General features: G+C 44.0%; 1 protein-coding gene across 1 annotated transcript; it reads left to right on the top strand.

The window, feature by feature from the left end:
• The first annotated feature begins 18,616 nt into the window (after positions 1-18,616).
• LOC142699014 (uncharacterized) lies at positions 18,617-57,002 on the top strand. The gene is made up of 4 exons (XM_075847959.1): positions 18,617-18,697; positions 19,681-20,833; positions 55,143-55,436; positions 56,880-57,002. Exons 2-4 carry the CDS (start codon positions 19,691-19,693, stop codon positions 57,000-57,002), a joined length of 1,560 nt encoding a protein of 519 aa, XP_075704074.1. The 5' UTR covers positions 18,617-18,697; positions 19,681-19,690.
• Positions 57,003-72,089: the final 15,087 nt, after the last annotated feature.

Below are 72,089 nucleotides of genomic sequence, written 5' to 3'. Positions count from 1 at the left end.
TTTCCAAATGTCAAGTAGCTTAATCATGTACAAGCATGTATAATACAAAACAGATATAATATATGGCAGATATTTAATCCTCTCTATTTCCCCCCTTCTCCTTATCCCACATCTATATACATAACCCCAATACCGTGTAAAGGCTGGCAGTCATACAGAGTCCCTGAATAAATTTTATAATACAGATTCCATTACCCCTACCCATGGTCCCCATATGGATTCAAATTTTGTAAGCGTTTTGCGCTTTACATAGACAACCTTTTCCAATACAATCATTTTATTCACTTTTGCAATGAATTCGCTCATAGTCGGTGGGGCGCCTTGTATCCAATGTAGGGCAATTAGTTTTCTAGATATATATAGCAACCTTACAATAGCCAACCACTCCAAAGTAGAGGTTGGGGTGTCCATAATACATCCCAAAACGCATTCCATAGGAGTCCCTTGCAACACAGGTCCATAGGCCTCCTGAATCACCTTTAGTACATCCATCCAGTACGTGGTTAACTGTGGACAGGACCACAACATATGCATATGGTCAGCCCCCTCTTCCGCGCATCTGGGGCATTTCGAGTCACTCCTTACCCCAATATGAAAAATAAATTTAGGAGTCCTGTATACTCTATGGATAATATATAATTGAGAAAGGCGCCCAGCCTCACTAAGAGAAGTATTCAGAACTGCTTTCATAATATCTATCCATTGTTCTTCAGAGATGGGACCCATATCTCTTTCCCATTTTTTAGAAGCCATCAGGGGGTATTTATCAAAAAATTTACTGATCAACAACTGATAAATATGTGAAATAACCCCCGATTTAACACTCCCGGTATGTAAAACAGACAACACCCCATCTGCGTGTATTGCCAAATCCACCGCCTTCTTCTGGGCATCAAAAGCATGTCTTATCTGTAAGTATTGATAGAGGGAATTTCGAGATAATTCAAACTCCTCTTGGATCTGTTGATAAGTTTTAAATACATCCTCCTGGAGCAACTGTGAGACATAAAGGATGCCTCTTGCTTTCCAACCCTCAAATCCTTGAAGAGAGAAGAATTCCGGAAGTGCCTTATTCCCCCATAAAGGTGTAAAAATTGTGCAAACCCCAATATCTCTAATAGCTCGGACTTTATCCCATACTTTACGCATTAGTGTATATGTGGGCATATTCCTGCCCGCCAACATAGAGTGACCTGCCTCCAATACTGAGAATAAAACAGATGGTCCAAACCTTGCCTGTAGAATCGATCCATTGGATCCCTTTGATATAATTTCCCCCCACCCCTTAAAGTGCTGACATTGGGAGGCAAGAAAATATATCCAAGGGTTGGGTAGGGCCAGACCGCCGTCATGCTTTGCGCGCTGTAGAATTTCTAATCTAATTCTTGAGCGACCCTTCCGCCATATTAGGTCCCTAAAAAGTGCATTAATGTAATAAAAATTGCGTAATGAGATCCATACAGGGGAGTTATGTAAAATATACAATAATTGTGGCATTAGGATCATCTTAATAAGATTGACCCTACCCACAACTGTCAGATATAATTTACACCAAGCCATTATTTTCATTTTAAATTTGACCAGAAGGGGTTGCAAATTGAGAGCAACATATTCAGAAGGGGAGGTCGAGATCTTGATCCCTAAATATTTAAGATGTTTAACGCATCCTACAGGTACCCCATGCACCCCTGGTATAGAACACTTTGAATCCACAGGGAGCAGATGGGATTTATCCCAATTTATTTTAAACCCAGACAATGCCCTAAATTTCTCAATTAGGGATATTGTTTCTGCCAGAGAGCCACCCATATCCCCCAAGTATAGAAGCATATCATCTGCATAAAGCGCTACCTTTTCTTGCACCAAGCCATACAAGAAGCCCTTAATATCATCAGACAGACGTATGCGCGCTGCCAAGGGCTCTACTGCCACGGCAAACAGGAGGGGCGATAATGGGCATCCCTGTCTAGTCCCTCTTTCAAGAGCAAACCGGGGAGACAATCCTCCATTTGCCTGTATTCTGGCTGTAGGGCAAGAATACAGGACCTTAATCCATGCTATAAAAGATGGTCCAAAACCCATAGCCTCCAAGGTGCACCAAAGATATTGCCATTCCACACTGTCAAACGCTTTGGCAGCGTCCAGTGAAAAAATTGCTCTTTCGCCTACATTGTCTGCCCTCAGCTGAAGATTTAAAAATAAACGTCTCAAATTCATGGCTGTCGACCTAGCAGGCATAAAACCGGTCTGATCCGGGTGTATAATGGTAGAAAGAACGCCATTCAACCGCAGGGCTAATGCCTTTGCCAGAATCTTAATGTCAGATGTTAATAATGAAATCGGTCGATAAGAATCAGCTAATTGAGGATCTTTCCCGGGTTTTGGCAAGACCACAATAATGGCTTCTTGCATAGAAGCCGGCAAAGAACCACAATCCAATGAATAATGAAATACTTCTAATAATTTGGGCAAGAGCACCTCAGAGTATTTTTTATATATTTCAACTGGTAGCCCGTCCGCCCCAGGTGCCTTATCATTAGCCATCTGTTTGACCGCTTCTTCCAATTCCTCCAACGTGAGTGGAGAATCCAGAAGTGCCTTGGCGCTTCCTGACAGCTTAGGGAGCTCTGCTTTACAAAATTAATTTGTAATAAAAAAAAATCTATACCACAGAAGGTTTTACCCGAGAAATTTAACTTATTATTTATTGCCCAGATTCTGCAGTTTTTAGAAATATCCCACATGTGGCCCTAGTGCAGTAATTTACTGAAATACAGGCCTCAGAAGCAAAGGAGTACCTAGTGGATTTTGGGGCCTCCTTTTTTTTAACATATATTTTAGGTACCATGTCAGGTTTGAAGAGGTCTTGTGGGGCCAAAACAATAAAAAACCCCAAAAGTGACCTCATTTTGGAAACTACACCCCTTAGGGAATTTATCTAGGGGTATAGTTAGCATTTTGAACCCACCGGTTTTTTTGCTAAATTTATTTGAATTAGTATGTGAAGATGAAAATCTACTTTTTTTCTGAAAAAACGTAGAAATTTTTAATTTTTTCAAGGAATATAAGAGAAAAAACATATGTAAAGCAATTTCTCCCGATTATAGCAATACCCCATATGTGGTAATAAACTGCTGTTTGGACCCACAGCAGGACTCAGAAGGGAAGGAGCACCATTTGGATTTTGAAATTCTGATTTTGCTGGAATAGTTTTCAGTGCCGTGTCACGTTTGAAATGCACTGGAGGGAACAAAATAGTGTAAACCCCCGGAAAGTGACCCCATTTTGGAAACTACACTCATCAAGGAATTTTTCTAAGGGTAAAGTTATAATTTTGACCCCACAGTTGTTTTGCTGAATTCACTGGAATTATTCTGTATTATCTACTTTTTTTCTGAAAAAAGGTAGCCATTTTTAATTTTTACAAGGAATAAAAGAGAAAAAGCACCCCAACATTTGTAAAACAATTTCTCCCGATTACGGAAATATGACATATGGTAATAAACTGCTGTTTGGAACCTCAGCAGGTCTTAGAAGGGAAGGAGCGCTATTTGTCTTTTGGAGCTCAAATTTAGCTGAAATTGTTTTTGGGTGCCATGTCGCATTTGCAAAACCCCTGAGAGGCCAAAACAGTGGAAACCCCCCAAAAGTGGAAACTACACCACTTAAAGAATCTATCTAGGGATATAGATATAGTGGGCATTTAGACCCCACAAGTCTTTTGCAGGATTTATTAGAATTAGGCTGTGAAAATGAATATCGACATTTCTTCCACTAAAATGTTGCATTTTTTCAATTTCACAAAGGATAAAGGGGGTAAAAGCTGCCCAACATTTGTAAAGCAATTTCTCCCGAGTACGGCAATACCCCACGTGTGGGCATAAATGGTTTTTAATTAGAAAGTAATTAACCCTTTCTGGACTGATCCATTTTTTTATTTTCCTTTTTAGTTTTTTCCTCCCCGCGTTCCAAGAGCCACAACTTTTTTATTTTTCAGTCAATAGAGCGGGATGAGGGCTTATTTATTGAGGGACGAGCGGTCGTTTTTATTGGTATCATTTTTTGGTACATACAACTTTTTGAGCACTTTTTATTACATTTTTAGGTAGAGCCAAGGTGACCAAAATGCTTTATTTTTCACGTGAGACGCTCCATACATCACCCCCCACACTACGACATGCTATGTCGTGGTGCGCGCAGGGGTTAATGTGCAGCGGATGGTGCAGAGTGAAAATTACAATTTTCCACTCATATGCCATTTTAGTGCACTACATGTTATGCCCAGTTTGTGCCACTGAAGACAAATACCTCATAAAATATTAACCGGATTCTCCCGGGTATGGCGATGCCATATCTATGGACGTAAACTGGTGTTTGTGCATGCTGCAGGGCTCAGAAGGGAGGGAGCAGCATTTGGCTTTTGGGGCGCAGATGTAGCTTGGTAGTAGTTCTGTTTGGGGTTTTACTGGTGTTTCAGTTTATAATGTGGGGGCATATGTTATCTGTGCGGAGTACATCAGGGTAAATGTTATCTGTGCGGGGTACATCAGGGTATAATAAGAGGGTATAATAATGCAGTAAATAAATAATTATCCGCAGATATGTGTCGCACTGATAAATGGCGCCCAATCTTATCCGCTTTTGGACACTCTGCACATTTTGCATCGCCATATTCTGGGAGCCAGAACTGTTTTATTTTTTCTCCACCGGAGCGGTGTGAGGGTTTATTCTTTGCGGGACAATCTGTCGTTTTCATTGGTACCATTTTGGGGTACCAGAAATTTTTTTGATCACGTTTTATTCCATTTTTTGGCAAGCAAAGTGACCAAAAACCATCAATTCTGACAATGTTTTTTATTCTTTTATTCATGGCGTTCACCCTGGGCTATAAATTACAATTATATTTTATTCTGCGGGAAGGTACGATTACGGCGAAACCAGATGTATATAATTTTTTTATGTTTTGCAGCGTTTGTGCAATAAAATCACTTATTTATAAAATTAATTATTTTTTGTGTCACCATATCCTGAGAGCGACAACTTTTTTATTTTTCAGTCAAAAACGCAGTGTAAGGGCTTGTTTTTTTGCGGGACGGGTTGTAGTTTGTATTGGTACCATTTTGGCGTACATGCAACTTTTTGATCACTTTTTATTGTAGATTTTGGGAGGGGTGGTAACCAAAAAATTGTGATTCGGGCACTGTTTTTCGTTTATTTTTTTTTGCGGTGTTCACCGTGCAGGAAAAATAATATTACAGTTTTATAGTTGGGGTCGTTACGAACGCGGTGATACCAAATATGTGTTCGTTTTTTAACGTGTTAATTTTTTTCCTATAATAAAAGACTTATTATAGGAAAAAAAGCTTTCTTTGTTTATGTCACTTCTAACTTTTATTTTTACACTTTTTAAAAACATTTTTAATATCTTTTTTTTACTTTTTTCACTTGTCCCACTAGGGGACACTTAGACTTGCAGCTCTGATCGCTGCTGGAACACATTACACTATACACGTAGTGTAATGTGTTCTAACTGTCATTGTGACGTGACAGTCACACTAACAGGAAGCATCGGAGGACCGGCCGGAGGCTGATCCTCCGAGGCTTCCGTACATGGCAACCTGGAGGTCACTGTCTGGCCTCTGGTTGCCGTGATAAGGATCGCCAGCCCCCGCAAATGCATGTGGGGGGCTGCCGATCCGCTGTAAACCTCTTCAATGTGGTGATCGCAATCGACCACCGCATCGAAGGGGTTAATTGTCGATTTCAGCGGCGACAGGCCGCTGATCGGCAACGGGGAGAGCAGGGCTGACACCATGCACAGTTAACTGCCGCTGAGATGTAGCGCCGCGCGGCGGTTAACTGTCAAAGCACTGACGTTAGTGCACGTCAAGGTGCGCGAAGTGACTGCACACATTGACGTGCATTAACGTCAAGGTGCGGGAAGGGGTTAATGGTCTTTTGTCTGATTCTTTGTCTATTACAAATGGAACAAGACAGGGGTGTCCACTTTCGCCTCTGTTATATGTGTTAGTCATGGAACACCTGGCTGTGGCACTGCGGACTAACCTTAGCATTAAGGGCATATGTGTTGGTGCTCAGCATCACTTGTTAGCACTGTACGCTGATGATCTTCTAGTGTACCTTACGACTCCTATGATTTCTTTGCCATCTTTGACTGGGGAGTTTGAGCGATTTGGTCACTTGAGTAACTTCAAGGTCAATTATTCTAAATTGGAGGTGCTGAATGTATCTCTGGACGCCCCTCTAGCTGCTCATCTCGCTCGGGTTTTCCCGTTTAAGTGGGTAACTGCATCTTTAAAATATTTAGGGATATATATCCCCACACATTTGTCTGCTCTTCTCGGCCTCGGATTAGATATTCTATTCTCAGTAGGCCCAAGGTGGAGGGAGGTGCGGGCTTGCCGGACTTTAAGCGCTGCCATCATGCTGCGATCCTCATGAGGTTGGTGGATTGGTACCGTGCGGCTGCGAGTAAGCAATGGGTGCGAATCGTGAATAATATGTCCTCTCTTGCCTTGTCCTCTTTACCTTGGTTGTCTGGTGTACAGCGACCAACGTCCTCTCTGCCTTTCCTCACACGTCATTTTCTTGTGGTATGGGAGCGGATCATTGGTGCCCTGGACATTGCTCACCGTCCGGGTCCTTTGACTCCTCTGTTTGATAATCCTTCCTTCCCTCCGGCGGTGGGTGTGGACACATTCCTCTGTTGGGGGAGACAGGATGGCGGATATTTGGCTCAGACCCTTACACCTGACGGTGCAATTTTGTCGCTTGCTGCTGTTTCTGAGGCCTGCCCGGGGAGACGATCAATATGGTGGTACTATTTTGAGCTACGTTCCTATCTTTCTTCCATGGGTGACTGTCTTGTGTTGCTACAGGGTAAGACTCCTCTGGAACTATTATCTGTCTTTGACTTCTGCTCCTTCTCATGTGCTGTCCTATTTACATGGGATCCTCCAACCTGGTTACTCCTCCTCTCAGTTAACATTCACCACAGCTTGGGATGAGGAAATGGGGGTTCAATATTCTGAGGAGGAGTGGGGAACTTCTTTCTTCCTGGCTCATAAGTTACCGACTTCCTGTTTTGCTCAGGAGAAAAAGTATAAAATCCTTACCAGATGGTACCGCTGTCCTTCCTTTCTACATAGGATATTTCCTGATGTGTCTGCAGCTTGCTGGAGGTGTGGGGAGGCTCCTGGAACCATGTTGCACATTTGGTGGGATTGCCCCAAGCTCCGTCCCTTCTGGGAATTTTTTTTAAATCTTGGCAATAAGCTTTTTGGCACTGACGTTCCTACCTTGCCTTCTGTTGGATTGCTTTCCATGATTCCTGGATCACTCCCATACCTCAAAAACGGGATCTTTAGACATTTTCTGACTGCAGCTAGAACGGTAATTCCACGTCATTGGAAGTCTAGTACTGTGCCTTCTTTGGAGGAATGGGTAACGGAGCTGAATGGGATTATGAGGATGGAGGAGCTGATGTCTGCTGATCGTGGTAAGTCCGAGATTTTTGTTCGAACCTGGTCAGTATGGTCCGGATTCCGGGGGGGTCCTGATCTGCCTCTTTGGTTGGATGGCCTCTATTGAACACTCATCTCGCCAAATTCTGTGTGCTTTTGTCCGTATGTGTTCCCCTTTGTTGTCTTGTGTTTATGTAACTTTGTGTTAGAATTTGCACTTAACCGTGTCATTACTAATCGTTTTTGGGACTGGTTTCCCTAAATATTGCACTACTTTTGCTGTGGTTATGGTATTGTTACTTACCATTAGATTTTATTATTTTACTTCCTATTCTTTTGATGTTTGGGAGGCTACCTCCTACAACTACTCATATGTTTCTGTAACATTTCTTACAGTTTGACTTTATTGTATTGCACTGCGTGCCAACTTTTGCAATTTTGTGTACTGTTTTATCTGCTCTGTTTATTTTCGAATAAAAAATTTTGATAACGAAAAAAACAAAGGGGTTCACAAGGTGAGAAGACTAGTTTACATTTTTTTTTCAAGGTATTACTCTAGGGAGCGCTCCTGTTATCATCTTTTTCTCACAATGTATTTTCCTAAGGTACTGTATACATTTCACTCATTAATGCCGACATAGCCAAGTGAGAACACAACAAAGTAAGCCTGCGCACCCAAATAGAGTACCAACCATCTACACATCATTCCAATAAAGGAGTTTTGCCTTTGCACAGTGCTCCAAGGGGAGCACAATACAACTTCAATACTGCAAATCCCTAACCTGAATGTCACATCTGCACCTTGGCTAGCTCCGATCCCTGCCATTAACCCCTTTGATGCAGCAATCGAAAGCGATTGCTGCATCTTAGCGGTTGCTAGCAGATCGCCAGCCCTGACAGGCAATCAGGACTGGCGACTGCTGCTATGGCAACAGGAGACACAATGGCCTCCTGCTCTGCCATTACGGAAGGCGATTAGGCCCTGCCGGGAGGCGAACCCTAATCGGCTTGCTGTCAGTGAATAACTGACAGATCTAATACATTGCACTACGTAGGAAAAAAATAAAGCTGAGAGTTGGACCGTCAAGTCCCCTAGTGGGACTTGAGAAAAAGTGGAAAAAAAAGTGGAAAAAAAAGTGAAAAAAAAAGTTTGAAAACTTTGACCTACATATATTGGAATAAAAAGTGATAAAAAAGTTGCACGTATACAAAAATGGTACCTATAAAAACTATAAATTAGGTATCGCCAGAATCGTACGGACCCGCAGAATAAAGTTAACATGTAATTTATAATGCTTGGTAAACGCTGTATAAAAAAAACTAAAAAAACTATGCTAGAATTGAATTTTTTTGTTTACCTGGCCTCCCAAAAAATAGGATAAAAGGTGATCAAAAAGTTGCATGTTCCCCAAAATGGTACCAATAATAACTACAGCTCGTCCAGCAAAAAAAACAGCCCTCATATACCACTACGTCTATGAAAAAATAAAATTAGTTAAGGCTCCAATAAGTCAGGAAATAAAAACATGCAGTTGTGCAGATCAGAGGGGAACATTTCATCTGTTTCAAGATACGATTTATCAGGGCCCTCAAATTAGGGAACTAGGAAGGGGAGGGCCCAAACATATCTGCTGGAAGCGAGGGTGCCCGTATTATACCAAACTGCAAAGGTGCGGAGTCTGGACCAAAAGGGGGATAAGAAAGGACTCATCTATGGATCATTTTATTGTTTTTTTACCCCATTATCATGCCACCTGACTATGCCCTTGATGTACTCTGCCCAGATTACATGTACCCCCACATTATAAATGGAAACACCAGCAATAATCAAACAAATCTACTAACAAGCAAAATCTGCTCTCCAAAAGCCAAATGGCGCTCCCTCCGCTCTGAACCCTGCAATGTGCCCAAACAGCAGTTTACTTCCACATATATGGCATCTTCATACCCGGGAGAACCCTTTTAACAATTTTTGGGGGGTGTGTGGCAGAAACTGGGCATGACATATTTGTTACTGAAATGGCATATCTAGGGAATCATTTATGGATAAGACCTGTGGGGTGAAAATGCCTTGAGGGGTGTAGTTTCCAAATGGGGTCACTTCTCAGGGGTTTCTTTTTATTATTTCACATCTGGGCCTCTGCAGTTGTGAACCAATACTTTGTAAATCGCCAAATTAGGCCTCAATTTTACATGGTACACTTTCACTCCTGAGCCTGGTCGAATGTCCAGGCAAAAGATTAGTGCCCCATGTAGGGTGTTTCTAAATCCGGGAAACACTGCATAATAATTAGAGGGCTGTCTTGTTATGATGACAAGCTGGGCACAACATATTGGCATATCTATGGAAAAAAATCCCATTTTCACTCTACAACATCGAGTGCACACTAAATTCTACAAAACACCTACATAGTTAAAATGCTTACTAAAATGCATTGAGGGGTGTAGTTTCCAAAATTGAGTCACTTCCGGGGGGTTTCCACTGTTTTGGGCCCACAGGCGCCCAGAAACCAATCCAGCAACATTTGCACTCCAAATGGCGCTCTTTCCCTTCTGAGCCCTGCCGTGTGCCCAAACAGCAGTTTATGACCACATATGGGGTATTGCCGTACTTGGGCGAAATTGCTTTACAAATGTTGGGTTCTTTTTTTCCTTTATTTGTTGGGAAAATGAAACATTTTGCGCTAAAGCTATGTTTTAGTGAAGAAAAAGGATTGTTTTTATTTTCACTGCCCAATTCTAATAAATTCTATGAAACATCTGTGCTGTCAAAATGCTTACTACACCCCTAGATTAATTCCTCAAGAGGTGTAGTTTCCTTAATGAAGTCAATTTTTGGGCGTCTTCATTGTTTTGTCCCCTCAGGGGCTTTACAAATGTGACATTGCCTCTGCAAACCATTCCTGCTAAATGTCATCTCCAAAATCCAAATAGCGCTCTTTCCCTTCTAAGCCCTGCCGTGTGTCCAGACAGCCGCTTATTACCACATGTGGGGTATTGTTTTACTCGGAAGAAATTGCTTTGCAAATTTTGTGGTTCTTTTTCTCCTTCAGTCCTTGTGGAAATGAGAAAAAATTAGCTAAACCTACATTTTCTTTGAAAAAATGTAGATTTTTATTTTCAGGGCATAGTTCCAATAATTTCTGCAAAAAACTGTGGTTTCAAAATACTCATTATACCGCTAGATAATTTCCTCAATGGGTGTAGTCTCCAAAATGGGGTCACTTGTGGGGGGTTTCCACTGTTTTGTTCCCTCAGGGCTTTGTAATTGTGACATGGCCTCCGCAAACTATTCCTGCTAAATGTGATCTCCAAAAGCCAAATAGCGCTCTTTCCCTTCTAAGCCCTGCCGTGTGTCCAAACAGCCGGTTGTTACCACATGTGGGGTATTGTTTTACTTGGGAGAAATTGACTTACAAATTTTGTAGTGCTTTTTCTCCTTCAGTCCTTGTGGAAATGAGAAAAAATTAGCTAAACCTACATTTTCTTTGAAAAAAATGTAGATTTTTATTTTCAGGGCCTACTTCCAATAATATCTGCAAAAAAACTGTGGGGTCAAAACGCTCATTATACTCCTAGATAATTTCCTCAATGGGTGTAGTCTCCAAAATGGGGTCACTTGTGGGGGGGGGTTTCCACTGTTTTGTCCCCTCAGGGGCTTTGTAAATGCAACATGGCCTCCGCAAACCATTCCTGCTAAATGTGAACTCCAAAAGCCAAATGGTGCTCCATCCCTTCTAAGCCCTGCCGTGTGTCCAAACATCCGTTTATTACCACATGTGGGGTACTGTTTTACTCGGGAGAAATTGCTTTACAAATTTTGTGCTGCTTTTTTTTCCTTCAGTCCTTGTGGAAATGAGAAAAAAATTAGCTAAACCTACATTTTCAGGGCCTAATTCCAATAATTTCTGCAAAAAACCTGTGGGGTCAAAATGCTCACTATACCCCTAGATAATTTCCTCAATGGGGGTAGTTTCCAAAATGGGGTTACTTGTTGGGGGTTTCCACTCTTTTGTCCCCTCAGGGGCTTTGTAAATGTGACATGGCCTCCGCAAACCATGACTAGCCTAAGTGGAGTCATGTGCTGATTAACCATTTTACCTTTATTCCACTTCTTTCGCCCCCTTCCCAATAAAGACACGTGACAACCGAGGTTGGATGTGAAATGGCCACAGCAGCCATTTATTTATTTAACATAAATTAAATGCAATTTAATCCGAAACATTCGGATAACTCTTTTAGGAATTCGACCAGAGAATTCCTACTATAATTCACATGACCCAACGTGGGTCAATTAACACTAAACAGAGCAGGGGAAGTCCTTGAAGCCATTTTTTCCGATTTCCTTTAAATTAGCCATCTGCAAACCACCACCAACTATTTACCTCCAGCCGTAAACCAGCTCGGAAGCACCGCTCACCCCTGCAGATAGCTCCAACCACCAGAAGACCACTTCAAAGGGATAACACCCTATGAAGTCTTCAAATGATCTACCATTTTGGGGGACGCATACCCCCGATGCGACCCCCCCACCATTTTGTACTGACCAACCTCAAGGACTCCCCCCGCCAGCTGCCATGACACCCAGACCTGCTTAAAAGAAATAAAACAAACACAAGTTACATAAGCATACTTCAAAACACGAAAACAGATAAACCCACACCCTGATCTCATAACCGGACCTAATTCAGGGCGGGTGGGTGGGAACTAATTTTTCTTGTTTCTCCTCCCGCTGCTTCCGGCTCAATGCCGAAAACAGCGGGAGGAACAGTTACCACACCCCGGCTCCTGCCCACTCCCCCTCCTACTTCACCCACCTGTCTTCCTATTGGTTGAACCCTCCCTCCTACGGCAGTCATGGAGGCTTCCCGTTAAGCCCTCCGTGCTGCCGTCCAGCCTCTGTTTGACTAGCCTAAGTAGAGTCATGTGCTGATTAACCATTTTACCTTTATTCCCCTTCTTTCGCCCCCTTCCCAATAAAGACACGTGACAACCGAGGTTGGATGTGAAATGGCTACAGCAGCCGTTTATTTATTTAACATAAATTAAATGCAATTTAATCCGAAACATTCGGATAACTCTTTTAGGAATTCGACCAGAGAATTCCTACTATAATTCACATGACCCAACATGGGTCAATTAACACTAAACAGAGCAGGGGAAGTCCTTGAAGCCATTTTTTCCGATTTCCTTTAAATTAGCCATCTGCAAACCACCACCAACTATTTACCTCCAGCCGTAAACCAGCTCGGAAGCACCGCTCACCCCTGCAGATGGCTCCAACCACCAGAAGACCACTTCAAAGAGATAACACCCTATGAAGTCTTCAAATGATGTACCATTTTGGGGGACGCATACCCCCGATGCGACCCCCCCACCATTTTGTACTGACCAACCTCAAGGACTCCCCCCGCCACAGCGAAACAGGCCTTGACCACCTCAAGCCTGTGAGTCCCTCCAAACCACCACCGCCCTCTCAATTCCTTCTGCTAAAGCCAGGCTCCACATATCAATTCCAACCTCGGTCAAATGTACCCCATCACTTCTCCAATAATTACCGACCCCTGACTCCAAATCCTTGTGACAAACACAAATGCCCCCGTTCTTAGCAACAAAACGTGACACCGCCCGGTTTACCTTAATGCAGGCTTTGTTAACCCTTTCGACCGATCTTGCCAAACGCCAAAACTTCCTCGGAACGATGTCCGACCAAACAATCACCAGTTGAGGATAAGATACCCATAAACTCAATAGATCGTGTTTAATATCCCACACTAACTCGCGAAACGGGCGCACCCCCAGATCATTCCCCCCCACACATGTAACACCAGAACCTCCGGAACCCTGTCTAACTGAGAGTATGTCTGAAACTCAGCAAGTACCCGGCTCCACAACATACCTCGGAAGCCCAGCCAGTGTACAACCGCATCGTGCCGCGGAATGCGAAGCTGGCAGCCATCTGGGCGAACGTGCGCCTGCAATGCCCCCCAGTGCACAAAAGAATGTCCTAAAATCCACACTAAGCAATGTTGATGATCTGAAAAGAGAAACAAAACCGCACATGTCAAACAATCAAAACACCTGACCGACTCCCAACAAATGAGGGCGCACATAAGTCCGAAACCTATTGGACTCCCACCGGCCTATGCGCCGCACACCCTCGTCATCCAGCCCCCACCGCCCCGCTTCAGTAGCAGCGCCAATCCTGAACGAGTGAGACGAGTAATACCCCTGCCCTACGCCAACCACAGTCAAGCATTTTTTAAACACTGCACCAAATTGATACCTGGAAAAAAACGAGCCATTATTATGACGGAGCAATGGCGCCTCAGGCCCCCCAACCAGTGGCTTAAAAACCACCATACAAGCGACTGGACACATTGCCGACCCTGGGAGGGCAAACAACACTATCCGCTTACCCCGACCTGCTTGATCAGTCTTGGACCGCTGCAAAAACAACTCAAATCTATCCTCATATAGACCCACATCAGCCTGCCGCAATCCCCCAGCTCTAGCCGCACTAGGAGAAACCAACTCCCCAATTCTGAGTGCTCCGAAAAACGCGAGGGAAAAAGCCAACCGGAACAAAACTACCTCATCAGGCGAATTACAAACAGCCCCCAGCGATGCACCCAACGACCCAAGCAGGGAAAAAGAAACGGGTCGCCTCTGATCTGCTACCGCCCTACCCCAACGCAGACCTTTTAAAGCTTGCCGTACTAAAAAATGTTTGGTCACATCCTGGAAACCCCGTAATTTGAATCCAAACGCCAAACCAGCAACAAAACGATTCACTTTTGCCGGGGAAAACCCCGCCTCCCCAGCATCCCCCAACCAGTACAATAACGCCACCAACCTGTCTTGCGCCGTGCTGACGTTACCCAACACTCTTACCCACTCCTCCCACTGCTGCCAACACGCCGAATAAGCGCTCCACGTCGCGCTAGCCAATAACCTTTCAATCAACCGTTCCACGGGACCGAAATCAGACCCCAGAGATGTTCCGGGCAAGCCAAACCGACCAGCTCCGCTCCCGGTGCCATTTGCCGAAAACGATCCCACTGCGAGCGAGAAAGAGCATCAGCAATACCATTGTCCTCCTGCATACGCGCCAAAACCACCAGACCCTGCCGCGTCAGTAAACAGTTCCAACTCTCCCATCTCCTGTACCTGCGACATCCACAATGATCTACCATTATACTGCCCAAGGAACTCATCCCAGACCCGCAGGTCAACCCTGTGATCCCCACCAATCCTCACAAAATAATGGGGCGCCCGAATCCCCGCCGTCGCTGACGCCAACCTCCTGCTAAAAACTCTACCCATTGGCATAATTCGATAGGCAAAGTTCAACTTCCCAAGCAGCGACTGAAGATCGCGCAACGTGATCTTCTTCAATTGACAAGCCCGCCTGACCTCCTGTCGCAATGGCAATAATTTATCCTCAGGCAGCCTGCACTCCATTGCCACCGAATCAATTTGGATCCCCAAAAAACAGATGGTAGATACCGGGCCCTCTGTCTTTCCAGGCGCCAAAGGGAATCCGAAATCCGTCGCAACCTTCTGCAAAGAATACAATAAATTCCCGCAAACCGGGGACCCGCTAGGGCCTACGCACAAAAAATCATTAAGATAATGTATTAAGGAATCGACCCCGGCCACACCCTTCGTCACCCACTCCACGAAGCTACTAAACGCCTCGAAGTATGCGCAAGAAAGGGAGCACCCCATTGGAAGACACCTATCAACATAAAACCCCCCGTTCCAGAAGCAACCCAACAGCCGTTGGCTATCTGGATGTACCGGCAGCAAGCGAAAGGCCAACTCAATGTCAGTTTTTGCCAACAACGCACCGGGCCCCGCCTCCCGCACTAACGCCACCGCTTTGTCAAACTAAGTGTAAATAACCGAACATAACTCGTGATCTATCCCATCGTTCACCGACGCTCCCCTGGGAAACGACAAATGCTGTATCAACCGGAATTTGTGAGGCTCCCGCTTTGGCACAACTCCCAAGGGTGATTCCACTAGATTCTCAATCGGCGGCTCATCAAAAGGACCGGACATCCGACCCAAAGACACCTCTTTCAAAAGCTTTTCTGAAACGACCGCCGAGTGCAGATAAGCTGACTTAAGGTTGCGCCGTGTCACCGGAACCTCATATGGAGGGGGGGATAACAAAACCAAACAAAAACCCCTCGTAAATTAACGTGGCCGCAACCCTATCCGGATATTCACTTAGATACGGGGGCATCCTTTCCACCCTCACCGGCGACCGCCCCTTGACCAACTGAAGCGGACTGAGGGCCTGACCGCCTACCCTTCCGCATACATTTTGAGGCCCCGTGTGAGGAGCCATTGCACTCCGAACAGACATGCTTAAATTTACAGGTGGCCCCGAACTTACACTGGCCATCGTTGAATTGCCAGCAGAACCCCAGTTTTGACCCGGAACCTTGCCCGGATTGACTAGACTGGCCCCCTTGGCCAACACTCCCGGGAAAGGACTGCTTAGCCTGCGCCGTAACCCGCAACCACAACGCAATATCCTTTTGATCCCACCGGATCGCCGTCCGGACTGCCTTCCGCTGGCGAAATTGCTCATCATACCGCAACCACGCCTGGCCCCTGTACGCCCGATAGGCCTCCCCGATGGCATCAAAGTAACAAAACAACGCCGAGCAATTTTCCGGCGCCTTTTCCCCGATCACGCTTGCCAAAATAGCGAAAGCTTGCGACCAGTTGGCGAACGTCTGCGGGATAAGCCTATACCGCCGGCGTTCTTCTTCCTCTTTCTTACTCTCGTCCCGCTTGCACTTATCCAAATTGAACTTTGCAAGCGGCAGAAGAGAAAATATCTCCACGTATTCATCCTTCCAAATCCGTTTGCGTACCTCTTGCTTCAGGTGAGCCCCTAACGGGCCCTCGAAACAGACGTAAACCTCGCCCCGAGCGCGATCATCAAGCCGAATCCTATCCCCATCCTTCAGCGCCTCGGTTTGGACCGACACTGCTACCGCTTCCTTTGCCACCCCCGGGACCTCCCCGACCATGGACCGCGACTGTACCTCACGAGGCCCTTCCCATACCAACACAGGAGACCCCGCCGGCGCTACCGGCGCCGCTGTCCTATTTAAGCGCCCGACTAGCTCGCGCAAACAACCCACTAAATCTGTTAAACCATCGCGCCCGGCAACGCCACTACCGACAGCCGCTACCCCGCTCGCTGACCCACCCCCAACACCCGACATGAAAATTGCTGGATACGGTAACGTAGGAGTTACACACTCACCAGGCTGCCCAGGCGCTGTATTCCCGCCAGCCGGAAAATCCTGACCGCGATGCGACTCATCCAGCTCTCAATCTTCCAAATCCTCTCTCGCCGCCGACTGGTACTCGCACCGACATCTACGACACGGGGATCCCGGCACGCTGACCGATGGGCCGGCAACCTGCCGCCCGACCGCAGGGACCCAGACTTCCGACCGGACCTGTTGCCTCGTCGTCTTCGCTGATCTTGGCGTCCTCACCGATGCTCTCGAGGAAGCCTGCCCCCTGGCCAGAACATCACCATGCGGGGCGGCCGTCTACTGCCCTCCGAACACAGCAGCTGAAGGCGGGGGTGTGACATGGAGCCCGGCCTGCGACTCCTTGGTAACCGCCGAGCCCCGTCGCGGCTGGGGATTCCTGCCAGGACGCAGGCCCTGGGAGGAAGCGCCCGTCCCAGCAGCCTGGCCTGCAGCGTCCCTTGAAGGGCTCCCCCTGCGACGCCATGTCTGGACTAAGGCGCTCTGGTGGGCGAGTTCTACGGGAGCGGCGGGGTGACCTAGCCTGAGCAGCCGCCGCTCCCCCCGAAGCCCTCTGCTTTATTACAGCAGGGGCAGACATCAACAGCTCTCCCCCCACGCTGTATCCCCATCGTCTAAGAGGGGGGAGGGGAGCGCATCAGCGCAGGCTGCCGACCCATGCGCTGATGAGCAATGACGTCCGCCGGTGCTGTTCTCGCGCCTCCCATTAAATAACGCTATATTGTAATAGTTCAGACTTTTACGCATGCAGCAATACCAATTTTGTTTACTTTTTTTATTTTTTACATTACTTTAGGGGGAAAATGGGAAAAGGTTTTTTTAACTATTTGTTTTTAATTTTTTTCACTACTAAAAACTTTTTTGCATTTTTTTACACACTTTATTAGCCTCCCTAGGGGATTTGAACCAGCGATCATACTAACGTATTGCAGTATATTGTCATTTTTACAGGCTTAAGTTAAGTGAAGGCAGCTCTGGGTGCCATCATTAGGCCCATGAGCTGCCATTACAATCATTGTCACCCCCTGATCTAACTGGGGGGGGTGATGAAATGTCAGAGGGGGCCGCCCCCCCTTTTTTCAATGCCTCAGATGCTCGCGATCGACCGCAGCATTTGAGGGGTTAAACAGCTAGGAACAGCACGATCACTGCTCCTGACTGTTAGTCCCGGGTGTCCACTGTAAAACACAGCCGACACACGCAGCATATGGAGCGCACTCTAAACATCACCACCCGCACCCGGATGTAATAGCACATCACGGTGCACAAAGGGGTTAATGTTCTCTTTTACGCAAAAATAATAATTGCAAGAAATTGGATGGCTGGTAAATCCCCAATTGTTATGGATTGGTTGAAGTTGGTTAAGACAATTAAAGAATATGAGAAAATAAGAGCAGACAAGAAAAATTGTATAAAAAAGTGGGAGGAAATATTGGGGATATGGAATTGATTGGTGTTCTATAGGAAGGTATAATTATTATTTTATCATAAGAAGGTTATAATTTTATGGTACTTAATGATCTTTGGGGTGGGAGGGGGATGGGATTGGGGAGATATATGTTGTCTGATGTAAATTGTGCAGATAAATTGTTGAGCATTATGATATTTATAATCACTGGATATTGAAATGTTGTAATGTTTTTATTACTGAAATTCAATAAAGATATGTGAAAAAAAAAACAAAAACATTTGATGTGTGTTAGACTGTAAGGTAAGTGTGAGGTCATCAGTGATGTCATAATTCACCTTCTCTATAAAAGCTGCAGATCGGTCACATTCCGTTGAGCCGCTATAGACCAATAGTTTCTTGCTTTTTGGTACGTCGCTCTCACTTGACTTTTTCTTGAGTCCTGTGACTTCTAGAAATCTTGCTTTATCCAGAAGCTTCAGATCCACGATTCAGAGGTAAGAGGAGAACATGTAGAATGTTTCTTGTGAAGTATTGCAGCGAGTTCCATGTGCTGCCACTGTAAGAATGTTTCTCTTTCACCCTCTTACTGGGTTAGATTCTAAGGTCAGGCGCAATAAATGAAATACAAGATTGAGTGTATGAAAATGTATATTGTATAAAGAGTGAAATGACTGTTAGTTATTCTGAGACTTCTATGGAGATTTGTACATAGCGACAGCCATAAACAAGGAACTTTACAGAGACACTTTTTCCTTATCATCAACAATTACATGACAGGTTATAGTTACCATCCATGGTCTCCCCACACTCCAGGAAGTCTCCTTTCCAGTATGTCCCTCCTCAAGTGGCCTCCCAAGTGGCTGCCCTCATGTCATGCTTGGGTCTTTTATGCCCCCTTGTCTGCCCCTCTTAGAGACAAATAGTGTGACCTTCCTGATAAAAAGAACTTCCCCCCTCATGTAACATGCGGATATAGAATACTGGTGCCACTTATCAACCACCTTTAGCATTTATGACATCCTGAGTTTGTCCATGGGTAAGACTGGGTTCACACTACTGGTTAGCACCTGTAAGACATACCTGTGAACCTCTGGGTCATTTATTGTGAGAATCAGGGTAAACAATAGGAATCTTGCAAACTGATGAGACGCATTTCATTAAGAAATGCAACTATACCCATCTTTGATTTACCCAAATAAAATACCCTATATAATATTACATATAATCTTATATGTGGCTTTCATTTTCTGAAACCTTTAAATTCTTACACCACCAGAGGGCGCAGTGTAGAGGAGTGCCGCTGTCTCCTCTGGCTGCACTGTCCTGTCTCTGCCTTGGGAGGGCGCTCTTCATGCAGTTATCACATGTTTATTGGGGAGGGGGCTGATAATTGAGGACAGAGAAGTCTAGAATCTATTTTCTTTTTGGAAGATGATTTAGAAACAAGTAACCACACGATGATTTCTCGCCTCAGCAGATTTGTGGATATGAAGATCATGAATAGAAAACATCAGACATTCTGTGTGGACACAAATCAAGAGCTCAGAAATGCTTTGGACACCTGGGATTTGGTGGAAGAAGACGTCTTAGGAGCCTGTGTCCCTTATTTCATCCAGGAGAAGGTGGCTGAAGATCTCTTCACTTATACGAATGTTTTTCAGAAAGCCATTCTGAGTAGCCTGTTACCATCTCAATACAACGCCGCCATGTGCCGCTTCTTCATCAGAGTCATTCAGTACAGAAGAGACGCGGCACACTACCTGAAGGAATATATAATCAATGTGCTATGTGAGCACTTGAAGGTGGAGTACATGAAGGGACAATACTATTCCTACGCCATGACTAAGAAGGTTATTGTCTGGCTGAGCATCCTCCATCTTGAAGCGGTGCTCGGGGAACTGAGATACAACATCGTTTATGAGGATTTCAATGCTGCCATTGTCGACACTTTGACAGAAGTGACATCTCTGTGTGCTACAGTCATCATGCCACACATCTTGGACATGCTGCCAGTGCTGGGCCAAGTGGTCAAAAATGCTCCTGACCAACTATCTAAGGAGACGTTGTGCTATGCTATAAGACGTTTATGCGGCAGCATCCAAGAATATATTGTGAAGGGTGGCAGCTGCAAAGTGCAACTTATGAAGGCCATAAGCAACATGAAGGCCAACATTTCCACCTGGTTGCCTGATGTCCATGCTGAGCTTCAAGACTCCACCAAAGTTGCCCTGGAATTCTTTACTGTACCCGAATCATCGGAAAACCAGCCGACCGAGCCAGGCAATGACGAGTTACAGACCCTTCCTCACGCCGAGCTCCTAGAAAAGTACAGGGAGCAATTTGCTGCGGAGAATAAGGAACTGGAAGATACAGAGAAGCAGCGTATTGGGATGAACATGCTTGTGACATCTCTGGTATCTGGCAGGAAAATAACAAAAGATTTCCTTCAGTTTCTGCTCAATGCCCTGAAGAATGCGGACCCAAAGGCCAAAATGACAGCAGCTATGTTCTTCAATGAGGCTTTGAAGCATCCAAGACTTATAAAGCAGAAATACCAAGAGTGCGCAATCCAACATCTGCTGAAGATCATAGAAGAGGACGATAACATCTTGTGCAGCATCGCCATGGAGGCACTGGGGAATGCCACCACCGGAGCTACAAGACTGGTGGAGAGCTACAAGAATAAGATCATTGCCCACATGGAGTTTAGACTATCAAAAACCAGCAGCATCAAGATCATCATGGCGGCACTGAGGGCGCTGTCCTCCATTATCAGACGCCTGAAGCTTTCTGTCCTCAGTAGACAATTCATTAAAATATCCCGGGAGCATATGGACTATCCGGATGGAGAAGTCCAGATTGCGGCCATAAACCTGTTAAGGGATCTGACAGAGAGCTGCCGCCTTCTGCTATTTGGATATTTTACAGACAAAGTCAGGAGCTGTATACCAACTTTACTCCTGAAATTACATAGTGACAACCAGGAGATAGTAGCAGCCAGTACTTCATCTCTGCAGAGCTGCCTCTCCTACATCAAAGGAGCCAACATTCGGGGATTTTTCCGGACGGAAATCTCTCCAAACATCAATGACCTGAAATCCATCTACAGCTGTCTGGCTCATAACCACCCAAAATTGATGAAGACCATGCTCCTCCAGATCCCAAGCTATCTGGTCAACTCAGAGGACAAGGAGGCTGTAGTCAGACATGTTGAATTTCTTAAAGATGCCATCAACCATGATGTCATGTAAGACCTGGACTTATATAGTCTCAGCCTAGCTCTGGCCACACTGCACTGCGAAGGCTTCTCATGTAATATCAGAAAAGCAAATGAAAGGGCCGTCTCCATTCTGGCCACCAAGTGGTTTTACATCGGCAGTGCCAACAAATAAAATGCATTTATCAGGGATGAACCGCTGAGGACAGAGACATCAAGGTTGTAGATCACTTCCCCATGTACTATCCAATGGTTGTGAACATCAATATCAGCTGTCAAGACTTGAACATCAATATTAACATCTAGGGGGCAGAGCTTGCAGTCTGACTTGCGAACGAGCCTCAGGCCTACATCGAGGAGTGTGAACAAGGTGCAGACTCACCGGCCGGTGGAGTCCAGCGATGCCAGTTATCCGTCAACATTAGATGACGGAGACCAAGGACTTAGCTGGCGAGACAGACTATACAGTCAGTGTATGGGCAGCATGGTGGTGCAGTTTGGGGAATATGCCCGTCATCAGATCATAGAGACGGTGTATAATAACAACTCCACATATAATATACAGATGTAATGACACGTCAAAAAATAAAAGTCTACTCTGTTTTATATTGAAATTAATGGGTGTGCAGCCTGCAAGTGACTGAAGCTAATAAAAAGTATAGAGCACTCATTGTTTTTTATTGTAGACTAGATACTTGAATTTTTTACACTGATATTCATATCGTAAAAGGTTTTTAAGCGGGTCACAAATGGTACAAAAGGTACACAAGAATAGAGGCCGAGCTGCAGTTCTGCTGAACGGCCGCTATGCAGTGGTCGGAACCATTTGCTTCCGGCAGTGTTGTCCAGTGCCCGGAGGCAGCTGGACTGGCAGATCGGTGCGGGGTCTCGTGTAGTAACAATTGTTTTCCCCATACATTACTGATGATTGCTCCTTGTGATACGCTGTATCGTCGATTGGCGCTGGTTTTAATGGTCAGTATCGGGACATCTAAAAGGACCTTTATTTCCTCAGACACCACCATAATTAGGCATTGGAACCAACCCTTCCACCTTAGCGGGTAAAGATTAACCATCTAAAAGGTTCACTATATACACATAAGGGCTAAAGGTGAAAACACAGAGGTGCTCACCATATATCCAGCGTATAACTGTGTCCTCCAAATCTTAGGAGTGCATGGAGCAGGAGTTGTTCTAGATTCCTGTTTATATCCCAGACACGTTCATACCATTTTAGACAATGAATCGACATATCGCAAACTTGTGGCGAAACCAAGCACCACATGTAAAGAACCTTTAAAAAATCTGCTAGAAGAAGGAATTGAATTAGAAGTATTAGCCAAGAAACAGGCTGAATACTTACTGATAGAATTCCCTATTGTTCCCATATTCCATGGGATGCCAAAAATCCATAACTTTTCATGGTCTTGAAACTTGGGTTATCTGTGACATAGTTGGCTAGTACTCCTGCAAACAGTCCTGCCATCAGGGTAGTACCGCTGGTACTACTGTCAGGGGCCTGGCCACAAAAGTAAAATAAAGGGGGCAGCTGCCGCTCATCAAGGTTATGATCAGCGGTAATTGGTTTGTAGAAAGGAATGAGACCCATGCAGGGGCCAGAAGCAGCGGCCAGCTCTGCAACTTGGTGAGTGACTCTGTTTTAAAGCAGTAGATTCAGTTTAATTATTTTTTTATGTTGCCCCTTCTCTCCCACCTTCCCACCGGTCTCTCTCCCCTTCCCACCGGCCTCACTCCCCTTTCCACCGGTCTCTCTCCCCTTCCCCTCCCCAGACCCCGGTCAAGCGTCATATCCACTCTGGCCCAACTCCCGCCTCGGCCACCTTCCGTTCTCTTAGCCTACTCCTCCGCCCGCTCACAGAGTCCCTGGCACTTTGCTTCCTGCTCCCATCCCACGACTTTCCGTTTCCACCTCTCCAAATCCCCTAATAATGGGGGACCCAGATGTATTTCCTCAAATGGATTCCACTGACTGTATGAAGCCCAGAAATTTCTGATGGCGGGCCTGCCTGCATACCACATATTCCGGCAATCAAGGCAATGGAATTCCATTTGCGGAAATACACCAGGTATTCCAAATATCTACAAGAATTTATTTTAATGTGAGTGGAGTATCTGCGCTCACATAATTACTTCTGCCTTGATAGTGTTATTTTATTGCAGATAGAAGACGCCCTGATGGGGTCAAAATTTTCCCTCTCCATGGACAATTTGTTTATGACATGGTGGGAGAACAACATTTTTTCAGCCAATAATACCTTTTACGAGTGGATTGTGTGGGATGGACGATACATCGATCACTTTTTTTTTGTTTAGGGGTCGTGATGTGGCGTCTGTACCACCATTTATGGAATACAATAAAACCAATATATTTAATTTACAATGTTACAGGCTCGGCATCCATGGATTCTGTTACCTTCTTTGAGATTATGTTACAGGGGAATTGTAATACAGAAAAGGAATAATTTTGTGAACCCTCTTCGGGCACACAAAATTGTTGCTAATTAACATCCCCCATATGTCTACTTTAGTTTGGCATTGTTTTTTGAACATCCTTTTATTTTTCTATGACATCACAAGGCTTAGAACTTTAGCGGCAATTTCTCACATTTTCAAGAAAATTTCAAAAGGCCATTTTTACAGGGACCAGTTCTGTTGTGAAGTGGCTTTGAGGGCCTTATATATTAGAAACCCCCAAAAAGTCACCCCATTTTAAAAACTTCACCCCTCAAAGTATTCAAAACAGCATTTAGAAAATGTCTTAACCCTTTACACATTTCACAGGAATTAAAGCAAAGTAGAGGTGAAATTTACAAATTTCATATTTTTTTGCAGAAATACATTTTTAATACAATTTTTTTTATAACACAGAAGGTTTTACCAGAGAAATGCAACTCAATATTTGTTGCCCAGTTTCTGCAGTTTTAGGAAATATCCCACATGTGGCCCTAGCATGCTACTGGACTGAAGCACCGGCCTCAGAAGTAAAGGAGCACCTAGTGGATTTTGGGGCCTTATTTTTGTTAGAATACATTTTAGGCACCATGTCAGGTTTGAAGGGCTCTTGCGGTTCCAAAACAGTCAAAATCCCCCAAAAGTGACCCCATCTGGGAAACTACACACCTCAAGGAAATTATCTAGGGGTACAGTGAGCATTTTTACCGCACAGGTTTTTTACAGAAATTATTGGAAGTAGGCCATGAAAATTAAAATCAACATTTTTTCAAAGAAAATGTAGGTTTAGCGATTTTTTTTCTCATTTTCACAAGGACTAAAGGAGAAAAAGCACCGTAAAATTTGTAAAGCAATTTCTCCCGAGTAAAAAAATACCCCACATGTGGTAATAAACGGTTGTTTGGAGACACGGCAGGGCTTAGAAGAGAAAGAGCGCTATTTGGCTTTTGGAGCTCAAATTTAGCAGGAATGGTTTGCGGAGGCCAGGTCACATTTACAAAGCCCCTGAGGGGACAAAACAGGGGAAAACCCCCACAAGTGACCCCATTTCGGAAACTACACCCATTGAGGAAATTATCTAGGGGTATAGTGAGTGTTTTGACTCCACAGGTTTTTTGCATAAATTATTGGAAGTAGGCCCTGAAAATGACAATCTAACTTATTTCAAAGAAAATGTAGGTTTAGCTAATTTTTTCTCATTTCCACAAAGACTGAAGGAGAAAAAGCACCATAAAATTTGTAAAGCAATTTCTCCCGAGTAAAACAATACCCCACATGTGTTAATAAACGGCTGTTTGGACACACGGCGAAGCTGAGAAGGGAAAGAGCGCTATTTGGCTTTTGGAGATCACATTAAGCAGGAATGGTTTGCGGAGGCCATGTCACATTTACAAAGCCCCTGAGGGGAAAAAACAATGACATTTTTTTCATTTTCGCAACAAATAAAGGAAAAAAAAGAACCCAAAATTTGTAAAGCAATTTCTCCCGAGTACGGCAATACCCCATATGTGGTCATAAACTGCTGTTTGGGCACACGGCAGGGCTCAGAAGGGAAGGACCACCATTTGGAGTGCAGATGTTGCTGGATTGGTTTCTGGGCGCCTGTGGGCCCAAAACAGTGGAAACCCTCCAGAAGTGACCCCATTTTGGAAACTACACCCCTCAATGCATTTACCTAGGGGTGTAGTAAGCATTTTAACCCTGCAGGTGATTGGCAGAAATTGGTGTGCACTCGATGTTGCAGAGTGAAAATGGGATTTTTTTCCATAGATATGCCAAAATGCGGTGCCCAGCTTGTGCCATCATAACAAGACAGCTCTCTAATTATTATGCTGGGTTTCCTGGTTTTAGAAACACATACATGTGGCCCTAATCTCTTGCCTGGACAGTCGACCAGGCTCAGGAGTGAAAGCGTACCATTTAAAATTGAGGCCTAATTTGGCGATTTACAAAGTATTGGTTCACAACTGCAGAGGCTCTGATGTGAAATAATAAAAATAAACCCCTGAGAAGTGACCCCATTATGGAAACTGCACCCCTCAAGGCATTTATTAAGGGGTGTAGTGAGCATTTTCACCCCACAGGTCTTTTCCATAAATGAATGCGCTGTGGATGGTGCAAATTCAAAATTTATATTTTTCCCTAGATATGCCATTCAGTAGCAAATATGTCGTGCCCAGCTTATGACACTGGAGAGACAAACCCCAAAAATTGCTAAAAGGGTTCTCCCGGGTATGACGATGCCATAAATGTGGAAGGAAACTGCTGTTTGGGGACGCTGTAGGGTTCAGATGGGAGGAAATGCCATTTGGCTTTTGGAGCGTGGATTTTGCTTGGTAGTAGTTTTGTTTGGAGTCTTACTGGTGTTTCCGTTTATAATGTGGGGGCATATGTAAGCCGGGCAGGGTATAAAAGGGGCATAGTCAGGTGGTATAATAATGGGGTAAAAAACCCAATAAAATGATCCATAGATGTGTGTTACGCTGTGACACAATCCTTTCTGCACAGGCCAGTGTCGCACTGATATATGGCGTCCTTTCTTATCCCCCTTTTGGTCCACACTCCGCGCCTTTGCAGTTTGGGGAATTTTGCTGGGAAGTGTTGTCCTGGTATAATACGGGCACCCTCGCTTCCAGCGGATATGTTTGGGCCCTCCCTTTCCTGGTTCCCTAATTTTAGATCCTTGATAAATCGCCTCTTGAAACAGAAGAAATGTTCCCCTCGGGCACAACTGCATATTTTTTTATTTCCTGACTTATTGGAGCCATAACTAATTTTATTTTTCATAGACGTAGCGGTATGAGGGCTGGTTTGTTGCGGGACGAGCTGTAGTTATTATTGGTACCATTTTGGGGTACATGCAACTTTTTGATCACCTTTTATCCTATTTTTTGGGATGCCAGGTAAACCAAAAAACACAATTCTGGCACAGCTTTTTTCGTTTTTTGTATACAGCGTTCACCATGCGTTATAAATTACATGTTAACTTTATTCTGCGGGTCAGTACGATCCCGGCGATACCTAATTTATAGAACTTTTTCATGTTTTACAACTTTTTGCACAATAAAATTACTTTTGTAAAAAGAATGTATTTTTTCTGTCGCCAAGTTGTGAGAACCATAACTTTAAAAAAATTTTGTCGACGGAGCTGTATGAGGGCTTGTTTTTTGCGGGACGAGCTATAGTTTTTATAGGTACCATTTTTGGATACGTGCGACTTTTTGATCACTTTTTATTCTAATATTTGTAGGGCAAAGTGACCAAAAAACAGAAACTCTGGTAAAGTTTTTTACGGGGTTTTTTTTACGCTGTTCACCGCGTGCAATAAATAATATAATATTTTGATACCTCCGGTCGTTACGGTCGTGGCGATACCAAATACATATGGTTTATTGTTATTTTTCAATAATAAAGGACTTGATAAGAGTAAAAGGGGGATTGTGTTTTATTTGATTACTTGAAACTTTTATTGTTTTCAAACTTTTATTTTTTGCACTTTTTTTTACACTTTTTTATACTTTTTTTACACTTTTTCTCAAGTCCCACTGGGGGACTTGAAGGTCCAACAGTCAGATTTTTTTTTTTTCTAATACATTGCACTACCTATGTAGTGCAATGTATTAGATCTGTCAGTCATTCACTGACAGCAAGCCGATTAGGCTTCGCCTCCCGGCAGGGCCTAAATCGGCTTCCGTAATGGCAGAGCAGGAAACCATTGTGTCTCCTGTTGCCATAACAGCAGTCACAAGTCCTGATTGCCTGTCAGGGCTGGCGATCTGCTAGTAACCGCTACGATGCAGCAATCGCTTTCGATTGCTGCATCGAAGGAGTTAATGGCAGGGATCGGAGCTAGCTCCGGTTCCTGCCGTTACAGGTGGATGTCAGCTGTACAGTACAGCTGACTTCCACCGCTGATGGCGCCGGATCAGCTCCTGACCCGGCGCCATCTTGCTAGCAGCTACGGAAGCCTATCAGGCTCCGCCGCCGGGCAGATCTTGACTGGCTTCGGTGCTAGGCAGACCGGGAGGCCAGTATCAGGCCTCCGGTTGCCATTGCAGCCACCGGAACCCCGGCAATTTCATTATTGGGGTTCCGATGAGCTGCAAACACCTTAAGTGCAGCGATCGCGTTTGAGCGCTGCACTTAAGGGGTTAATGGCAGGGATCGAAGCTAATTTCGGTCCCCGCCGTTACAGCCGGATGTCAGCTGTAAGATACAGCTGAGATCCGGTGATGGAAGGCACCGGCTCAGCTTCTGAGCCGCTCCCAAACATTCGGCGTATAGGTACGTCAAGACGCGGGAAGTCAATGCTTTCCATGACGTACCTATACGGCAAATGTCGGGAAGGGGTTAACAATGGATGTTAAGAAGGGCATCAAAACAAAGGACACAATAATCCATCTTGTTTAATAATAAATACTGAAGCACGAGAGATCAATTACCAGTTTCTTCAACGGCATAGAGCCAAAAGTTTGGAGAAATATCAAAACATTATTCAGAAAAAATGAACCCATGTTAAATCCGGATCCAGTCCTGACACAAATTGTGGGTAAAGGCAGCCCTTGGGTCACCTAGAGGATGAGATCTCTTAGTTACATGTTGTTACAAGTCTTTTCTACAGTGTCGCTAACAACAAAACTTGACTTTCCCAAAAAGTTTTTTATTTTTTCAAAAGTACTTACGATATTAATGCGTTTATAAAAATTGTACTAAGCATCATGTAATTTATGCCATTAAATGCAAACAATGTGATCGCGTGTATGTACGGATGTAGCCATCTTTATCTTGACTCGGATAACTTGCTGAAGCGTGATATCACACAACAAAAGTCGTTAAAAAGTCATTGAAAAAACACAGCCACTGTGTATTTAAAGAGGCTCTGTCACCACATTATAAGTGCCCTATCTTCTACATAATGTGATCGGCGCTGTAATGTAGATTACATCAGTGTTTTTTAATTAGAAAAATTATCATTTTTGACGGAGTTATGACCTTTATTAGCTTTATGCTAATGAGTTTCTCAATGGACAACTGGGCGTGTTTTACTATATGGCCAAGTGGGCGTTGTAAAGAGGAGTGTATGACGCTGACCAATCAGCGACCAATCAGCGTCATACACTTCTCTCCATTCATTTACACGGCAGATAGCGATATACTGTATCTATATCGCTATTTGCAGTCGCATAAACACACTATAACGCTACTCATGTGTCATGACAATGAATATACATTACCTCCAGCCAGGACGTGACGTGTATTCATTCTCCTGACCACTTCTGTAGCGTCTCTGTGATTTACAGCATAGCAGGGGTAGTCTCGCGAGATTACGCTGTAAACTGTCATTCACAGCGAGATCTCGCTGTGCTGTGCTGTAAATCACAGAGACGTGCAGAGAAGTGGTTTGGAGAATGAATACACATCACGTCCTGGCTGGAGGTAATGTATATTCATGGTCATGACACATGAGTAGCGTTATAGTGTGTTTATGTGACTGCACATAGCAATATAGATATATCGCTATCTGCAGAGTAAATGAATGGAGAGAAGTGTATGACGCTGATTTGTCACTGATTGGTCAGCGTCATACACTCCTCTGTACAACGCCCACTTGGTCATATAGTAAAACACGCCCAGTTGTCCATTGAGAAAGTCATTAGCATAAAGCTAAAATAGGTCATAACTCCGTCAAAAATTATCGTTTTTCTAAATAAAAAACACTGCTATAATCTACATTACAGCGCCAATCACATTATGTAGAAGATAGTGCACTTATAATGTGGTGACAGAGCCTCTTTAAGGCGTTGAAAGTCAAGATAAAGCCGGCTACATCTGTAGGGCGCACGATTAGAAACTTCAAAACGTGCATTGTAGAACACATTTCAGATACAAAAACAAAAAAAACCACTAATGCCTCTCTGGTGCAGAAAAACACTTCTTAGAAACACATAATGGTAATTTTTAAAGCTTATGGGGGAAATGTATTAACCTTTCTACGCCAGTTTTCTAAAAGGGGGCTTCCCAAAAGGGGGCAAGGTGACAGCAGCACAACAAATTTATAATAATTTACACCTGGCGTAAACTATAGTCGAAATCTACTCCTGCTAATAACTGGCAAAAATGTCACTATGTGGAGCGTAGCAAGGTAGAGGCCCATGCCAGGCTCCTCTCCGTCCCCTCTATCGGACAATTAAATAAAAAATGAATGCTCACCTCACCACTCCTCTTCTGGTCCCCTCATGTTCTCTCCGCAGCCTGCGGCTCAAACAATGCACTGATGACGTTGAGTGCTGTGTCGCATATAAAGGACCTGACGCTGCTCGGTGTCAGTGCATTGTATGGGCAGCAGGGAGCCTTAGGGGATCAAGGGGGAAGAAGAGAAGCGGAGAAAAGATTATACTTATTTTTTATTTTACATTATGTCTGATGGGTAGGGGGAATAGATGGAGCATGGCCGCGGTCGCTACATAACGATTGTGGCGCAAGAACGGCCGAAAGATGTGACACATTTAATAAATGTATTGCATCTTACTCCAACTTTCTTTATATTAAGACTGGCATATGAAATGCCATCTTAATAAATTCCCCCCAATGTTTTTATGGCCTTGAACAAGTGAAGAAACCAAAGACGGGTGGATATTGGAGAAGACACTTCCTGAATAGGGAGGCGTTCTGCGATCTGCAGCTTCATACAAGATTCCCGAAGGGTCTTAATTGGAGGAATGATCTGTTATATGTTTACTTAAGTGGAATAACACTTACTACACAATGTATATATCAACGACATAGCATAACAGTCATTTTCCTCTCATAATATACAGTTTGATGACTTTTATGTCGATTTGTTTTTTAAATATTGCATATTTAAATATGGTGCTAAACTCCTGTTAAATAAAGATTCAGCTTCTCCCCTACTTGAGTAGCTGTGCAGCACCTGCACGAATTTGAGAATTTGCCTCTCTGGTCATGTGATCACAGGTCCTGCACACGTAACACAACAGCACTACACAAACTATTTATGCAGTTTGTTCACTAGATGGCAGCAAAGCACTGAAATGATATACACATACACGTTTACATAGGTGGCATACATGTTTACATAGGTGACGCGCTTGGTGCTCAACTTGTAAATAAAAACACAACAATCAAAAGTATCATCAACTATAAGTTTATAATCCATGCCCACCTGCGGCTGCTGCTACGCATATCCTCACCATTGTGGTCGGACAGTCTGAAGGTGACAGTGGAGAGGATTATTTTCAGACACTTCTACACTGGTTTGGACTGGTTCACTGGTTTCTCAGTTTGATCGGCTGCTTGTCTCATTTGAATTAAGAACCTCCTGAGCTCAGGACAAGGGGCAAATAACAGAAAAAGTCTCTGTCCACCTGCAGCAAAATGGACAAAGTGGTTTCCCCCATTCCTCACACTGGCCCCAGAAGAAACTGCTATGGCGAAATTGCAGTTGGCAACATGTTGTCAGCAATGCTGTATTTAATAGAAGTGCATGTTCTGCACTGTGTGACCGAGGCCTAAATCTTTTCATGCATAGTTTGAGCTCTCAGATTTTTTCAGGGACAGATTATACGATATGTAACAAACGTGGTGTTTCCTTCGAGGATTCTTATAACATTTAAAAAACACAGGGAAATATGACCTGGACATCCACAGACCCTTCCCCCCTGCCCTTTCTCATTAGTTACAACTTGTCAATAAATATGTCCTCCTGTATAACATTTTATATATGAGTAGGAAATGTCCCTACAAATTAGAAAAGATTTGGTCCCGATGGGTTAAGCTGAAAGGAACGGCTACGTAACTTGTAGCTCAAATGTGAGGGAAATCATTATCTATCCTTACAACTAAGGCTTCGTTCACATCGGCGTTGGGACTCCGTTCATGGGTTCCGTCTGACCTTTTCGCCAGGGGAACCCATGAACGGACTCCAAACTGAAACCATAGGTTTCCGTTTGCCTCACCATTGATTTTAATGGTGACGGATTCGGTGCAAATGGTTTCCATTTGTCACCGTTGTGCAAGGGTTCTGTTATTTTGACGGAATAAATACCATAGTCGACTGTGCTATTGATTCTGTCAAAACGATGGAACCCTCACACAACGGTGATAAACGGAAACCATTTGCACCGGATCCGTCACCATTGAAATCCATGGTGATGCAAACGGAAACCTATGGTTTCTGTTTGTTTCAGTTTGGATTCCGTTCATGGGTTCCTCTGACGGAAAGGTTCGACGGAACCCATGAACGGAGTCCTGATGCAGATGTGAATGAAGCCTTAGATGAGGAAATGGACGCTTCTCTGTGTGACTGGTTGGGTTTGTTGGTTAAATAGAATTCAATGTGTTATTATTTGCTTTTCATGCTTTGTAGTTTTTTTGTCCGTTTTTTTTTTTGCAAAATTATAAATTAAACCTTTGAAAAGTGAAAAAAAAATGGCAGGAAAACAGTTAACAATTTTCAGATTACTATTCAGATCACTAAAATTCTAATGCCAATTTAATAAAATGTGGTGAAAATCCATATGTGAACATACTCTAATTGAAGCTGAAGGATCTCCAGCTCGTCTTGGTGGCCGTACAACTTATTTTCCTTTTTGTACACAATCCCCCCCGGTACTATATTGTAAAGCTTAGACGCTGTTTTCTTATTTTCTCCTGTATGTATTCTGTCGTATTAGGCAATGTGAGCATTGTGTATTTTTTATATGGCTCCCATTAGTGGAATGAAGGGAAAACTTTTCCATAAGGGAGAGATGTGGGAAGGTTTTTCCTGCTTTCCTCTGATGGGATCAGATACAACAGCGATCAAACTGACCTGACAATACAAGCACGTGATACAGCCTGGAATGGAGAACATCAGTATATTGTAAAGGTTTTTTTTTTTTTTATGTTTTGTGGCCATATAAACCCATTTAAATGTTCCTGGAAAACTCCTTGAAATATGTAGTAAATTTCATTTAGTGTTAAAGGGAATGTGTTGCCAGAAAAACATGTTTTTTTTTTTTAAATTAAACATTTAGTGTGTGGGTGATTAAACATTGTTCAAATTTTTTTTATTTTTTTCACGAGTCAGGAAATATTATAAATTAATTCTAATTTATAATACTACCCATTTTTGGTCACTAGATGGAGCTATTCCCAAAATTGCAGCATTGCAACATTGGGTTAAAAGCCCTCGCTCTAGTGAGCTCTCAGCATCCCCCCCTCCTTTATCCTGGCTAGTGCCGGGATAAACGAGGGGTTTGAACGGTGTAACCTCCTACACTGTGTGTCGCCATTTTTTGAGCTAACACACAGTGTAGTAGGTTTACATACAGTAGTAAACACACACAAACACGAACATACATTGAAATCTCTTACCTGCTCCTGCCGCCGCGGCTCCCTCCGGCCTGTCCGCTCCGTTTGCTGCCGCTGGTCCAAGTGCACAAATCCAGAAGCCGCGACCGGAAGTAGTAATATTACTGTCCGGCCGCTACATCCGGTCCACAGGAAAATGGCGCCGGACGGCGCCAATTTCGAATTGGACTGTGTGGGAGCGGCGCATGCGCAGTTCCCACACAGACGCCGTACACTGAAGTCAATGGGACGGGAGCCGTTCGCAGTCCCTATGGGACTGTGGCTGCCGTATTCCATGTCTGTATGTGTCGTTAATCGACACAGACAGAAATGGAACAAAAAATGGCAGCCCCCATAGGGAAGAAAAAGTGTAAAAATAAGAAAAAGTAAAACACAAACACACAAATGAATATAAACGTTTTTAATAAAGCACTAACATCTTTAACATATAAAAAAATAATTTGTGATGACACTGTTCCTTTAAGTACACTGTATTATTAGGGCACTGTACTATAGCAGTATTGTATTGTATGGTGCTAATATTGTTTGACACTTATTTTGGCTCCCAGCAGTGTGTTCGGTCCGGAACTTGCGGCCGAAATACGTTCCGTCCATTACGGACGTAATGTGCTCGTGTGAATCCAGCCTTACTCTCGTCAGACTTTCCTCTATTCAAATTTAATTTCTCTAACGGCAAAAGAGAGAAAATCTCAACATATTCATCACGCCAAATACGATCTCTAATCTCCGTCTTAAGGGAGCTCTCAAAACAAACATTTGGCTAACCGAACGCCATGCAGTTGAACCGCAACAGGAGCGCCAGACCCACCAGCACTCCCAGTGACTTTAGAACCTAGCGCCGCAGCCCCAGATACCGAACCGTACCATGCCGCAACAGGAGAAGGAGCAAGGGGGACCACAGGTGGTGGGACCTCACGCTGCACCAAAGCCTCTCAAACACCAGCCAGTAATTGGGCCACTACCTGTCCCAGATCAGACAGTCAAGCTGGGGGCTCCTGACTATGGTGTGAGCAGGGCTCAGGAAGCCTTGACCTCCTAGCTAGTCTTGACTTGGGGATTAGCGGCATATCCCTGAGCACCCCTGATGGTAAGTCTGTTTAACTTTTACCTAACAATGTCCACCACCCCGGTCTCCTTCTGCTTTATGGGAGGCTTCTGTTCTCCCTGAGGTCATCTCAGGAGCAGGACGTAGAAGAATATTTATCACCGCTTAACTGCAGTAACTCTGCTCAATCTTTATTAAAACCATAAAGAAGTACAAAATGTTAAAAAAAAATGCAGCTCACCAAAAGACAATTAGGAAACAATGTAAGCGTCGTCTTTACCAAATCTGTACTTTTATCAATGAGAAAGGTTAAAACAACAAGCAATAGACAGACGACAATTACAGAGAGAGAAGAAAACAATTTGAATGGTCGGGCACTACAGCGAGGTAGCAGAGTGGAGGGGGTTAGCGGTCAACTACTCAGAAAATGCCTGAGATTTTACTTCAACAATCGGCAGAGTTGCTGGATTCTGAATATCAGTGAATGTGGCCAAACATTTAGATTTGTACCGGGGAATTGTAGACTTCCAATGTCTAGGCACAACCTAGTCTGAATAAATGGAGGAGAACCTTCTTCTGGAAAGAAATAGATCTAGAGAGAATGGAGCGGAGAGGGCATGTTCAAAGAGAGCATTTATTGCCAACCAAAATGGTGCGATGTGCCTACAATCCCATCAGATGTCAGTAAGCGTACCTACTATTCCCCCACAGCTCCAACATGTCTCCAAACACTCCATGGGTAAAGCCCATGGAGGACCACCAGGACTCCTGAACCAACATGTACGTAAAAGTTTTTCTAGTTTTGCACAATAAAAACACTTTTTAATTTTTTTACAAAATAATTTGTTTTTGTGACGCTGCATTCGAAGATGAACTGCATAGTTTTTCAACTAATCTGGTCCCCATGGCAGAAACATGTCTTTCCATCTGGCACCTCCAGCAGACTCCTTTCAGTCTAGTTTGATTTCTTTTACCTCGGAGTTCCTTTTTTTCCCTTTTTTTAATTTCTTCTCTCCCCCTTTTTTTGAACTATTTCTAACAGGGGCTGTGCAGGATTAGAAAAATATGGCTGCTTTCTTCCAGAAACAGCACCACACCTATCCACAGGTTGTATTTGGTATTGCAGGTTTGCTCCATTGAAGTGAATGGTAATGAGCTGTAATACCACACACAACCTATGGACAGGTGTGGTGCTGGTTTTTGGAGAAAGCAGACAAGTTATCTTATCCTGGAGAACTCTTTGTCATGGATTGTTCTTGTGCGGAGATGCTCCCTGCATTATCCCTTTTCCTTTATGGCCGCTGATATGTACTATTCAGCTTTATGGCCTCTGTGGTAAGTACACTGCCAGTCATTAAAGGGTTAACACTTCAGACCACTGTGGGTGATGTCACAATGAACGAGGCGGCAGTGGTAAGAAACTCCTGTAGCAATGATGATGAATGCGCTGATGTCATAAATACAAATATTTATGACATAAAGAAGATTCCATATTAGAAGGTTTTACTGCCACATTTAGCGCCATATTGGATGGGACTGAGGACCTTGAGCTTGACTTCCCCACCAATGTCGACCTGATGTAATTTGTACGTTCTAGCAGGGAAACCCTTCACCCAAGAGCACTTCTTCATCACAGTGATGCCATCCTCTTCATACGGGTTGTCTGTAATAGAGGAGGTTTCCAGCAGGAGATCCCCCCTATTGGCCGGAGCGGAGACAGGTGCTACAAGGAGGCATCTGGAGGACCCGTCTCATCCGTGGATCACCCATTCATTTTAATGGGTGCCCAGGAAGAGAGACATCCGCCTAGCCAACCAGATCAGCCGATTTATGTGTTTTATGTCGTTCGTTCATTGTATTGTCTTTCCTTGAAAATCTGAGAAAACGTCCAAATTCTGTTACAAATTCTATTTTGGCACCTGCTAAGCCTAGAGGAAGGGCAATCCTCCAGCCATGGTTTCCCTAGAGGTTTCCCCCACAGGGGGTTTTTCCTTTCCTGCGTGCTGGAGGGTGACTCTTCGTGAGTCGGAGGTTTGCCATTTTGAGTTTGGTCATATAATATAATAAAAGTTTTGACCATTTAACACCCAATTATAATGTTTTGTGTCTTTATTTTGCATTCTTTGGTTTGGTGATTGGGATTCTGGGTCTATCACATATCACAAAATCATAAGGCCCGGACATCTACTTCCCACACTGACATAGAATGGAGACAACAAGCGTTGCTGCACAATTAAGTGTACACATCCTTACATTAAGATATTGTATTACGGTCTGTAGCCTTTGGGGGGAATATATTAACCTTTCTACAACAGTTTACTAGCGTAGAAAATTCACAAAATGCGCAATTGTTGAAATTTTAGGGGGCAAAAAATGAGCGGGGCTTAGCAGAAATGGCCAACAATTTTACTATAATTTACGCCAGTAACTGATGTAAATTATAGCAGAAATCTATATGTATAGTGCGGCCCAGATTTATCTCTGGGGGGCGTAACAAGGCAAAGGTCCGTGCCAGACCCATACCTCCCCCCAATCGGACTCTATGCCCCCCCCCCAATCAGACCATAAAATACATTTTAAAAATGTACTTTAAATGTACAGCAGGCCGCAGCACGTAGAAAGTACTGATGACAGGCCGCGTTGCAGCTAAAAGATGCGACACATTTATTAAGAGTCGTTCGCCTGTTAATAAATGTGTTGCATCTTACTCCAGCAAACTGTTTAATAGGACTGGTGTATGAAACGCCAGTATTAAAGGGAATGTATCGCTAGGAATTTTTTTTTATTTTTTTCAGTTAAACAGTTAGTATATAAGTGATTACACATTGTTTTAATTTTTTTAATTTTTTCACAATTCAGGAAATATTATAAATTAGATTCTAATTTATAACATTTCCATGTGCTGGTCACTAGAGGGAGCAAATCCCAAAATTGCAGCATTGGCATGTGGTAAAGCAACCTCATTGCCTTATGCTGCAAATTTGGAGTAGACACACTCGCTCTGCCCCAGCACACACCAGTAAACATACCTACCAACTTTCAAGTATCTAATCTAAGTAGTCTCTGCCCACACATAACCTGTTCAGCCCACTCAGTATTATGTTCCCATAGGACCCCCCACACAGTGTAATGACAAATAGCTGCCCCCATACAGTTTAATGCCCCCTTAGCTGCCCCTAGTACCAGTGCGCTGATATAAAGCGCCAGTGCCCATATAGATAGTGTCACACACAGTGCCCATGTAGATGGTGCCACACACCCCAGGGATTCCACTCCAGGAGGAGCCCCTGCTGTCACTGTCCATATATGGACAGTGACGTAAGGCATTCCCTATAGGAGCAGAATCCCTGTCCAGAGCGTCGGCCACACTGTGGCCAGGGATCGCACTCCAGGAGGAGACCTTGATGTAATTGTACATATATGGACAGTGACGACAGGCAGGGCCGCACCTGCCATTAGGCGAGGTGAGGCAGCGGCCTCAGGCGGCGCCACCGAGCTAAAAACGGGGGGCGGCATGTGTTACTATACTGACTGTAAAGTGCCGCATGTGTTACTATACTGACTGTAAAGAGCAGCATGTGTTACAATACTGACTGTAAAGTGCCGCATGTATTACTATACTTACTGTAAAGTGCCGCATGTGTTACTATACTGACTGTAAAGTGCCGCATGTGTTACTATACTGACTGTAAAGTGCCGCATGTGTTACTATACTGACTGTAAAGTGCCGCATGTGTTACTATACTGACTGTAAAGTGCCGCATGTGTTACTATACTGACTGTAAAGAGCAGCATGTGTTACTATACTGACTGTAAAGTGCCGCATGTATTACTATACTGACTGTAAAGTGCCGCATGTGTTACTATACTGACTGTAAAGTGCCGCATGTGTTACTATACTGACTGTAAAGAGCAGCATGTGTTATAATACTGACTGTAAAGTGCCGCATGTATTACTATACTTACTGTAAAGTGCCGCATGTGTTACTATACTGACTGTAAAGTGCTGCATGCGTTACTATACTGACTGCAAAGTGCAGCGTGCGTTACTATACTGACTGTAAAGTGCCGCATGTGTTACTATACTGACTGTAAAGTGCCGCATGTGTTACTATACTGACTGTAAAGTGCCGCATGTGTTACTATACTGACTGTAAAGTGCCGCATGTGTTACTATACTGACTGTAAAGTGCCGCATGTGTTACTATACTGACTGTAAAGTGCAGCGTGCATTACTATACTGACTGTAAAGTGCCGCATGTGTTACTATATTGACTGTAAAGTGCCGCATGTGTTACTATACTGACTGTAAAGTGCAGCCTGCATTACTATACTGACTGTAAAGTGCAGCGTGCGTTACTATACTGACTGTAAAGTGCCGCATGTGTTACTATACTGACTGTAAAGTGCCGCATGTGTTACTATACTGACTGTAAAGTGCAGCGTGTGTTACTATACTGACTGTAAAGTGCCGCATGTGTTACTATACTGACTGTAAAGAGCAGCATGTGTTACTATACTGACTGTAAAGTGCAGCGTGCGTTACTATACTGACTGTAAAGTGCCGCATGTGTTACTATACTGACTGTAAAGTGCTGCATGTGTTACTATACTGACTGTAAAGTGCAGCGTGCGTTACTATACTGACTGTAAAGTGCTGCATGTGTTACTATACTGACTGTAAAGTGCAGCGTGCGTTACTATACTGACTGTAAAGTGCCGCATGTGTTACTATACTGACTGTAAAGTGCAGCGTGCGTTACTATACTGACTGTAAAGTGCTGCATGTGTTACTATACTGACTGTGAAGTGCCGCATGTGTTACTATACTGACTGTAAAGTGCCGCATGTGTTACTATACTGACTGTAAAGTGCAGCATGTGTTACTATACTGACTGTAAAGTGCTGCATGTGTTACTATACTGACTGTAAAGTGCCGCATGTGTTACTATACTGACTGTAAACTGCCGCATGTGTTACTATACTGACTGTAAAGTGCCGCATGTGTTACTATACTGACTGTAAAGAGCAGCATGTGTTACTATACTGACTGTAAAGTGCCGCATGTGTTACTATACTGACTGTAAAGTGCCGCATGTGTTACTATACTGACTGTAAAGTGGCGCATGTGTTACTATACTGACTGTAAAGTGCCGCATGTGTTACTATACTGACTGTAAAGTGCCGCATGTGTTACTATACTGACTGTAAAGTGCAGCATGCGTTACTATACTGACTGTAAAGTGCCGCATGTGTTACTATACTGACTGTAAAGTGCCGCATGTGTTACTATACTGACTGTAAAGTGCCGCATGTGTTACTATACTGACTGTAAAGTGCAGCATGTGTTACTATACTGACTGTAAAGTGCCGCATGTGTTACTATACTGACTGTAAAGTGCCGCATGTGTTACTATACTGACTGTAAAGTGCCGCATGTGTTACTATACTGACTGTAAAGTGCCGCAAGTGTTACTATACTGACTGTAAAGTGCAGCGTGCGTTACTATACTGACTGTAAAGTGCCGCATGTGTTACTATACTGACTGTAAAGTGCAGCGTGCGTTACTATACTGACTGTAAAGTGCCGCATGTGTTACTATACTGACTGTAAAGTGCCGCATGTGTTACTATACTGACTGTAAAGTGCCGCATGTATTACTATACTGACTGTAAAGTGCCGCATGTGTTACTATACTGACTGTAAAGTGCCGCATGTGTTACTATACTGACTGTAAAGTGCTGCATGTGTTACTATACTGACTGTAAAGTGCCGCATGTGTTACTATACTGACTGTAAAGAGCAGCATGTGTTACTATACTGACTGTAAAGTGCTGCATGTATTACTATACTGACTGTAAAGTGCCGCATGTGTTACTATACTGACTGTAAAGTGCCGCATGTGTTACTATACTGACTGTAAAGTGCCGCATGTGTTACTATACTGACTGTAAAGTGCCGCATGTGTTACTATACTGACTGTAAAGAGCAGCATGTGTTACAATACTGACTGTAAAGTGCCGCATGTGTTACTATACTTACTGTAAAGTGCCGCATGTGTTACTATACTGACTGTAAAGTGCCGCATGCGTTACTATACTGACTGTAAAGTGCAGCGTGCGTTACTATACTGACTGTAAAGTGCCGCATGTGTTACTATACTGACTGTAAAGTGCCGCATGTGTTACTATACTGACTGTAAAGTGCCGCATGTGTTACTATACTGACTGTAAAGTGCCGCATGTGTTACTATACTGACTGTAAAGTGCCGCATGTGTTAGGCTGGGTTCACACGTGGCGGAATTTCACTTAAATTCCGCTGCGGACACTCCGCAGCGTTAATCCGCAGCGGAGCCGTTTGTCCATTGACTTACACTTTAATTTAGCAGTGTTCGTTTAGACGAGGCGTAAAATTCCGCTGCGGAGCATAGGCTGCGGAGCGGAATTTGGTGTCCGCAGCATGCTCTGTCTGTTGCGGAGCAGTGGCGGACTCATGGCGGAATTTCTCCATTGACTTCAATGGAGATTCTAAGTTCCGCAATGAAGTCCGCAGCTGTCATGCACATGTTATGTGTGCTGCGTATCCGTCTTGCTTTTTTAACTTGACATTTCTTCATTCTGGCTGGACCTATGTATTTCTAGGTCTACAGCCAGACTGAGGAAGTCAATGGGGCTCCCGTAATGACGGGAGCGTTGCTAGGAGACGTCTGTAAATAGTCACTGTCCAGGGTGCTGAAAGAGTTAAGCGATCGGCAGTAACTGTTTCTGCACCCGGGACAGTGACTACCGATCCCAATATACATGTATCTGTAAAAAAAAATGAAGTTCATACTTACCGAGAACTCCCTGCTTCTGTCTCCAGTCCGGCCTCCCAGGATGACGTTTCAGTCTAAGTGACGGCTGCAGCCAATCACAGGCTAATAACAGGCTGCAGCGGTCACATGGACTGCCGCGTCATCCAGGGAGATCGGGCTGGATGCCGAAGGAGGGACGCGTCACCAAGACAACGGCCGGTAAGTATGAATTTCTTTGACTTTCACAAGGGAAAGTGCTGTCCCTTCTCTCTATCCTGCACTGATAGGGAGAAGGGAAGTACTTTTACCGCAGTCCGCAGCAGCTAGTCCGCATCAATTTACTGCACATTTTGTGCAGATCCGCAGCAGAATCTGCAACGCAGATTCTGTGCGGCATTGATGCGGACAGTTGCGGAGGAAATCCGCCACGTGTGGTCATGCCCTTACTATACTGACTGTAAAGTGCCGCATGTGTTACTATACTGACTGTAAAGAGCAGCATGTGTTACTATACTGACTGTAAAGTGCCGCATGTATTACTATACTGACTGTAAAGTGCCGCATGTGTTACTATACTGACTGTAAAGTGCCGCATGTGTTACTATACTGACTGTAAAGTGCCGCATGTGTTACTATACTGACTGTAAAGAGCAGCATGTGTTACTATACTGACTGTAAAGAGCAGCATGTGTTACTATACTGACTGTAAAGAGCAGCATGTGTTACAATATTGACTGTAAAGTGCCGCATGTATTACTATACTGACTGTAAAGTGCCGCATGTGTTACTATACTGACTGTAAAGTGCCGCATGTGTCACTATACTGACTGTAAAGTGCCGCATGTGTTACTATACTGACTGTAAAGTGCCGCATGTGTTACTATACTGACTGTAAAGTGCAGCATGCGTTACTATACTGACTGTAAAGTGCAGCATGCATTACTATACTGACTGTAAAGTGCCGCATGCGTTACTATACTGACTGTAAAGTGCCGCATGTGATACTATACTGACTGTAAAGTGCCGCATGTGTTACTATACTGACTGTAAAGTGCAGCATGTGTTACTATACTGACTGTAAAGTGCCGCATGTGTTACTATACTGACTGTAAAGTGCCGCATGTGTTACTATACTGACTGTAAAGTGCCGCATGTGTTACTATACTGACTGTAAAGTGCAGCGTGCGTTACTATACTGACTGTAAAGTGCCGCATGCGTTACTATACTGACTGTAAAGTGCCGCATGTGTTACTATACTGACTGTAAAGTGCCGCATGTGTTACTATACTGACTGTAAAGTGCCGCATGTGTTACTATACTGACTGTAAAGTGCCGCATGTGTTACTATACTGACTGTAAAGTGCCGCATGTGTTACTATACTGACTGTAAAGTGCCGCATGTATTACTATACTGACTGTAAAGTGCCGCATGTGTTACTATACTGACTGTAAAGTGCCGCATGTGTTACTATACTGACTGTAAAGTGCCGCATGTGTTACTATACTGACTGTAAAGTGCCGCATGTGTTACTATACTGACTGTAAAGAGCCGCATGTGTTACTATACTGACTGTAAAGTGCCGCATGTATTACTATACTGACTGTAAAGTGCCGCATGTGTTACTATACTGACTGTAAAGTGCCGCATGTGTTACTATACTGACTGTAAAGTGCCGCATGTGTTACTATACTGACTGTAAAGTGCAGCATGTGTTACTATACTGACTGTAAAGTGCCGCATGTGTTACTATACTGACTGTAAAGTGCAGCATGTGTTACTATACTGACTGTAAAGTGCCGCATGTGTTACTATACTGACTGTAAAGTGCCGCATGCGTTACTATACTGACTGTAAAGTGCCGCATGTGATACTATACTGACTGTAAAGTGCCGCATGTGTTACTATACTGACTGTAAAGTGCAGCATGTGTTACTATACTGACTGTAAAGTGCCGCATGTGTTACTATACTGACTGTAAAGTGCCGCATGTGTTACTATACTGACTGTAAAGTGCCGCATGTGTTACTATACTGACTGTAAAGTGCAGCGTGCGTTACTATACTGACTGTAAAGTGCCGCATGCGTTACTATACTGACTGTAAAGTGCCGCATGTGTTACTATACTGACTGTAAAGTGCCGCATGTGTTACTATACTGACTGTAAAGTGCCGCATGTGTTACTATACTGACTGTAAAGTGCCGCATGTGTTACTATACTGACTGTAAAGTGCCGCATGTGTTACTATACTGACTGTAAAGTGCCGCATGTATTACTATACTGACTGTAAAGTGCCGCATGTGTTACTATACTGACTGTAAAGTGCCGCATGTGTTACTATACTGACTGTAAAGTGCCGCATGTGTTACTATACTGACTGTAAAGTGCCGCATGTGTTACTATACTGACTGTAAAGAGCCGCATGTGTTACTATACTGACTGTAAAGTGCCGCATGTATTACTATACTGACTGTAAAGTGCCGCATGTGTTACTATACTGACTGTAAAGTGCCGCATGTGTTACTATACTGACTGTAAAGTGCCGCATGTGTTACTATACTGACTGTAAAGTGCCGCATGTGTTACTATACTGACTGTAAAGAGCAGCATGTGTTACAATACTGACTGTAAAGTGCCGCATGTATTACTATACTTACTGTAAAGTGCCGCATGTGTTACTATACTGACTGTAAAGTGCCGCATGCGTTACTATACTGACTGTAAAGTGCAGCGTGCGTTACTATACTGACTGTAAAGTGCCGCATGTGTTACTATACTGACTGTAAAGTGTCGCATGTGTTACTATACTGACTGTAAAGTGCCGCATGTGTTACTATACTGACTGTAAAGTGCCGCATGTGTTACTATACTGACTGTAAAGAGCAGCATGTGTTACTATACTGACTGTAAAGTGCCGCATGTATTACTATACTGACTGTAAAGTGCCGCATGTGTTACTATACTGACTGTAAAGTGCCGCATGTGTTACTATAATGACTGTAAAATGCTGCATGTGTTACTATACTGACTGTAAAGAGCAGCATGTGTTACTATACTGACTGTAAAGTGCTGCATGTATTACTATACTGACTGTAAAGTGCCGCATGTGTTACTATACTGACTGTAAAGTGCTGCATGTGTTACTATACTGACTGTAAAGTGCCGCATGTGTTACTATACTGACTGTAAAGTGCCGCATGTGTTACTATACTGACTGTAAAGAGCAGCATGTGTTACAATACTGACTGTAAAGTGCCGCATGTATTACTATACTTACTGTAAAGTGCCGCATGTGTTACTATACTGACTGTAAAGTGCCGCATGTGTTACTATACTGACTGTAAAGTGCCGCATGTGTTACTATACTGACTGTAAAGTGCCGCATGTGTTACTATACTGACTGTAAAGTGCCGCATGTGTTACTATACTGACTGTAAAGAGCAGCATGTGTTACTATACTGACTGTAAAGTGCCGCATGTATTACTATACTGACTGTAAAGTGCCGCATGTGTTACTATACTGACTGTAAAGTGCCGCATGTGTTACTATACTGACTGTAAAGAGCAGCATGTGTTACAATACTGACTGTAAAGTGCCGCATGTATTACTATACTTACTGTAAAGTGCCGCATGTGTTACTATACTGACTGTAAAGTGCCGCATGCGTTACTATACTGACTGCAAAGTGCAGCGTGCGTTACTATACTGACTGTAAAGTGCCGCATGTGTTACTATACTGACTGTAAAGTGCCGCATGTGTTACTATACTGACTGTAAAGTGCCGCATGTGTTACTATACTGACTGTAAAGTTCCGCATGTGTTACTATACTGACTGTAAAGAGCAGCATGTGTTACTATACTGACTGTAAAGAGCCATTAAAGGAGCCCTGACACAAGTTTGAACACTGACATTGTTCTTTCATTTTTGTGTTTGAATTTTGGATACACGTTGCCCTGGTCATTTTACTAGTATTTATAGCTGGGGCAATATAGGGATATTTACTACACAATTGCCTGTAGCATTATGAGACCTTGCAGTTTATAACAATGATGTTCAATAAGGGCCTGTTCACATCACCGTTCGATTCCGTTCCGTTCCGTAGTCGACTCCGCTATTGATTCCGTCGGAAAACCGGAAACCAGCCGGAATGGTGACGAACGGAAGCCATTAGCGATGTTTCCATCAACATTGAGATCAATGGTGACTGAAACGGAAGCTGTGCTGTCACTTTCACTTTCCGTTGCGGGGTTCACCCGACAGAACCTCGGAACAGAAGCGAACGGTGATGTGAACAGGCCCTAATGTATTTTTTTGTTCACACAGCTTTAATTTTTTTGTTTCGTTTTACAAGTTGTTTCTTACTTACAATTTTTTTTTTTTTTGTGTGGAGGGGGGTGGGGGGGGGCGCCATTTCCATTTTCGCCTCAGGCAGCAGAAAAGCTAGAATCGGCCCTGGCCCCAGAGGTATCAAAGCAATGGAAAACCACCAGAAGTGACCCCATTTTGGAAACTACACCTCTCAAGGAATTCATTTATGGTTGTTTTTACCATTTAGACTGCACAGTTTTTTCACAGCACCTATTTGAATTGGGCTGTGAAATAAAAAAAATGACATTTTTTCCAATAACATTTTTTATCATAATTTCTTATTTTCACAGGGAACAAAATACACCATTTTGTTGCCCAATTTCTACTAAGTGCAGCAATACCCCATTTGTGGAGATAAACTGCCGTTTGAGCCCATGGGAGGCCTCAGAAGGGAAGGAGCGCTGTGTGTTCTTTGGAGTCCAGATTTTGCTGGTTTGGTTTTTGGGTGCCATGTCGCATTTGCAGAGCCCCAGAGGTATCAAAGCAATGGAAACCCACCAGAAGTGACCCCATTTTGGAAACTACACCCCTCAAGGAATTAAATGATGGGTTATGTGACCATTTAGACCCCCATAGTTTCTTCACAGAACTTATTTGAATTGGGCTGGGAATTTAAAAAAATATAATTTTTTCCAATAATATGTTTTTTTTAGCTCAAAATATATTATTTTCACAAGAAATAAAATACCCAATTTTGTTGCCCAATTTGTCCTGAGTGCGGCAATGCCCAATTTGTGGTGATAAACTGACATTTGGGCTCATGGGAGGGCTCAGAAGGAAAGGACCACCATTTGGTCTACTGGGGATTTTCTGGTGCAAAGTCATGTATGCAGAAGCCCCTGAGGTACCAGTACAGTTGAAACCTCTGAGAAGTGACCCAATTTTAAAAACTACACCCTTAAGGCATTCATCTAGAGGTGTAGTGAGCATTTTTACCGGGACATACACCCCATAAACTGTAATGTGGGTTCTCACGGATATGGCAATACCCTCAATGTGGCTGTTATCAGCTGCCTGGGCACACGGCAGGGCTCAGAAGGGAAAGATAAGGGGTATAATCTGTGCGGAGTGCATCAGGGTAAGTAAAACTGGGGTAGATTAAAAATCAAGTGATGTATGATACATTTTGAAGCACTCTTTCATACGGAGCCTTAGTTTTTCGGGACACGTCACATTGATATATTGTGTCATCCCTTATCCCCCTCTTATAGCAGACTTTGTACCTCTTTTGACTTTTTCCTTTCTTGCCAGTTTGGGGAACTTCTCCTGGAAAGTGTTGCCCTGGTACGATGCGTGTGGCCTTGCTTCCAGAAGTACTGGGTGTCCCCCCTTCTTGGTCCCTAAAAATTAGTTTCTTGATAACCACCTCTTGAAATTCCAGGAAAGTTCCCGTCTGGCCTGTACATGGATGTAGCACGTACGCATTGTACAATGCCATCTGTATGATGTGCACGGCCAGCTTCTCATACCACACCGCATGGCGCAGTAGGGCTTCAGGACTTGATCTGACAAGTCCACCCCTCCCATGTACCTATTGTAGTCCAGGATGCAGTCTGGTTTGGGGGTCTCTGTACTGGTACCTCGTACAGGTACATGGGTACTGGTGTGGCATCTCTCTTGTCTTGTACTTGACACACAATCTGTTGCTGCTAGATTGTGCCCTGCTCTCACCCCTTCTGAGTGTTTGCCCTGCAGAGTCTTAGGGAGGCCTCTCAGATTTGTTCTAGCAGTGCCACATGCCGCCGGACTTCTGGAAGCGAGGCACTTGAAGAGTGGGACGCTGGTATAAAAATTATCCAGGTAGAGGTGGTAATCCTGGTCCAGCAGTGGGTGCACCAAATCCCACACAATTTTTGCATAACTCCCAGTAAGGGGGGGGGGGGCATTCTGGGGGCTGAATACTGGTGCCCTTCCCTTCATGTATCCTAAATCTGTAGGTATACCCTGATGCACTCACACAGCTTACACATCTTCACGCCATACCTTGCCCTCTTACCCGGCAGGTACTCGAGGAATTGAAGCCTCCCTTTAAAATGTACCAAGGACTCATCAATAGAAATACACTTCTCGGGGGTGTATGCTTGGGAAAACCGGGCACTGAAACGGTCTAATAGGGGTCTCCGTTTATACAAACGGTCAAAACTGGGGTCATCTTGGAGTAGCCAATGCTCATTAGGATTTATTTTTTTTTAGGTTCCAGTTCAGTTCTGATGTTGCTTTGAGGGGCCTATATATTAGACACCCCATTTTAGAAACTAGACCCCTCAAAGTATTCACAACAGCATTTAGAAAGTTTATGAACACTTTAGGTGTTTCACAGGAATTTAGAGCAAAGTAGAGGTGAAATTGACATATTTATTTTTGTCAGAAAATCATTTTGATACCTTTTTTTTCTATAACACAAAAGGTTTTACCAGAGAAACCTCAATATTTATTGCCCAGATTCTGCAGTTTTGAGAAATATCCCACATGTGGCCCTCGGGTGGTAATGGACTGAAGCACCGGCCTCCGAAGCAATAAAATAGTGGATTTTGAGGCCTCTTTTTTATTAGGCACCATGTCCGGTTTGAAGAGGTCTTTTGGTGCCAAAACAGCGGAATCCCCCAAAAATGACCCCATTTTGGATACTAGACCCCTTCAGGAATCCATTGTAGTTTTCTTGGGGTGCATGTGGCTTTTTGATCAGTTTTTAATCTATTTTTAAGTGGCGTGGTGACTAAAAAACAGCAATTCTACTATTGTTTTTTTATTCTATTTTTTTTACAGCGTTCACCGTGCGCTATAAATGACATATTCACTTTATTCTGCGGGGCGATACGATTACGGCGATGCCAGATGTTTATAGTTTTTTTTTATGTCTTATGGCGTTTGCACAATAAAATACGTTTTGTAAAAAATCATTCACTTTTTGTGTTACCTTATTCTAAGAGCCATAACTTTTATATTTTTCCATCAATAAAGCCGTGCGAGGACTTATTTTTTGCGTAACGAACTGTAGTTTCCATCAGTACCATTTTTCGGTACATGCGACTTTTTGATCTCTTTTTATTCCATTTTTTGGGAGGTGAAGTGACCAAACAATTGTGATTCTGGTACGGTTTATTATTATTTTCTTTTCAGCGTTCACCACGCGGGATAAATAATGAAATCATTTTGTAGTTCAGGCCGTTACGGACGCGGCGATACCAATTATGTATAGTTTATTTGTTTATTTATCTATTTTTATTAATAATAAAGGACTGATAAGGTAAAAAGGGGGATTTTTACTTTTATTACTTTTGCATCTTTTATTTTCTTATTTTTACACATCTTTTTTGTACTTTTTTTTAACTTTATTACTTTGTCCCACTAGGGGACATGAGGGCAGGAGGCCCTGATCGCTATTCTAATACACTGCACTACATGCGTAGTGCAGTGTATTAGAGCTGTCATCTACTCACTGACAGCAAGCATAGTGGGTCCTGACTTTGTCGATGGCATAGCCGGACGCCATTGTTTGGTGTCCGGTTGCCATAGTCACCATCGCCGGCCCCTATCGTGTAGCAGGCCGGCGATTGTAGCTTAACCCCTAAAAAGCCGCGATCCCTATTGAACGCGGCTTTTAAGGGGTTAATCAGCGGGGACACAGCGATCGGTCGCCGCTGTAGGAGCTGCGGCAGCTGCTGTACGACACAGCAGCTGTCACAGCTCTTGTATGTGTCGGGAGGATGGCCGAAATGGCCGTTACTCCCGAGACGTACTATTAGGTCATGGAGCGCGAACGATACAGCTACCATGACCTAATAGTACGTCCAGGAGCGGGAAGGGGTTAAGGACATTCACAGTGCAACGAAATACCACATTGCCCTCATAATAAATGACAGCCACAGTGTCTCCATACCAGTGCCAACCACAGTGCTCCCACAGCAGTGCCAAGTACAGTGTTCCCATAACAGTGCCAACCACAGTGCTCCCATAACACTGCCATCCAGTGCTCCCATAAAAGTGCCAACGAGTGCTCCCATAACTGCCGCTTTCCACGATTGCATTGCGGGGGGGCGTGATGAGCTGTTAGAGGGGGTCGCCCCCTCTTTCTAACGATTTAAATGCTGTGGTCGCTATTGACCGCGGCATTTAACGAGTTAAACAAGCGGGATCGTGCACGAGTGTCATATACATATACACCGGCATCGTATGGAGCGGGTTCACTCCGTGAGCCTGTTCCATACTTCCCCTTCCCGACTTTGGCGTATGGATACGTCAAATGTCGGGAAGGGGTTAAACTTCATGTTGGTTCCTGATTTATTCGTCCTTGTCTACCAAGGTGCCTTCCTGCCGGGACGTATGAGATTCCCATCTTGACAGGGAAGGGTTAAAGAAGTTGTCCAGGATTAGAAAAACATGGCTGCTTTCTTCCAAAAACAGCGCCACACTTGTCCATGGGTCGTGCCTGGTATTGCAGCTCAGCTTCATTGTAGTAAAAGAGGCAGGGCTGCAATAACACACACAACCTGTGGGCAGGTATGGCAGGTATGACTCAAAAAGTGATCGCAGCATATTCCATGTTAAAGGAATACCCTTATTTTGGAAAACGAGGCGTAAAAAAACGCCCCGTTGGAACAGAACGCCGTATTTCCCATTGAAATCAATGGGCAGATGTTTGCAGGCGTCGTTCCATTTTTTTCAGGCATTTTTCGATGCGTAAACGCCCCAAAATACGCCTGAAAACACTCCGTGTGATCATACCCTGATTGCAGAAGAGGCTGTTCCTTAAGGAGGCGCTGTCACCACATTATAAGTGGTCTATCTTGTACATGATGTGATCGCCCACTTGGTCATATAGTAAAACACGCCCAGTTGTCCATTGAGAGACTCATTAGCATAAAGCTAATATAGGTCATAACTCCGCCAAAAATGATCGTTTTTCTAAATAAAAAAACACTGCTGTGATCCACATTACAGCGCCGATCACATCACGTACAATATAGGCCACTTATAACGTGGTGACAGAGCCTCTTTAAGCTCTTTATTTCTGCCTTTCTTCTTGGAGGTTCTCAATTCTCACAAATTAAGGGGTTGTCCAGGTTTTGAGGAAATAAAACAGAGACTGGCGGGAGACCACACGGTCATTGGCGCTGGAGCAGCGGGGAATTTCCAGGGGACTATGGGCTTTTTTTTATTTTACCATACACGCAGCTGTCCAATTTTTTGGGGTGCATATAAATGTCAGTCATGAGGTGTCGTAAAGAAGAGAAACGTGTCACAAGTCATTTATTATGTACAATGTTCCTCATGAGACTGCATGTACTAATGTTATCCCCATATTAAGTGTCGCTGATGCATCATTACCCCATTTAATAAACCAATAAAGCAACGAAACCTGTTTCTTGGAGAATGTGGGAATGGCCACAGCTTTATTTAACACAACCAAACATTTTTGTATCACATGGCCCTGAAGTAACCACTTAATTTATTCACATCTCCTGTGATGCCGCCCACTGTGAAGCGGCGCGCATGTAGGTTCTTCTCCGGATTTTACTCTTCAGAGCCTATCTCCGCCAAGGAGGATACCGCGAACACCTACGCGGTACTCCGACCACCCCCACCACACAATGCCAAACCAGCCTCCACTCCATCTTGCAGACCCGACAGCATGATGTCGATCCCAATGTCATTTAAATGAACGCCGTCAGATAACAATAAGTCCCCATTGTCACCTTCCAACATCAAATGACGAATTGCTACCCCCCCAATGGAACGAACAAACCTGGAAATACGAACATTCAACACCCGTCTTGACCGCTCGATGGCCACAGCACTTCTAGCTCCTCGCCAATGAGTTCGTGCAATCACCTCAGACCAGACAATCACACAATCAGAAAAAAGCTGTTTGAAATGACCTAAATCAGCCTTGATAAGGGACAACAACTCCGACAATTTCACATTTCCCAAATCATTTCCCCCAACATGTATAACGAGCACAATTGGACCACGGCATTCCCGACTAACTTCAACTATTAACGGCAACAGCTGAACCCACCTCAGCCCTCTGATATCTTTCCAGTGCACCTCGGCCGATGACACCCCAAGACTGAGGCCTAAAGGCCGATATTCAGCCCGACGAGCTGCCCAGAAAATAAAAGAATGGCCAACTATCCATACTTCCGGCCGATGTTCTGAAATGGCAAGGAAAATCAAAACAACACCAGATCCGGACGCACATAGGACCTATAACAAGTTGAACTCCACCTACCCAGACGTTTAATATCTTCCTCCTCCATACCTAAAGCATTAGCCTCCGTGGCTGCCCCTATTCTAAACGAATGAGTCCCAAACTCAGCAGGATCAACGCCCAAATGCTCCAAACAAGACTTAAGAACGGCTCCAAATTGAAATCGAGTAAGCGGCAAAGAATTAGAATGTACCAAGAAAGGAACCCCATCAGCTCGAAAAGACAAAAACTCACGCACCAAACGAACTGGACAGAATTCACCACCCAATGAATTCACACACAACCAAACACCAACGCCCATCTGATCATTCTTGGACCGTCTCACACATACCCGGACCACTTTTTCCTCCAATAAAACATCCGCAAACAGAAGACCCCCAAACCGCTTTGCGCTCGGTGACACCAATTCGCTCACCCGCAATGCTGCGAAAAAGGCCAAAGAAAAAGCAGTACGCAGCAAAACAGACTCATAAGGATCAAAGCAAACAGCCGGAACAACCATCAACATCCTTAGTAATAAAGCATATGTAATAGGCCTCCTAGCATCCTTCACAATATGCTCCTTCTTCCACCCCTTCAATGCCTGTCTAATAACAAACATTTTCGTCACATCAGTACAACCCCACAACTTCAACATAAACGCAATACCAGTCAAACCTTTTGAAACCGTGTACACCGAAGAACCATTAGTACGCATCCGAGACAAATACTCCAACGTAACCTCATAATGCCGCTCATCATTTGTAGGAAAAACCCCGCCAGATAATTCCAACCACTCCGCCCAAAACTTATTATGGCTCCGCCATGTACCTGGTACCACAGAACCTTGAACTAGCCGGGCAAGTTCCCCTCGACCAGGGCCCATAAGTGATTCGGGCAACGCTCCCCTTCCAGCCGTGCTCCCGGGTGAAGCTCCCGAAAGACCCCCATCTGCAAACGAGATAAGGCATCTGCGATTTTATTCTCAACACCCGGCACATGTGTAGCCCGAAACCAAATGTTACATTGCATGCAACGTAGAACTAGATGCCTAAGTAACGCCAAAACCGGCAATGATCCAGAAGACAAATTGTTAACAGCCTGCACCACTGCCATATTGTCCGTCCAAAAACGTATGCGACTATTCAACATCTTTGAACCCCACAACTCCACTGCAACCACAATGGGAAAGAGTTCCAAAAGTGTCAAATTCAATGTCAGACCCATACTACTCCAGCCCACAGGCCAACATGCAAAACACCACTCCGCTCCAAAAACCGCACCGCAACCGACACTGCCAGCAGCATCTGTAAACAGCTGTAACTCAAAACTGGAAACCTCCTCCGACTGACAAATCGCCCTACCATTAAAAGATCGCAAAAAAGTCTGCCACACGCGCAAATCATCTTTCATTTGCCTAGTGACACGAATGAAATGATTTGAGCGCGAAATACCCCTAGTCGCCAATGATAGGCGTCTAGAGAAAACGCGACCCATGGGAACGATCCTGCAAGCAAAAACCAGCAACCCTAACAGTGACTGAAGATGCTTCAGGGTAACCTTTTTTGATAAAACAAATTCGTCAATGGTACAAAGCAGACGCGCAAGCTTGTCGTCAGGTAATTTGAAAACCATCTCTTGCGTATCAATTTCAATACCCAGAAACGACAAAATCGTAGCCGGACCAACCGTCTTCTCTTCTGCTATCGGGACACCAAATTCGGACATTAAAACTCGAAAGGTTTTCAGCAAATAACCACATATTCCTGAATCACTTGGACCTACAAATAAAAAGTCGTCTAGATAATGAATGGCTGAAGAAATACCTGTCTTGAAATGAACCGTCCATTCCAGAAAGGAACCAAAAACTTCAAAATAGTAACATGAGATGGCACAACCCATAGGCAAACACATGTCTACAAAAAACTGCTCATCTAACCGACATCCCAACAAATGGAAACAGGCAGGATCCACAGGCAACAAACGAAAAGCTGACTCTATGTCCGATTTAGCAAGCAAGGCACCTACGCCTGCCTCCCGTACCAACCGCACAGCCACATCAAAAGATGTGTAAGACACTGCAGCCTCATCTCTGGAAATCCCATCGTTGACCGAATCCCCACGAGGGAAGGAAAGGTGATGAATCAACCTAAACTTCCCCGGTTCCTTTTTGGGGACCAAGCCAAGAGGAGAAACCCGTAAATTCGTATAAGGTGGCTCCCCAAAGGGGCCCGCCATCCTGCCTAAAGACACCTCATTCAGCACTTTTTCCCGTGCCAAACACATGTTTTCTTTCACCGATTTTAAATTATCTGACAACATCAAAACCGAAGAAAAAACATGCGGAATGAAAAAACCTTCACTGAAGCCCCGACCTAACAAGTCTGCTTCCTGTCTCTTGGGATACCTGGAGAGCCACGGTTCCATCGCGAGACCGCTCACCGGAGTTCTCCGCTGCACCGGCAGGACCCACCTTGGAAGGTTGTTTTGCCCGTCGGAAACAGCGAAGCGCGGAATGGGCACCCCTGCAGATGGAGCACTCATGACGAAACTTGCAGGAAGAATAGAACCTGCAATGTCCCTCATTGTAGAGCCAACATGCTCCTGTTGGGCGCTGCGCCGCAATCCCGGGTGCTGAACCCGAAACTGCGACTCCTGCCTGAAAGGGCCGAGCCTGCTTTTGAGCCAAAATTAGTTGTAACCACACATCCGTCGCCTTCGACGCCCAACCAATGTCAGGCGTCATCGCCAACCGACGGCGAAATTCCTCGTCATATCTCCACCAAGCTGCACCTCCGTGCAATTTGTGGGAACTGAATATAGTGTCTACATACACAAACAGCTCGGCCCCTTTTTCCGGAAAACGTTGACAGATGACATGAGCCAAGGTAGAAAAACCCTGGAGCCAATTGCCAAAAGTTTTCGCGACTTTCACCTTTTTCTCCGAACCTCTTTCGAAAACACGCTCCTTATCTATCGTCACATGATCGACCGACACCAATGACCAAACATCCACAAAGTCATGTGCCCATATCTTGTCCTTGATCTCCGCAGACAGGTGAGTACCTAAAGGAGCAACACCACAAAACAGCGAATCACGGAATGCCAAGCCAGACATACTGGCCGCCCGCTCAGGCGGAGGCTGAGCCCCCCCTGGCAAAACCAACGGAACCGAAGCTCCGCCTTTTGTACCCAAACCATCCAACAAGCTTTTTAATGCCGAAACTAAATCAATAGCAGATAAATCACCCTTAGGTAGCCATGTGTTCCCACATGGAGACTCACCGGAGAAGGGCGTCCTCGTCACTTCCGAGGGTGCATCAACTCTCCCAGATACCGGAACCACAGACAGATCCCCACCAGGTGGACAGGCTGAGGCGACTTCTGGAACTGGAACCAGCGAAGACGAATGACGATCCCTGTGCTCCCGCCGATGACTCCTCGTGTATCTCCTTCCCGTGCGGCTGGGTGTACTAGCTCCCGACGACGACTGGGACGGCGAAGAAGATGCTGTACTGGAAGACACACTCCTACTCCGGGAACGGCGACGTCTCTCAACCTGATGGCGTGGACGCCCGTGACCACCACGACGATGTCCTCTTCCATGCCGTCTCCTTCGCCGTCTGCGTCTCGCCGACACCGCACCTGGAAGAGAAAACTCCGAAAGAGAAACTGGCAAATCACGTTGCTCCGCAGACTGCCTGCACGGCAACAGATCACTGCTACCGCACGACAATCCACCCAGCGCACTCCTCTCATTCACAGTGCCTGGTAAAAACAGGCCACTCACCAGCTCTCTCCCCAGCTCTGTGTCATTTTCAGAACCACCAGCAGGTGGCAGCAAATGCACACCTAACCTGCTGGTGCCTGAGGCCTGCGTCTCTGCTCTCCTGAGACCGCCCCCTCCAGCTCCCCTCTCAACCACGGCCTGCTGTGAGAGGGAAAAAGCTGTCGGGCCGGGAAGAAGAACCAGCGGTGCACTAATCACGGCCCCGGCTTCTGCGGCTGCTTGTGGCCTTGCACTGCCTGCAGCCCGGATGGGGAGAACTGCAGAAGCTCCCCCAGCCAGGGTGGCACGACGTCGGGACCGGGTGAAGGGGAGAGCAGGCGATGGCGCCTCCGTCCCGCTCCTGACGAGCGAACGGTGCCGGCCCGCCTCTGGGTGGCTGAAGGTGGACTGGGGCTCAAACGGGGAGGAGGCCGAGAAACCCGGCGCGGCCTACCTCTAACTGCCGACGCCGACGGGACTCCACCGCTGCTGACACCGACGACCGCCGCAGGTAACACCTCTTGCCTGCGATCCCCTGCCAGGAACACCTCCAGCCAGCTTGTACCCTCCGTGGCAACCCGCTGTGCCACCTGCCTCATCAGCTCATCCGCCATCTGTACTCCGGAAAATGCCCTGGACCGCAGAGGAAGATCTCTCACAGGACCAGACGTCTGACGTTTGCAGCTCCAGCAGGTAAGATAGTGAACTGCCCTTGACCTCAACTATTTATCTGCTCATAACCCCTCCTCTATCCCCTTGTCCAACCAATCCCTGCTCCTGATTTTTTCCCGCACTTTTTCCCCCCTTCCATCCCCCTATCACATACAGTCCCAGGCACTTTCTCTATTTGATTTAGTGCCTCAACACTAATAATAAATCTCTTCCAATATCTCCGCTCACTGGTAATGGCAGTTGTAATATTTCCTATACGAGCTCCTGGGTGGCTCATGGCAGAGCTGCTCTGTTGTCATGGTTATTACCGGCTTCAGCTGCGGCCTAGTAGAGGACAGCGGGGGATCTCCAGAACGGCGCCATTCAGGTGACATATCGGGGGCAGGTAGAGCGCCATAACTCTGATCAGAAGCCGACATCTCAGTGTTAGAGGGTAAATCAGACGTCCGGTGACTATAACAAGAAGACGCCAGGACATGTCCACAGGGGAGATAATAAAAGCGCTGGATTATGGGGACACTCCTGCAGGAGAGCGGTTTTAGATCTGGATCTGAGTGAAGCTGCACAAGGACCTGCGATCCCTCCATTTCTGCAGACGCCGGAGCTTCAGGATCTCCCAGTGACGTCACTATTCAGCAGTTCCATGATTCTGGGGGTGACAATCACTCCATGGAAATGAGGACGAGGGGACGGCAGCAGCGTCCAGACCAGAGGACCGAGCAGCCCCTCCATCAAGTCCTCCCGTGTGACAGACCCTCCTGCTTCTGCATTAGGAGGCAGGAGACGTCAGTACAGCAAACGGCCGAGCCCTGAACAGAAAGACGTCACCCAGATACCGCAGCGGAGGATTCAGGAGCGCTGGGAAGTCTTCATCTGTGGCCGGAGGTTTCCTGTAAGACAGGTGAGAGCGGGGGTGGGGCTTCACACCTGTCCGCCCACTGGTTTACCCACAATTCTCCTTGTCTTTACGCCTCTCACCTGCACACTTATAGGGTCTATCTGCTTTATACACCCCCTGTCCATATACTCTATTACACCACATGGCCGTCATTACACAGAGCAGCCCCCCCTCCCCCGCAGCCACGCTGTATATATGTTGTGTATATAATGTTCATATGTCTACAGGTTGTGTGTTAATATAAACATAGAGTGTAATTCCTTTAATCCGGCATCCAATAATACAGACACTCTGATAATTCAGCACTTGTTTCTAGCACAGAACTGCAATATAAACCCACAAATCAAGGAGCACTGTGTGAGGGGATCCCCCAATTATTATACTGGAGCAGGATCATGTAATACCCAAGTCTCCACCAAAAGTAAACAATGGAGGTTGGGAGCCAAAGGGGCCCTAACCATTTGTCAGTACAGGGCCCAGATACTACTAATGGCCGCTCTGGGTCTGGTGTCTTAATTGAATTTGGGGTCTAGTCAGGGGTCTGAATATATTCAGGTGTCTGGTCTAGAGACAGTATTAATATCAGGTTCTGAATTAATTTAGGGTTCTGGTCTGGGGTCTGAATTTAATTTTTGGGTCTGACATCTGACAGATTTTTATCCAATGTAAGTAAAAAAAATGTACATTACTATTCAATGACAGCAAGAAGAGATATTAAAATCGTAAGGAAATAATACAGAAAGTATATTGAAAAATGTTATATCTTTCCTTTATACAAAAAATAATTTTTATTCGCAGAAACTGGAATAGCCCTTTAACCCTTTGAGGACCAGACTGATTTTCGTTTTTATGCTTTTTTTTTCCGCCCTGCCTTCCAAGAGTAATAACTTTTTTATTTTTTCGTTGACACGGCCATGTGTGGGTTTAATTTTTATGAGACAAGTTGTACTTTCTAATGGTGCTATTTAACCCCTTCCCGAATTTGTCGTAAGTATACGACATGGAAAGCCAGTGCTTCCCGCAAAATGTCGTATACTTACGCCAAATGTTTGGCACCGGCTCAGAAGCTGAGTCGGTGCCATCATCCCCGAATGTCAGCTGTATCTGACAGCTGACATCCTGCTGTAACGGCGGGACCGAAGTTAACTTCGATCCCCGACATTAACCCCTTAAATGCAGCCGTCAAAAGCGATGGCTACATTAAAGGTGTTTGCATCTCATCGACACCCCAGCAATGAAATCGCTGGGGTGTCGGTGGCTGCAATGGCAACCGGAGGCCTAATAGTGGCCTCCCGGTGTGCCTAGCACGGAAAACTTCCAGCCTCCGCCCGGAGGCGTGGCCTGAAAGGCTTCCGTAGCTGCCGGCAAGATGGCGCCGGCTCAGGAGATGAGCCGGAGCCATCAGCGGTGGATATCAGCTTTATGTTACAGCTGACATCCACATGTAACGGCAGGAACTGGAGCTAGCGCTGATCCCTGCCATTAACCCCTCAGATGCAGCGATCAGATCCGATCGCTGGATCTTTGTGGTTGCTAGCAGATTGGCAGCTGTGCCCTGCAATCGCACAACTGCCGACTGCTACTATGACACCAGGAGACCTAACAATGGCCTCCTGTTTGCCATTACGGAAGCCGATTAGGCCCCGCTCGGAGGCGAAGCCTAATCGGCTTGCTGTCAGTGAATGACTGACAGATCTAATACATTGCACTACGTAGGTAGTGCAATGTATTAGAAAAAAAAATCTGACAGTTCGACCTTCAAGTCCCCTATCGGGACTAAAGTAAAGTGTAAAAAAAGTTGTAAAAAATATAATAAAAGTTTTAAGTAATAAAATAAAACACAATCGCCCTTTTTCCCTTATCAAGTCCTTTATTATTGAAAAAAATAAGTAAAGCATACATATTTGGTTCTCACAACTTGGCGACAGAAAAAATACATTCTTTTTACAAAAGTAATTTTATTGTGCAAAAAGTTGTAAAACATAAAAAAGTGCCATAAATTAGGTATTGCCGGAATCGTACCGACCCGCAGAATAAAGTTAACATGTAATTTATAACGCATGGTGAACACTGTATAAAAAAAAACCCTAAAAAAACTATGGCAGAATTGCTGTTTCTTGGTCACCTTGCCTCTCAAAAAATAGGATAAAAGGTGATCAAAAAGTCGCATGTACCCCAAAATGGTACCAATAATAACTACAGCTTGTCCCTCAAAAAAACAACCCTCATACCGCTACGTCTATGAAAAAATAAAATTAGTTATGGCTCCAATAAGTCAGGAAATAAAAACATGCAGTTGTGCAGATCAGAGGGGAACATTTCATCTGTTTCAAGATACGATTTATCAGGGCCCTCAAATTAGGGACCCATGAAGGGGGGGCCCAAACATATCTGCTAGAAGCGAGGGTGCCCATATTATACCAGGACAACATTTCACAGCAAAATTCCACAAACTGCAAAGGTGCGGAGTGTGGACCAAAGGGGGATAAGAAAGGACGCCATATATGAGTGCGACACGGGCCTGTGCAGAAAGGATTGCTTCACTGCGTAACACACATCTATGGATCATTTTATTCTTTTTTTACCCCATTATTATGCCACCTGGCTATGCCCCTGATGTACTCTGCCCAGCTTACATGTACCCCCACATTATAAATGGAAACACCAGTAATACTCAAACAAAACTACTACCAAGCAAAATCTACGCTTCAAAAGCCAAATGGCGCTCCCACCCATCTGAGCCCTACAGTGTGCCCAAACAGCAGTTTACTTCCACATATATGGCGCCGCCATACCCGGGAGAACCCTTTTAACAATTTTTGGGGTGTGTGTCTACAGTGGCATAAGCTGGGCACGACATACTTGCCACTGAATTGGCAATTCTGGGGAAAAAATTTAATTTTTACTTTGCACCATACGCAGCACATTTATTTATGGAAAAAACCTGTGGGGTGAAAATGCTCACTACACCCCTTACTAAATGCCTCGAGGGGTGTAGTTTCTAAAATGGGGTCACTTCTGGGGGGTTTATTTTATTATTTCCCATCTGAGCCTCTGCAATTGTGAACCAATTCTGTGTAAATCGCCAAATTAGGCCTCAATTTCGCATGGTACTCTCGCAATGAGCCCTGTCAAATGTCCAGGCAAAAGATTAGGGCCCCATGTAGGGTGATTCTAAAACTGGGAAACACAGCATAATAATTAGAGCGCGGTCTTGTTATGGTGGCACAAGCTGGGCACCACATATTGGCATATCTATGGAAAAAATCCCATTTTCACTCTGCAATATCGAGTGCACACTAATTTATGCAAAACAGCTGCAGAGTTAACATGCTCACTACACCACTATGTAAATGCATTGAGGGGTGTAGTTTCCAAAATGGGGATCACTTTTGGGGGGGTTTCCACTGTTTTGGTCCCACAGGGGTTTTGCAAATGCGACATAACGACCAGAAACCAATCCAGCAAAATCTGTACTCTGAAAGCTAAATTGCGCTCCTTCCCTTCTGAGCCCTGCTGTGTGCCCAAAAATGAGTTTATAACCACATATGGGGTATTGCCGTAGTCGGGAGAAATTGCTTAACAAATTTTGGGTTCTTTTTCTACTTTATTTTTTGAGAAAATTAAATTTTTTGAGCTAAAGCTACGTCTTATTGGGAAAAAAAATGTAATTTTTATTTTCACTGCCCAATTCAAATAAAATCTATGAAACAGCTGTGGGGTCAAAATGCTCACTACACCCCTAGATTAATTCCTGAAGGGGTGTAGTATCACAAATGGAGTCACTTTTGGGTAGTTTCCACTGTACTGGTACCTTAGGGGCTTTGCAAAAGTGATATGGTGTCAAGAAACCAATCCAGCAAAATCTGGGCTCCAAAAGCGAAATGCTGCTCCTTCTCTTCTGTTCCTTGCCATGTGCCCAAACAGCAGTTTATGACCACAAATGGGGTATTGCCGTACTCAGGAGAAATTGCTTTACAAATATTGGGGGGGGGGGGGTTCTTTTTTTCCTTTATTTGTTGAGAAAATTAAAAATGTTGACCTAAAGCTACATCTTATTGATGAAAAAGGATTGTTTTTATTTTCACTGCCCAATTCTAATAAATTCTATGAAACACCTGTGGGGGTCAAAATGATCACCACACACGTAGATCTTCAAGGGGTGTAGTTTCCAAAATGGGGTCACTTTTTTGGCGTTTTCATTGTTTTGTCCCCTCAAGGGCTCTGAAAATGTGTCCTGGCCATTCCTGCTAAATTTGAGCTCCAAAAGCCAAATGGAGTTCTTTCCCTTCTAAGCCTTGCCGTGTGTCCAAACAGCAATTTATTGCCACATGTTGGGTATTGTTTTACTCTAGAGAGATTGCTTTACAAATGCTTTTTCTCCTTTAATCCTTGTGGAAATGAGAAAAAATTAGCTAAACCTACATTTTCTTTGAAAGAATATAGATTTTCATTTTCACGGCCTACTTCCAATAATTTCTGCAAAAAACCTGCAGTGTCAAAATGCTCACTATACCCCTATATAATTTCCTCAAGGGGTGCAGTTTCCAAAATGGGGCCACTTGTGGGGGGTTTCCACTGTTTTGGTCCCTCAGGGGCTTTGCAAATGCGACATGGCCTCCGCAAACCATTCCTGCTAAATTTGAGCTCCAAAAGTCAAATAGCGCTCTTTCCCTTCTAAGCCCTGCCGTGTGTCCAAACAGACGTTTATGACCACATGTGGAGTATTCTTTTACTCGGGAGAAATCGCTCTACAAATGTTGCGGTGCTTTTTCTCCTTTAGTCCTTTTGGAAATAAAAAAAAATTTGCTAAACCTACATTTTATTTGAAAGAATGTAGATTTTCATTTTCACAGCCTACTTCCAAAAAATTTCTGCAAAAAAACTGTCTTGTCAAATTTCTCACTATACCCCTAAATAAATTCCTTCGAGGGGTGTAGTTTCCCAAATGGGGTCACTTTTGGGGGGTTTCCACTGTTTTGGTACCACAAGAGCCCTTCAAAACTGACGTGAAGCCTAAAATATATTCTAATAAAAAGGAGACCCCAAAATCCTCTAGTTGCTCCTTTGCTTCTGAGGCCGGTGCTTCAGTCCATTAGCACAGTAGGACCACATGTGAGATATTTCCTAAAACTGCAGAACCTGGGCAATAAATATTGAGTTGCGTTTCTCTGGTTAAACTTTGTGTTACAAAAAAAAGGATTAAAAATTAATTTCTGCAACAACAAAAAATTTAGTTTGTAAATTTCACCTCTACTTTTGTTTAATTCCTGTGAAACGTCTAAAGGGTTAAGAAACTTTCTAAATGCTGTTTTGAATACTTTGAGGGGTGAAGTTTTTAAAATGGGGTGACTTTTTGGTGGTTTCTAAGATCTAAGGACCTCAAAGCCGCTTCACAACTGAACTGGCCCCTGTAAAAATAGCCTTTTGAAATTTTCTTGAAAATGTGAGAAATTGCTGCTAAAGTTCTAAGCCTTGTAATATCCTAGAAAAATAAAAGGATGTTCAAAAAACGAGGCCAATCTAAAGTAGACATATGGGGGATGTTAATTAGCAATAATTGTGTGTGGTATTACTATCTGCAGGCAGATACATTTAAATTTAGAAAAATGCTATTTTTTGCAATTTTTCCTTACATTTTGGTGTTTTTCACATTTAAATACTGTATGTATCGAGCAAATTTTGCCAGTAACATAAAGTCCAATGTGTCATGAGAAAACAATCTCAGAATCGCTTGGATAGGTTAAAGCATTCCGAAGTTATTACCACATAAAGGGAAACATGTAAGATTTGAAATATGAGGCTCTGTCAGGAAGGTCAAAAGTGGCTAAAGAGGGAAAGGGTTAATATTATGTGTGATGTACTGGGAAGCTGGAATTTTTTTTTAGAATGGAGCGGAATTGGAAAAAAACAGCAGGCCGGCATTTTCTTATGGATTTCGTTTTTACGGTGTTCACTGTACAGTGAAAGTGACGTGTTACCTTTATTCTGAGGGTCAGTACGATCGCGGTGATACCAAATTTATATCGTTTTTGTTATGTTTTATTACCTTTAAAAAAACGACAAAGTTTGAAAAAAATATTTGCACCATATTGTGACCCCCATAATAACGTTTTTATATTTCTGTGTACAGGGCTGTGTAAGGCGTCTTTTTGTACGTGGAAAGATGTGGTTTTTATTGATACCATTTTGGGGAATATCGGGCATTTCAAACACTTCATTAAATTTTGTGGGCGGTTGTAGTGGCAAAAAAATAGCGATTCAGACATTTTTTTTTTTTCACGCTACGGTGTTCACCATATTGGATAAATATTTTTATATTATTATAGTTTGGGTATTTTCGGACGCAGGGATACCTAATGTGTTTATGTTTATTTTTATATTGTGATCTAGGGAATTATTTTTATTGTTTTTTAGCCCCTCTAGGGGATTTGTACCTGCGATCATTGGATCGCTTGTGCCATAGACTGCAATATCACAGTATTGCAGTCTATGGTGAAATCAGTACTTTGTTATTGAGACCTGCCACAGGCAGGTCCTAATAGCAATCTTCCTATAGCAGGGCTGGGAGCGTTCACAAGGCGGCCAGCTGCTAGAGGAACACGCCGGCTCCCACCATCTTGCCGCGTGTGAGCCGGTGTTACACAGCAGAGACCCAGCGGCTATGACGCCCGCTCTGCTTCTGAGCTGGCGCCATATTTAAATACCCTTTCCTTTACATAAATAGCCAGTGCAGCGACAGGAAAGGGTTAACAGGAAATAACTCAGAAGCAAAACGTTCTTCTTTTCTGCCTCCCTTCAGCCCCCGTAGCATTGATTTTATCATATCTCTATATAAATAGTAAATCTGTCTAGTTATGAAGTGATATGTCACCTCACCATACTGTAGCGTTACATTACTAAGCAGTCTTGCCATTCAGGAGTGTGGACAATTTGGGTGATAACAGTTGTCTGGGTTTTCTCTGGGCAGATATACAGAAGTGTCCTTCCTTAAAGAGGCTCTGTCACCAGATTTTGCAACCCCTATCTGCTATTGCAGCAGATCGGCGCTGCAATGTAGATTACAGTAACGTTTTTATTTTTTTTAAAACGAGCATTTTTGGCCAAGTTATGACCATTTTTGTATTTATGCAAATGAGGCTTGCAAAAGTACAACTGGGCGTGTTTACAGTAAAAGTACAACTGGGCGTGTATTGTGTGTTACATCTGGGCGTTTTTACTTCTTTTACTAGCTGGGCGTTAGGAATGGGAGTGTATGATGCTGACGAATCAGCATCATCCACTTCTCTTCGTTACCACCCAGCTTCTGGCAGTGCAGACACACAGCGTGTTCTCGAGAGATCACGCTGTGACGTCACTCACTTCCTGCCCCAGGTCCTGCATCGTGTCGGCCACATCGGCACCAGAGGCTACAGTTGATTCTGCAGCAGCATCAGCGTTTGCAGGTAAGTAGCTACATCGACTTACCTGCAGACGCCGATGCTGCTGCAGAATCAACTGTAGCCTCTGGTGCCGATGTGTCCTCGCTCGTCCGACACGATGCAGGACCTGTGAGTGACGTCAGAGCGTGATCTCTCGAGAACACGCTGTGTCTTCACTGCCAGAAGCTGGGTGTTGTGAAGAGAAGTGGATGATACTTCTCGTCAGAACGCCCAGCTAGTAAAAGTAGTAAACACGCCCCGATGTAACACACATAATACACGCCCAGTTGTACTTTTACTGTAAACACGCCCAGTTGGACTTTAGAAAGCCTCATTTGCATAAATACAAAAGTGGTCATAACTTGGTCAAAAATGCTCGTTTTTTAAAAATAAAAACGTTACTGTAATCTACATTGCAGCGCCGATCTGCTGCAATAGCAGATAGGGATTGCAAAATCTGGTGACAGAGCCTCTTTAACTTATGTCTTCGGCCCCATGCAAACGACCGTATTTTTCATCCGTAATTACGGACCCATTCATTTCTATTGGCCACGGACACCTTTCTGTATTTTTGCTGAAAAAATGATAGAACCTGCCACTCTCCCATAGAAGCCTATGGGCGCTTCCGTATATATGGACGGCTACGGATGTGTATGCATAAACCATCCGTATTTACAGAAGCGTTGCTAAGCAACATGTTAGTGACATCATTTGCAGCCTCCCTTTTTTTTTACGTATACGTATATACGGATCAAATACGGATGCACTATAGACCGTATTTGCGGATATCGTTCCATATATATACGGATGACTACGGATTCGTATTTACCGACAGTATTTACGGATAGATGAAAATACGGTCATGTGCATGGGGCCTAAGCCGAGATATATGGCGCGAGATGTTAAACGAAGATGTAAAAGAAAGTATTTACTCCGACGGATGCCATATGTCGCCCATAGACTCCCATGTTAAAAACAAGTGTATGTTGCTTTTTTTTGCTAGATGGCACGAGATTGTATTGAATTGGTATTATGATACATTGTATAACTTGATGCAAGTTAAGGGTTAACACATCTGTAAGGCCCAGTTCACACAAAGTTTTTTTATGCGGAAACCGTATCAGATTTAGTGTAAAAAAAAGTCCCAAACCACCTCCCATTGATTTCAATGGGAGGCGGAGGCGTTTTTTTCCGCGGCGGCTTTCAGCCGCTTGTGTTACAAAAAAGCGGCATACTCTTTCTTTCCGCCGTTTTTTACCCGAAAAATGCAGCGAAAAAGGCCACGAAAATAGCGGCAAGAATTTGCAGGCAGATTTTCCATTCCTGAATGAATTTTGAGGCAGATTTTTCTGCCTGCAAAAAAACTCTGTGTAAACGGGGTCTAACTGAGAATTATTATTTTTATTTACAATCTATTTACTGTTTTTTCTTCCCTTTTTAGAGATGACGTGTCTTCATATGATGTCATCAGTCCTACTCCTATGTGGTGAACAGGTAAGTTACAAGAGGTAGGTGACTATTTAATATGAATGTATTGTCTGCGTTATTCACATAGAGTATATATGTATACTGCTACACATGGCCGGACGTGTTGCACCCATAAAATGGCGTAATCAGGAAAGATTGGTGACATATTTAGGAATGAATGACTCTCTTTTATGGACAGTTGTAGACACATGAAGGATTTTTGTGGGAATGATCTTCTACATGGGGAATAATGCCGGGGTTGCAGATATCTTGTAATGTCTGCCCCTTACATGAAGAGAGTCTCTATAGTGAGACATATGAGAATGCGTGTACGATTGGGAGCAGATCCCATCTACAGCCCCCATATCCTTCCAAATCACTTTACTGCATCATGGGAAATACCTATTTTTGTTGGCAGCTTTGCCCATGAAGGAACTTTATGCTTTAGGTTGGGGCTACATGGGAATTTCTAATCATGTGCAACACAAATGACTACTAGTACTACAGGGGCTCAGCAAATGTGACATGGCGCCCAGAAACCATTCCAAAATCCAAATGGTGCTCCTTCCATTCTGATCCCTACCGTGTGTCCAAACAGATGTTTATGACCACATGTGGGGTATTGTTTTACTCGGGAGAAATTGCTTTACAAATGCTTTTTCTCCTTAAGTCCTTGTGGAAATGAAAAAAAATTAGCTAAACCTACATTTTCTTTGAAAAAATGTAGATTTTCATTTTTACGGCCTACTTCCAATAAGTTCTGTAAAACGCCTGTAGGGTCAAACTGCTCACTGTACCCCTAGATAATTTCCTCATGGGGTGTAGTTTCCAAAATGGGGTCACTTGTTGGGGGTTTCCACTGTCTTGTCCCCTCAGGGGCTTTGCAAATGCAACATGCCCTCCGCAAACCATTCCTGTTAAATTTGAGTTCCAAAAGCCAAATGGCGCTCTTTCCCTTCTCAGCCTCGCCGTGTGTCCAAACAGCCATTTATTACCACATGTGGGGTACTGTTTTACTCGGGAGAAATTTCTTTACAAATTTTATGGTGCTTTTTCTCCTTTGTCCTTGTGGAAATGAAAAAAAAATAGCTAAGCCTACATTTTATTTAAAAAAAATTCGATTTTCATTTACACAGCCTACTTCCAAAAATGTCTGCAAAAAACCTGTGGGGTCAAAATGCTCACTATACCCCTAGATAATTTCCTCATGGGGTGTAGTTTCCAAAATGGGGTCACTTGTTGGGGGTTTCCACTGTTTTGTCCCCTCAGGGGCTTTGCAATTGAGACATGGCCTCCGCAAACCATTCCTGCTAAATTTGAGCTCCAAGAGCCAAATGGCGCTCTTTCCCTTCTCAGCCCTGCCGTGTGTCCAAACAACCGTTTATTACCACATGTGGGGTATTGTTTTACTCGGGAGAAATTGCTCCACAAATGTTGTGGTAAAAAATGTAGATTTTAATTTTCATGGCTTAGTTCCAAAAATGTTTGCAAAAAAACTGGCGGCTCAAAATGCTTGCTAAACCCCTAAATAAATTCCTTGAGGGGTGTAGTTTCCCAAATGGGGTCACTTTTGGGGAGTTTCCACTGTTTTAGTTCCACAAGACCTCTTCAAAGCTGACATGGTGCCTAAAATATATTCTAATAAAAAGGAGGCCCAAAATCCACTAGGTGCTAATTTGCTTCTGAGGCCGGTGCTTCAGTCCTTTATCACACTAGAGCTACATGTGGGATATTTCCTAAAACTGCAGAACCTGGGAAATAAATATTAAGTTGTATTTCTCTGGTAAAACCTTCTGTGGTACAAAAAAAATGGATTCAAATTGAATTTCTGGAAAAAAATAATGAACTTTGTAAATTTCACCTCTAGTTTGCCTTAATTCCTGCGAAATGTCTAAAGGGTTAAGAAACTTTCTAAATGCTGTTTTGAATACTTTGAGGGGTGCAGTTTTTAAAATGGGGTGACTTATTGGGGGTTTCTAATATATAAGGACCTCAAAGCCACTTCACAGCTGAACTGGCCCCTGTAAAAATAGCCTTTTGAAATTTTCTTGAAAATGTGAGAAATTGCTGCTAAGTTTCTAAGCCTTGTAACGTCCTAGAAAAATAAAAGGATTTTCAAAAACAGAGGCCAATCTAAAGTAGACATATGGGGGATGTTAATTAGCAACATTTTTGTGTGTTATAACTGCCTGTCTTACAAGCAGATACATTCAAATTGAGAAAAATGCAGATTTTTGGTGTTTTTCACAATTAAATACTGAATGTATCGGGGAAATTTTGCCAGTAACATAAAGTCCAATGTGTCACGAGAAAACAACCTCAGAATCGCTTGGATAGGTAAAAGCATTCTGGAGTTATTACCACATAATTGAAACATGTCAGCTTTGAAAAATGAGGCTCTGTCAGGAAGGTCAAAAGTGGCCACAGCGGGAGGGGGTTAAAGAGGCTCTGTCACCACATTATAAGTGCCCAATCTCATACATTAGGAGATCGGCGCTGTAATGTAGGTGACAGTAATGCTTTCTATTTTTAAAAAAACGATCTATTTTCACCACTTTATTAGCGATTTTAGATTTATGCTAATGAGTGTCTTAATGCCCAAGTGGGCGTGTTTTTACTTCAGACCAAGTGGGCGTTGTACAGAGGAGTGTATGACGCTGACCAATCAGCGTCATGCACTCCTCTCCATTCATTTAGGCAGCGCATAGGGATCCTTTTAGATCGCTATGTGCTGTCTTATACTAACACATTAACAATACCGAAGACAGTTTTGACAGTGAATAGACATTCCACGGGATGTCTATTCACAATCCCTGCACTTCGTTAATGTGTCTATGGTAGTTACAGTAGAGCACAGCGTAATCTCGCGAGATTACGCTGTAGATGAAAGGTTACAACGAGATGTTGCCCTAGAAAAGGGCCAAAACAAAGAGAGCCCTAAAGAGGCCAAATAAATGGTACCCAAATGAGGACCATAGAAATGGTTCCTGAGTAAGAACTATATAAATAGTGGCCGAGGACCACTGAAATGGTGCCTGCGTGTGGCCAAAAACAGATGATGCCCTAGAAAAGGGCCAAAACAAAGAGAGCCCTAGAGAGGCCAAATAAATGGTACCTAGATGGAGACCATAGAAATGGTTCCCGAGTAAGGACTATATAAATAGTGCCCGAGGACCACTGAAATGGTGCCTGCGTGTGGCCAAAAACAGATGCCCTAGAAAAGGGTCAAAACAAATAGAGCCCTAAAGAGGCCAAAATAAATGGTACCCAAATGAGGACCATAGAAATGGTGCCCGAGAAAGGACCATATAAATAGTGCCCGAGGACCACTGAAATGGTGCCTGCGTGTGGCCAAAAACAGATGATGCCCTAGAAAAGGGCCAAAACAAAGAGAGCCCTAAAGAGGCCAAATAAATGGTACCTAGATGAAGACCATAGAAATGGTTCCTGAGTAAGGACTATATAAATAGTGCCCGAGGACCACTGAAATGGTGCCTGCGTGTGGCCAAAAACAGATGCCCTAGAAAAGGGTCAAAACAAATAGAGCCCTAAAGAGGCCAAAATAAATGGTACCCAAATGAGGACCATAGAAATGGTGCCCGAGAAAGGACCATATAAATAGTGCCCGAGGACCACTGAAATGGTGCCTGCGTGTGGCCAAAAACAGATGCCCTAGAAAAGGGTCAAAACAAATAGAGCCCTAAAGAGGCCAAAATAAATGGTACCCAAATGAGGACCATAGAAATGGTGCCCGAGAAAGGACTATATAAATAGTGCCCGAGGACCACTGAAATGGTGCCTGCGTGTGGCCAAAAACAGATGATGCCCTAGAAAAGGGCCAAAACAAAGAGAGCCCTAAAGAGGCCAAATAAATGGTACCTAGATGAAGACCATAGAAATGGTTCCTGAGAAAGGACTATATAAATAGTGCCCGAGGACCACTGAAATGGTGCCTGCGTGTGGCCAAAAACAGATGCCCTAGAAAAGGGTCAAAACAAATAGAGCCCTAAAGAGGCCAAAATAAATGGTACCCAAATGAGGACCATAGAAATGGTGCCCGAGAAAGGACCATATAAATAGTGCCCGAGGACCACTGAAATGGTGCCTGCCTGTGGCCAAAAACAGATGATGCCCTAGAAAAGGGCCAAAACAAAGAGAGCCCTAAAGAGGCAAAATAAATGGTACCTAGATGAAGACCATAGAAATGGTTCCCGAGTAAGGACTATATAAATAGTGCCCGAGGACCACTGAAATGGTGCCTGCGTGGGGCCAAAAACAGATGCCCTAGAAAAGGGTCAGAGCACATAGAGCCCTAAAGAGGCTAAAATAAATGGTAATGGATGAGTATAATATAGTGAGTGTGGGTAGGTTTGTGTAAAATGGAAGTGTGTTATTTAGTGAGTGCAAAGAAATATATAATAGATGAGTGTAAATTAGTGAGTTTGGGTAGGTAGGTATATAATCGATGAGTGTAATATAGTGAGTGCAGATAGGTAGGTATATATTGGATGAGTGTAATATAGTGAGTGCAGATCGGTAGGTATATAATGGATGAGTGTTATATAGTGAGTGCAGGTAGGAAGGTAGGTATGTAATGGATGTGTGCAATATAGTAAGTGTGGGTTAGTAGGTGTATGTCACGTAGTGATGGAGGTATGTGGTGGTGGCCAGGAGCCAGAGGACGTCATGTAGAGGTAAGTATATGGCAGCCGCAGAGAGCCTTATGCCCCCTCTTTTTAGCCTTGTGGGGAAAGTGAAGACAACATTTCCAGAGGAGAGATGAAGCATGATCATTTTCCTCAGGTTCCCAACATTTCTCCTCAGACCAAAGATTTTCTAATTGACCAGGTACCGGAGCTTCCCTCTGGACCTCTTGGTGCCCAGAATCCCGTTGACTTCATACTCTCTATCAGGAGTGGAGGAAGCAGGAGAACGAGGAAACTTCTTGGAGAAGTGATTCCGGAACAGAGACTTGGGAAGAGGCACATGAAAACATTTGGGAGTTTTCAAAGACTGTGGGAGTCGGAGCTTGTAGAAAACCAAGGATCCAATTTAAAACAGTGGGTCCTCAAACAAATGTACTTGGTGGATAACTAGACCTTGTCTCCTGGGTGGAATTGTGGAGGAACTCTATACTTCTTGTATGCATTTCCCTTCAATCGGCCTACTCCTTTACTTATAGACTCCTTGGCCTCCTGCCCTCTATGCAAGAATTGAGTGAAACTGGCTGCTGGAACTTTGGACAGTGTTGGAACTGGCAGAGGGATTCTTGGATGCTGTCCATAAATCAAGAAAAAAGGTGTGAATTCCCAGGTGTAGTTATTATAAGCAAACTCTGCCCACGGAAGGAGACTAGTCCAGTCATCTTGAAGTGCGGACACAAAATTGCTGAAAAAGTTTTCCAAAACCTGGTTGAACCATTCCAATTCTCCATTAGATTAATGGTGGTAGGCGGAAAGAAAATCCAACTTAACTTCAAACAACTTGCAGAGTGGCCTTTAGAACTTTGAAGTAAATTTCACTCCTCTATCGAACACGATATGCTTAGGGAGTCATCGCAGACGAAAAATGTGTTTACTGAAGAGATTAGACAGACTTTTAGCAGAAGAAAGGCCGGTCAGAGGAATAAAGTGTGCCATCTTCAAAAAACAGTCAACTACGAACCAGATTACAGTACAACCAGAGCAACTTGGTAAGCCAAGTCCAACCTGCTTGATGAGGGTTTAGTTTATATGCCGTTTGCAGATACAATACATTTTTGTGGTCGGTGTAGACAGTGATGGCATAATGAGCACCTTCTAGCAAACGTCTCCATTCTTCGAGAGCTAATTTTATGGCCAAGAGTTCCTGATCTCCAATGCCATCATTTTTCTGGGTAGGGGACAAGGCATTGGAGAAGAATCCACAGGAAAGCGTTTTTGTTTTATAATTTTTTTGAAAAAGAACAGCACGCACTCCTTACCGATGAGACCTGCTTCTCCAAGATGGAGGTTTTACTGTAGTCCGGTCCATGGAGAACTAAGGCAGAGGAGAATGCCTGTTTAAGGCTGAGGAAAGCAGAAACAGCTTTAGAAGTCCGAATTTTGGCAATGAAACCCATTTTGGTGATAGCAGAGATGGGTGCCACCAGGTAAGAAAATTTAGGAATTAATTGTCGATCATAATTAGTAACTTCAGGAAGTCGTTGTATGGCTTTG

The sequence above is a fragment of the Rhinoderma darwinii genome, unplaced genomic scaffold (assembly GCF_050947455.1).
Source record: "Rhinoderma darwinii isolate aRhiDar2 unplaced genomic scaffold, aRhiDar2.hap1 Scaffold_108, whole genome shotgun sequence".
Taxonomy (NCBI): domain Eukaryota; kingdom Metazoa; phylum Chordata; class Amphibia; order Anura; family Rhinodermatidae; genus Rhinoderma; species Rhinoderma darwinii.
This window is presented reverse-complemented; position numbering and strand designations above follow the sequence as displayed.

Bases quoted from the DNA above. Each gene is read 5' to 3' on its own strand.
- LOC142699014 (XM_075847959.1), top strand. From the start codon at position 19,691: ATGAAGATCATGAATAGAAAACATCAGACATTCTGTGTGGACACAAAT. The intron at 20,834-55,142 runs GCACTGGGGAAT...TGGGTGTACTAG, and splicing joins TGTGCAGCATCGCCATGGAG to CTCCCGACGACGACTGGGAC. The intron at 55,437-56,879 runs GTAAAAACAGGC...CTTCTGCATTAG, and splicing joins CCTCTCATTCACAGTGCCTG to GAGGCAGGAGACGTCAGTAC.